The 55,807-nt window shown below is 38.8% G+C and overlaps 7 protein-coding genes and 1 pseudogene across 10 annotated transcripts; 4 read left to right on the forward strand and 4 right to left on the reverse strand.

Annotated features, from left to right (window-relative positions):
• Positions 1-640: 640 nt before the first annotated feature.
• LOC125224234 (E3 ubiquitin-protein ligase ATL6 pseudogene) lies at positions 641-2,265 on the forward strand (annotated as a pseudogene).
• Positions 2,266-5,937: 3,672 nt separating this feature from the next.
• LOC125218064 (uncharacterized) lies at positions 5,938-8,705 on the forward strand. Of its 3 annotated transcripts, none has more exons than XM_089062546.1 (4): positions 5,938-6,176; positions 7,147-7,264; positions 7,345-7,573; positions 8,414-8,705. In XM_089062546.1, the coding sequence occupies exons 1-4, from the start codon at positions 6,025-6,027 to the stop codon at positions 8,536-8,538; spliced, it is 624 nt and encodes a 207-aa protein (XP_088918672.1). In that variant the 5' UTR covers positions 5,938-6,024; the 3' UTR covers positions 8,539-8,705. The 3 variants fall into 3 exon arrangements, with proteins under 3 accessions (XP_088918672.1, XP_088918671.1, XP_047975618.1); XM_089062545.1 differs by lacking the exon at positions 8,414-8,705 and adding an exon at positions 7,906-8,278 and having other exon boundaries at positions 5,943-6,176; XM_048119661.2 differs by having other exon boundaries at positions 5,949-6,176; positions 8,317-8,517.
• A 202-nt stretch (positions 8,706-8,907) lies between these two features.
• LOC125185546 (aspartic proteinase nepenthesin-1-like) lies at positions 8,908-13,308 on the reverse strand. Its single transcript, XM_048082095.2, has 12 exons — positions 12,931-13,308; positions 12,715-12,835; positions 11,502-11,929; positions 11,240-11,396; positions 11,075-11,157; positions 10,877-10,973; positions 10,697-10,769; positions 10,418-10,624; positions 10,204-10,328; positions 9,929-10,030; positions 9,740-9,837; positions 8,908-9,391 (listed from the first exon to the last, which is right to left on the reverse strand). Exons 1-12 carry the CDS (start codon positions 13,194-13,196, stop codon positions 9,211-9,213), a joined length of 1,938 nt encoding a protein of 645 aa, XP_047938052.1. The 5' UTR covers positions 13,197-13,308; the 3' UTR covers positions 8,908-9,210.
• A 3,288-nt stretch (positions 13,309-16,596) lies between these two features.
• On the reverse strand, positions 16,597-20,045 carry LOC125217505 (aspartic proteinase nepenthesin-1-like). Its single transcript, XM_048119022.2, has 12 exons — positions 19,807-20,045; positions 19,627-19,735; positions 18,625-19,052; positions 18,390-18,546; positions 18,234-18,316; positions 18,067-18,154; positions 17,879-17,951; positions 17,609-17,806; positions 17,411-17,535; positions 17,179-17,280; positions 16,997-17,100; positions 16,597-16,901 (listed from the first exon to the last, which is right to left on the reverse strand). The coding sequence occupies exons 1-12, from the start codon at positions 20,043-20,045 to the stop codon at positions 16,811-16,813; spliced, it is 1,797 nt and encodes a 598-aa protein (XP_047974979.2). The 3' UTR covers positions 16,597-16,810.
• A 1,514-nt stretch (positions 20,046-21,559) lies between these two features.
• LOC125223442 (zeta-carotene desaturase, chloroplastic/chromoplastic-like) lies at positions 21,560-26,430 on the reverse strand. The gene is made up of 14 exons (XM_048126593.1): positions 26,007-26,430; positions 25,607-25,731; positions 25,361-25,495; positions 25,117-25,189; positions 24,921-24,994; positions 24,524-24,628; positions 23,968-24,212; positions 23,791-23,878; positions 23,323-23,365; positions 23,080-23,236; positions 22,858-22,986; positions 22,677-22,749; positions 22,182-22,346; positions 21,560-21,955 (listed from the first exon to the last, which is right to left on the reverse strand). Exons 1-14 carry the CDS (start codon positions 26,155-26,157, stop codon positions 21,800-21,802), a joined length of 1,719 nt encoding a protein of 572 aa, XP_047982550.1. The 5' UTR covers positions 26,158-26,430; the 3' UTR covers positions 21,560-21,799.
• A 789-nt stretch (positions 26,431-27,219) lies between these two features.
• On the forward strand, positions 27,220-28,410 carry LOC125217861 (late embryogenesis abundant protein 47-like). The gene is made up of 3 exons (XM_048119424.2): positions 27,220-27,422; positions 27,505-27,771; positions 27,925-28,410. Exons 1-3 carry the CDS (start codon positions 27,279-27,281, stop codon positions 28,111-28,113), a joined length of 600 nt encoding a protein of 199 aa, XP_047975381.1. The 5' UTR covers positions 27,220-27,278; the 3' UTR covers positions 28,114-28,410.
• Positions 28,411-30,397: 1,987 nt separating this feature from the next.
• Positions 30,398-34,093, forward strand: LOC125218590 (myelin-associated oligodendrocyte basic protein). The gene is made up of 6 exons (XM_048120287.2): positions 30,398-31,105; positions 31,968-32,070; positions 32,417-32,472; positions 32,861-33,025; positions 33,452-33,565; positions 33,645-34,093. The coding sequence occupies exons 1-6, from the start codon at positions 30,485-30,487 to the stop codon at positions 33,735-33,737; spliced, it is 1,152 nt and encodes a 383-aa protein (XP_047976244.1). The 5' UTR covers positions 30,398-30,484; the 3' UTR covers positions 33,738-34,093.
• Positions 34,094-34,430: 337 nt separating this feature from the next.
• LOC125218589 (large ribosomal subunit protein uL3) lies at positions 34,431-37,732 on the reverse strand. Of its 2 annotated transcripts, none has more exons than XM_048120285.2 (6): positions 37,614-37,732; positions 36,518-36,625; positions 36,015-36,125; positions 35,436-35,740; positions 34,907-35,316; positions 34,431-34,818 (listed from the first exon to the last, which is right to left on the reverse strand). In XM_048120285.2, exons 2-6 carry the CDS (start codon positions 36,600-36,602, stop codon positions 34,560-34,562), a joined length of 1,170 nt encoding a protein of 389 aa, XP_047976242.1. In that variant the 5' UTR covers positions 36,603-36,625; positions 37,614-37,732; the 3' UTR covers positions 34,431-34,559. The 2 variants fall into 2 exon arrangements, with proteins under 2 accessions (XP_047976242.1, XP_047976243.1); XM_048120286.2 differs by lacking the exon at positions 37,614-37,732 and adding an exon at positions 36,759-37,592.
• Between the last annotated feature and the right edge of the window lie 18,075 nt (positions 37,733-55,807).

Raw genomic sequence — 55,807 nt, forward strand, 5'->3', positions numbered from 1 at the left:
CTTAAAAGGAAATGTGATACTATTATGGGACGGAGGGAGTACTTGATAGACAAATTTAATCTTCTCAATAATTAATTCAACTAAGATTTTATTAGATTTATTGTTATTTTCTAATCAATTACTTATCTTTAGAGTTTGCCGAGATATCATATTTCAATATTTTATAGGGCAAATGACTATACAATACCTATAATAAAAGTTGAAACTGATGAAGTCGACCCTAGGTCGCACAATGGCTCCGATCCCAAGTCAATTTAAATTTTAGACCAGGCTATCATAAATAGCATAATACTTTATATAATTATGAAAAAGGAAAATATTAGTACGACATAGATATTATATCAAAACTCCTTTTAAATTATGAGATCATTAACTAGTACTCCATATATGAGGATGTTCGCAGCAAGAGAAGCACAAAGTGTTGACCAGTAAGTCAGGAAAATAAAATAAAAAAAGTGGTGGTCAAGTGTGAATAGTATGAAGGGGAAATGGCATTGGAAGGTTCCAATATAGACTAAAGTCTAAAAGGATGTAAAAATCATAAAGACTGAACAACAATTCCAATTAATAAGATTATATCTTTATTGAATTAAATCATTATTATAACCAAAAAGTAACTCTAGAATATATTCATCAGCAATCATTCACATCACCAAAATGGTGCAGTATATATGTATGTCCACACTTATCTAGCTACAAAAACTTTGTAACACAATGAAATCCACCCACAGCCATGGCACCATCTCCCTCCTCTTCTTCTTCTTCCTCGTTCTCTCCCTTTCGCCGGCGGCAGCCCAACCAAGCCCCAACAATCCAGACAACATGTACGCGCGCTTCAGCCCCTCCATGGCCGTCATCATCGCCGTCCTCGTGGCCGCCCTCTTCTTCATGGGCTTCTTCTCCATCTACATCCGCCACTGCTACGACGCCTCCGCCGGCTCCAACGCCCTCCGGCGCGGCAGCCTCTCCCTCCACGCCCGCCGCACCGCCGCCCGCGGCCTCGACGCCTCGGCCATCGACGCCCTCCCGACCTTCTCCTACTCCGAGGTGAAGGACCACAAGATCGGCAAGGGCGCGCTCGAGTGCGCCGTCTGCCTCAACGAGTTCCAAGACCACGAAACGCTGCGTTTGCTCCCCAAATGCGACCACGTCTTCCACCCCGACTGCATCGACGCCTGGCTCGCCTCCCACACCACCTGCCCCGTCTGCCGGGCCAATCTCGCCCAGCAGACCGATTCCGACCCGGTCCAACCGGAGGAGACCGATCCTCCTCCGCTTGAGGCAGACCAATCCAGAGACAACGAGATTGTAATCCAAGTGGACGAAGATGATCATCCGCAGCCGTTAGAGCGAAACCTGAGTTTCGAAACACCGAATCGGCCGGCAAGGTCGTGGTCGATTCGGAGGCCGAAGATGCTCGGGTTTGGAAAGTTCCGGTCGCACTCGACCGGGCACTCGCTGGTCCAACCGGGTGAGAATCTGGACCGGTTTACACTGAGGTTGCCCGAGGGAGTGCGGAAGGAGGTGATGGACCGGGCAATGCTGAACCGGACTAGAAGCCTGGCGGCGGGGCTACAAAGGGAAGGTAGTTCGAGGAAAGGATACCGGAGCGGGGGAGAAGAGGGGAGCAGCCGGGCCGGGCGGTTCTATAAGCGGCTCGAGCTGCCCGGCCGGGGGGCCAATTCGGACCGGTGGGTGTTTTTCACGAGAGGGATATCGTTCCGATCGCCGAGGGTGGTGGCGGACAGCGGCGAAGGGTCCAGCTCAAAGAGGAGCGGCGGGAAGACGCCGGTGAAGATGCCGTCGTTCAAGTGCTTGGAACCAAAGACGAACGGAGATGAAAACCGGCCGTTTTCGGAGCCGCCGCCGGTTTAAAGGGAATTAGTTAGTCAAAATTGGCGGAAAAGGTGTATTATGGGGAGGCAAGTTGGCAGAGAGGACTAGGTTCGGTGGGTCCCGCAAGGGTAGAAAAAAGTCTAATTGGAATCGGATTCTTGATTAACTGTGCTTTTCATTATTTTGTTTGATTTTTTTCGTCCACACGCTGCACATGTATTTATTTTTCTTTTTTAATTGCCTATAGCTGTTTGTTGTTCATTGATTTTGGTAGTAGTAGTACAGTATATCATTTTTGTGAAATCTTGAGGATGAGAATTGAGATGAGGAAGTCGATGCTGTAAATTTTTTATGACTTCGTTTGTTCAAATCTTATCGAAATGTAATGTGCCGTTTGGAGAATAAAAACAGTACTATTGTATTAGTGGATTTTATAGGGTCTTCAGAGCTAAGATTCTAAAGCAATTTCTGGGTCGTTACTATTTTAATTTTAACGCGCCGGAGGAGATACGTGGCTAGTTATATTACAATAGTATACAAGAAATGGCTCACCTAACTTTGAAAATCAATACTCCATTTTCTTTCCATTACATGGAGTAATTGTGATAGTCAATTGTATGAATTTTAAAATTATTGAAGTATGGAGCAAGAAAAAGGGATGGTTAAAGTATTTTTTTTTATTCTTTTGTTGATGTTTATAAATTAGTTGGAGTATTGATAATGAAGAATAAGATATTTATATTTAAAGACAAAATCTTTATCAAAAATGTATTTAAGACAATATTATTTTCAATATACTGTAGATATTACAATAAAAGCTAATGCAAATGTTAAAACATTAAATATTTAAAAATTATATAAACCAAAGTTTACCAGTTAGTATTAATAAACATCACTAGTACATGAGGTCTTTAGAAGATCAGTCCGGTCACAAAATTACACTACTAAGTTTCGAGGTTATTGCCATTGGTGAGGATCCATAAGTTAATTAGTTACCCTGGAGTAGGGTAATTTCGTTACTCAAAAATCATAGCTTTAAATTACCAATATTTTAGGCCAAATATTCAAAGCATGTGTATATATAGTAACACAACATTTACGATTAGTTATTACAAAAATAAAACATCAGAAGTTCAATGTGAAGTCAAATTAATTAATTATAAAATTTTGGTTTGAAAAAAACTTTTTTGTTTTTCAGGGCTTTCACATTGCAAAGTTGCCACTAAAAATACTGAAAATTATGCACAAGGAAAATTCGTTACGCCAGCGTTAATCATTGTCATACTGTAGAAATTAAATAAAATAAATTTCCTTCAAAGGAAAAATAGAAGAAATTTTCACAATAGTTAATTGTTAGGTGAAGTCATTAATTTTATTTGGTCAGACATTAATAAGTCGTTAGTGTTTAATTGAGTGGCTTGACATTGCGTTGCCCATAATCCAAAGTCAAATCATTATGCGTTTCGATCGGTTGTTTGGAAATGTATCACCTCTCCTTATCATAAATGGGAACGCAAGATTTCAAAAATATTTACTACAGTGACTCGAAAACGAGTTGCATCCATATTATCATGCTTTCTTTCTTCAAATTTTTATCCTACTTTTCTTATTTGTCAATTCTTTTCTTGTCACTAACTTAAAATGTCTTCTTTTCTTATAATCGTGTGACTCTTGTCACCACATGGAATCTTTTATCAAAATGTCAGTACAAATTAAAAACTGTGGAATTTCAAAGATTAAAACACAATTGATAGAATTGCTGGAAATTGAGGTTAATTTGAATCCATAGTAGTACTATATAATTATTCTATAGTCAAAAGTCAAAAGTCAAAGTCAAAATCTTTGAAATTACTTCAGCAACCGAATACTCCATTCATTTTCGAATGAAATAAGTCGTGTATTACACCAATAGAATATCAATGCGGCAGCCTCGACCTCAACCTCAACGGCGACGAAGGTAATCAAGTTTCCTTCCTTGAGTTGGACCAAATTCCATTGCCAAGGGATATTGAGGTTTCCTAGTAGTATTTACTAATGATTCCTAATAATATCATGATGCCATCTTCCTCAACAGTTTTGTTAGCTACGTCTTTCACTTCTGTTTCGCTAACATGGACAACATTCGTCAAATTGTAGCCCATTAAGAGATTGCTTGAGAGTTGAGACTAAAATAGTGTCAAGAAGAATATGCACAATTTATAGGCTTGCACACCTAAAAGGCTCAAAACTGCAGCCAATAACTTTTATCCATGTATATATTGCTAGTTACTCTCACAATTCGAACTATATACTCCCACTCCTATAAAATTGTTTCACTTTCCTTTTTAATTTGTCTCACAAAATATGTTACATTTCTATTTTTAGAAAAAATTCTCTCATATTAATATAAAACTACTTATTTTTTTTCCTCTAATTAATACTCATAACAAAACTCTCTCGTGTCATCCCACAAATATGACATTTTTTATGAGATGGAGGAAGTACTATAGTGCCACATTAATTATCACTAAACTATAATCTCTACGTTGTTGCATTAATTAAAAGTTTTTCTTAGGAAATATATCTATTATTTGAGAGAGTTTTTCTTTTCGTATAAAAGAGGGAATCACGTGACTTGCAGACGCGTCTTTTAAGAGACACACGAAAACATATTGCGTCCTTTGAAAGATACATATGGGAAATGCGTCGTTAGAGAAACAAAAGTATTAAGTTGCGCAAGCGGTTGGAGGCACGATTTATTGTCTTCAATCACGCACACCCAACAGTGATATTGTGATATATTTCCTCACCCATCATAAGCGAGACTAGGCCTGCCAAATTGGGTATACCCGCGGGTATCCGATCTTAAAATTTTAGACCCAATCCCGAATTTCTCAAAATCTAATACTCGATCCGAAAATAATTTCGGGTATTCAGTCCCAAAAAATCAAGATACCCGATACTCGATCCATAAATGATTTCGGGTACTCAGATACTCGACTCAGGTATCCAGTCCCGATTTTGAATTTTTATTTTATGTTTTTAAGAAGTTAACTACAAACTTTTAGAAATACAAACGTGTAACTCGAATTTGATACAAACTTAAAGTAGTTCGAATTTAAGAGAAAAAAACTACTAGAAATTTTAAGAAATGAAACAAATTACTCCCTCCGTCCCACTTTAGGAGTCCCGATTTACCATTTTTTGGTGTCCCACTTTAGGAGTCCCGGTTGGAATATTCCATAAATGGTATTAGGCCCCACATTCCACTAACTTTTTTCAACTCACACTTTATTATAAAACTAATATAAAAAGGTAGGACCCACATTCCACTATCTTTTTTCACCAACTTTCCTTTATATTTTTTAATACTCGTGTCGAACTCAACCGGGACTCTTAAAGTGGGACGGATGGAGTATAAGTTATAACATCCATCATTCATCCATTATAAACATCATAATTGTTAATCCTAAATCTGACTTAAGAGTGAAGGATTATGAGAGTATATTTAATTATTTAATTTATTAAATATTAGAATAAATTTGTAATTTACAAATTTTTAAATAATAGAATAAATTTATAAATTAATAGATTATAATTTATAAATTTATTAAATTTATTACCGCCGACATAAAGCTGGATTTGGAAGAGGGCTTTCGTAGAGTTGCGAGATAAACGCCCAAAACTCCCTCTTCCGATCATCGATGACCTAACCCATGCAATTCCATCTCCGTATGGATTCAATGCCTCTTCCTCTCCTAACATTATCAACAAATTAGCTTGAAGAAGCTATGATAGTCAAGGGCGCTAATAAATAAAGAGTTTAATTGGGTCAAAATCGGGTTAACGCACGTTGATTGTTACTATTTAATGGCTCCATCCATTTTGGACTAAGTCCAATCCGAGTTGAAATATGTGGGATGCAATAATTCAAAACGCAATGTGTACTACCAAAATTGTAAAATGATACTACCAATGTTGGCCTATTACTTAATAATTTTTGCAAGGAAAAATTATGAGTGTTTATCTATTAAATGGGATATTCCCAAGTGACTTATTAGTAATTTTTGCAAAGAAAAAACCAACAAATATTCCATTATTTGGAGGGGAAAAATTCAAGAAAAACAGGATTTAAGGTTCCAAAATAGAACATATGTTCACATTTTATAATTGAAGCCTAAGCTCGATTTTTCGATCTCCGAAGACACAATGGTGAGAGAAGTATCGGAAAGCTGTGTGGAGAGTTTGCTTGCGGAGATAGTGCTATCGTATTGCTCAGGCTTCTACGCCAACAAGCCCGAGCTCGCAGCGCGGAGGATCGAGGCCATCGGCTTTCAGGTCGGTCACCAATTAAGTGAAAGGTTGGTTAATATACTTTCTGGATTCGATTCTCAGATTCCACAAATGTGATTAATTGATGTCGATTTCGATTTCTAGTCGCTCTTGATAATGTCTCCTACTAAGATATGACCCTAGTTTATAATTTCAATGCGTCATTCATGTGAAATTTGCTTAAACATATCGAAATAGTTTGGTATACAATTGAGCCTAATCAAGTTTTGAATTGTATGAGTAAATTTAGTATCAATCTTTGTTGTTAGATGAAGTTCCAATGCACGGCATGGTCATGCATATATGGAAATGAGGAATATATTCGGATTGGAAATTCTGCTTGTTGTGACAATATTGTTCGAATTATTTAATTGACTTGAACACCATCTTAACCTTGTTTACGATATTTCATCCTTGTACATCGATGTTAATTAGTGGCCATATATCCCTTATAGTATTGTCTGATGAGTAATTATGTTTGAATGTCATTTGTCTTATACAAGATGAATACCAAACAAGGATTTCTAATAAGGGAAGGATGTGAAATAATGAAATTGAAAGATTGAAGTTGGATTGTGATTTCATGGCTATTAAGCCCAAGATGCATAGGGTGGAGGAGATTGTACCAGATTTGTGACACATGACTGTTCCGCAGCATCTGAACATTGCAATAGGATTGATGTTGATGTATAGAGAGGAAATGTTGGAGGTTTAACAGATATAGGGAAATGACTCGAGCATTTTCCACAACATATGATTTTTTCTTGCCTGTCATGCATCTTACTACTTGAGGTTGAAAAGCTAATTCTACATGATAATTTATTACTACTTCACAAGCTGTATATTATTCATTAATTACCTTTATCCCATTATGCATTTCTGTGGTAGCGTTCTTTTCAGTACAAACAAAATTCTTTTTGAGAAATAACCTTTTTTACCTGAAGCAGAATGTTTATCACTTCATATATTTCGTCCTTGCTTGTCATGTATCCCTCTCAGGTACACAATGGATCGACCAAGGTTCACCGATAACCTAGATGCCATCAAGTTTATCTGCAAGGACTTTTGGTCCGAACTCTTCAAGAAACAGATAGATAACTTAAAGACAAATCATAGAGTAGGCACCAGAATTTGAACATAGCTTCATATCACTTCAATTCAAAATGTTATGACTTCCAACCATAATTTTCCTTGCAGGGTACTTTTGTATTGCAAGATAATCGATTTCGATGGCTAGCACATATGTCTGTTGACCCATCAGTTCAAGCATCTGGCAATATTCAAGATCCTTCAGCAATGGCAGAAAACAAATCAGCTCAGGCTACTGGAATGCACCTCTACTTTCCTTGTGGAATCATCAGAGGAGCACTTTCAAACTTGGGAATCGAATGTGCAGTTTCTGCAGATATATCCAACCTCCCAGCATGTGAGCTTATTTCCTTAATTACATTCAACTTGGAGCTATATATAGAGGGGATAAGTTAATAATTAATTGAATGTTCATACGTAAATGATGAAGTGTGCACATCTTTTCCTTTACTTATCAATAATTTTGCACCACATTCCAAAAGAGTCATGAAAGGTTTTGTGTTTCACTCTTCCTTAACGCGATGCACATTGTCAATCCCTTACACTGTGTGATGCACTGTCAGCCCTTTGTCTAGCCTTTATAATCCTAATGTTGTTGCTTGGTTGAGGCAAAATCTCTTTTCATCTATATCCTTGCAGAATGCCGACCATGCTTCACTTCTTGTGCAGAGTATTATTTTCTAATCAGAACACGATAAACATTTTGAATTGCATGATGTCCAAGATAGATCCAGGACTACTAAGTCCAAAGTTACATCCGATTTATTCCTCCTCCATAGTTCTTGATCAATCCTCATCTAGCAAGTCATTTATCGTAAGTGCAATCTGTTTTGCCTTGTGGTCGTTTCCTTCTTTTCTTTCTTGCAGTTCTTTTGAAGAATCACACTTTAACTGGTCATAACTAACATAGTTACGTCCCTGATCTCCCGGACTACTGTTGCACTTGCCCTTTGAGAAAGCTAAACTGTATTCTTTTTTCATTTTACCAACTTATAAATGAGAGATTTTATTTCTGAGGCCAAACCAAGTCATGCATGGCATTTCTACCATTTTTAATATCTACGTGTTCTCTTCGTGCAGGTTCCTTTGTTATCAGAATAAAGGCATGATAGTCCATTGAAATGGTGCCGGAGTTGCTGGCTGATGCTTGTGTTGAAACTTCTTTTCTTTCTTGCAGTTGTAAATCGTACTTGTACACCACCTACTCTATCTTTCTGTTACTCATGCATGACTGAAGCTGTCTTATTTACGCAATTGTTATCAGAAAAATGGTTATTTCAATCTGCCGTGCCTTCTTTCTAGACTTCGGTTTTGTAAAGACTATTGCTTTGAATTGTTAGACAGAGATGCGTAATAATCTCAGGCGAAGTTCCATGCTACTGTACTACAAGCTTTCATGGCACACTTGTTTGCGTTTCTTTGTATTTGTCCTGAACATAATATGAGAATTGATGTGAATTCTGATTCTAGTAGAGAACTTATATTTCTTCGTCTCACTTATGTATCTTGATTTGTGTCTGATCGTATCAAAAATAAAGATAATCATGTTTTGAGTGATTTTGAATTAGAATGCTATGTGCTTGGAATCAGAAGGCTCAGTTACTCACTCATCTTGAGCTTCGAAGCTGTTCTAAGGAACTCGACATTTAATCAAAACACATGCACAAGAAATGCTTTTCAACATTACTTATTCATTGATGTTATGATCCTGTATAAAAATGTTCATGTGACTACTACACATTCTATATTTATAAAAAAACAAGAATTCACCTTAAAGGCAGAGGTTGCTGAAATGATATTCTGCTATACACAGATGTGGCAACAGAAGGAATTGCATGCTCATCGCAAGGGTTCCGCCGCCTTAAATTTCTAATCTACAATTTCACCTTTAAATGAATCCCATTGCTACCAGAGCAAAACGAATCAGAGGTACAAGTCAGTCACAAGCTGAGTATCAAACCAAAATTCACTTCTCTAGTTCTGCAAAGGCTGGAGTTCCTGCTCTGCTACAACCGTATCAACAGGCTTGTACGGGACTTCGGCCAGGTTCCGGTTCCTCCTCCAGATAAACCACCCCCCAGATGCCAGCATTCCAATTACAATCACTACAGCGAATGCTATGACTAAAGCCAGGTAATGTTGTCGCCACCATGTCCTAAAAACAAGCAAACTCATTAAGTTTTGTGTTATTTATCAGTCTCACATGAATACATGATGAAAACAAGTAGGGAAGAAAATGAATGATATCGCTTAGTATAACTATTTACATAACAGTCCCATCAAAGAATCAGATAGAGTCTAAACTACATGCAATAAATAAACACGAAAGCGCAGATCTGAGTGAATGAAATTATGTTTCAGGACATGAATAGGAAAATGTCATCATCCACCAAATCCAAAAAGAATCCATCCTTCACAATTTATAGAAAAGTCCATCCTCAGAAAAAAGAATCACCATGACTTGCATTAAATGAAAACACAAAAAAAGAATACTTCAATTTACCTCTCAGGTGGCGGCTCCACGCTCCATTCAGACAATTTGTAGCTTCCAAAACTATCAGGGAGATGCAACTGATTTCCACTCAACCTGGATACAATTTTCTAGCAAAAGAATAGAAAAATGTTAATCTAAACAATGCTACCACCTCATAACCAAAATGATGAAAATCTTCTCCAGTACAAATTTTTTTACCATAGCAGTAGCATTAGAGATATAATCATCATAATGTGCAGGCAAAATAGCCCATCTTAATAGTGTCTCATTCCCCCAAGAAGAGAAGTTTGTCAGTTTGACCTGTGTTAGCACCCATCACATACGTAAGTCCCAATGTAAATGTAGCTGGGTTCAAACAGAAAGGATACAGCAGTACCACAAAAATCCATTTACAAAAAGAAATTAGAAAAGCAAACTCAAGAATAGTAGTCCATATTAAATTCTTAACAAATCAGCAATGTGAATTGATCTACCTGAGAAGGCTTAACATCTAAATCCTTTGCAATGAACTGAGCGAGTTCTGCGATGTGAGGCTTCAGCTCTGTGTAGTTGATGGTCAACAGCATGGAGAATTTTATCAGGCCAATCTTAACTTCCCCTGTGCATTAAGGATACCAACAGTTAAGTTATAAACCATTCTGATTTGGCACTCATAAACATAGAAGCAACAATAGTAACATATCAAACCAGGAGCTTGGGGTTGAGGGGGTCCAGTTGGCGCAAGATTAGGAGATATGCCTGTGGTTGAGTTCACCTCATCTGTGTCTGAAGGAAGAGGTGGCGAGGCAGGCGACAAGTGGAGTCTCTCCCATAACTCGGAGCAATTGGTTTTCCAGAAACCAACTTTTTCATGTTCACGGTCATATGTTACAAGTGTATTTCTGACAATTATACCTGCCACAAAAAGAGGTTATATATACATCCTTCAATTGTACAGTTAAGACCACATGATAAACCAGACAGCACCTCCCAAAAGAGTGGTCGACTCCTTTCCATTCTGAAATATCCCGAGACAGTACGCACCATGTGCCTTTGAGTGCTGTATGTTAGAACAAGGGTTAGCGACCAGATAGTTATGTTATGCTATTGATTGTGCATCACATTACCAAACGATGTGGGGAAAGATAACGTGAAGAAAGGACTTACCCTGAAGAGATAATTTTCGGGGGCCAACAACAGCTTCTGTCCATTGCTAAACACCATTTCAGCAGATGGGAAGGCTTTTGAAAGTTGTGCAGGATCACTGGAGCAATATCAAAATTTAAAATCACTGGGTACACAAACATAAGTAATAGGAAACATATACTACTATTCTAGCCAATTCTATGATGAGAATCATATTACCTTCCAGCACCTGCGAAGCAGATATCATTGTAGTTAGGGTCAGGACCTTGTATTCTTTTGAGGGACTGGGTTTCCTTTAAAATCTACATGCAAAAATGGGAGCTTAGCCAAGAAACAATCTGTCAAGACTTCCAAAAGTAGTATAATCTACAAAATGTATATTACAGCGGCTTTAAAGGCTTCAAATGCTGCTTGCGGAAGATAAGCATAGGTTGTGCCACTATCCAGAACAGTTCCATGTTTGCCATCAAAAACCTTGGGATTCAGGGGCAGCTTTTTCCCAGCAATGTGAATCTCATTCAGCTCGATATTGTAATATGGACTGTTGCCATCCCGAAACTAGAGTAAATGTGTGAGATGTATCAAGTGTACTTGTTAGGATAGAGCCTAACACTCAGTTGTAATACCTCAAAGTCTTTAAACATACCTGCGAACAGGGTCTGAATGGGTAAAAGCCATCTCCTTGGGGGAGGAAATTCCTCCAAGAACCATTGAACCACCACCGACATCCATTCCACCATAGCACAACGAAAATGAATCACTGATTACACCTTTCTCAACAAGCTGATCCACGATACTAAGATCTCCACGACCTAAACCCATTATCCCATCAGCATGTTGGCTGTAAAGATCCCCTGTTTCCATATTCTCACATCCAAAAGTAGCTCGTTGCGGTTGTAGATCACTTTGATTGCCAAATGAAATTATGTCGACTCCCAAGACACCACTGCTAGAACTCATTTCAGCATAATTCCTTTCGTAAATACATTGTTCTCTATTACTATCACAACTGCAATCAATGTTGCACTTTAGAGGTTCATAGGTGCTCGATGATTCTGGCTTGAACCTTGGATCCTATTAAATGAAAGAGAACTCAATAAAATTGGGTAAAACAATGTAAATGTGCAATGTAGATTACTTGTGTTTAAGCAAGTGTAATAAGTACTGCCAGCACTATAAGTGGCAAACATGCAGTGATCCAAAAATTGTATGGATCCTAGTAAGAGCACCATTGAATCATAAAGTAATAAATGAGAAGAGAGGAAAATAGTCTCCAATGAACTGAAAAATACAAGAAAAAGTGCAATGAATAAAGTTGAAAACAATCTATATTTCACTATAATATTTTTACCCTTCCTAAAAGAACTTGGCTACTCCTCTGAGCATAAACCAGTAAACCACATGGTGAGAACTACGTATCCTTTCCCTCTCTCCATTTAGTCTGATTTGATGGGAGAATAATCCAATCCATCAGGTGAACCCCAAGGGCTATGATAGTAACAAATTAATGTTGCTCTCTAAGTGTTTTTGAACCGATGCAAGCTGAAATCATGACAAAGGAAAAACAGAATACCGTTCTGACCTTAATCTCCTAGACTGCAAGTTGACACCAGTATATAATTTACCAGCTATAAAGACCATCTAAAGTTTTGATTGGTATAAATTAATAACATGTGATTCAGTTCAACACTTTGTTCTTGATTGCTAAATCAGTAAAAAAAAAAAATTACCAGATCCATTTCCCCCAATACAATCGATTTTTTTTTTCTAAAATTAATAAGAGAAGCGCTTCAATCTAGCAAACCAAAAGGCAATTTTCAACGCAAATTAGAGAGAAATGGAGGAAGGGGAGAGCGAACCTGATGCTTTCCACACTGTTTACAAGTCGAGCAAGGAACATAAGTAACAGTACTGCCAGTGTCAACTATGAGGGCAAACTGCTGCGGCGGCGTTCCGATCCACAGCCGAGTCGTGTAATACCTGCACAAACAAATAATAATTAGGTATAGAAGATCAGATCTCGCATCACGACAGAAAATGTCGAATTAAAAGAGAAAAGAAGACGCAGAGCAGACCCGTTGAGGAGGAGATCGTCGTGGAGAGACATGCGAGCATTGGGGATGGTGCGCGCGTGGAGACGGCGGCGGGTGAAATAGTCCTCGTTGATGCGGTTGCTGTTGCGCTGCTTGAAAAACAGGGGCAAGATCATGGCGTTGCCTCTACTACTCGTGTTATTTACGAATCTAATCGAATGGTAATTCGGATAATTTGATGGAGATATAGCCGCGGCGGAGACGGCCGTTGTGAAGAAGAGGATGGCGAGAGTCAGTACCCTAGCCATTATGTGAGGCTGGAGCGGGGCCACCGTTGACTGGTCGCGCTGCAGCGGTGATCTGCCGGCGGGAAGAGAGAGAGAGAGAGATTCCGATGTAATGTGTTTGAGTTAATACGGAAGAGATTTTATAGCTGACTTTGTCAATACACTCTATATCTATACTAGCCAAATAAAGTTTACAGATTAGGCTAAATCACTAACATATAATTATTCACTAACATACAATTAATCAATTATGATGGAAATTAATATCTTATGAATTTAAATTCTTAAAATTTAATAATTTAAGGATTTAAAACAACTAAATTAAATAAGATAAAACAAGTTGCGAGAAATTATGTAGTAAATTCAATAATTTACTCCGTATTATATAACCAATCATGACCCAAGTTCTATTAAGGGGATCATTATTTTAGTCTATATCTTCTCTCCAATAATTTAAACTGTGGATTACAAACTACAACCAACGTTTCTGTCTAATTATTACACAATTCCAAAAGGATCTAAAGATTGAGCTTCCAAAGAAAATTACTTTAAATTCATGAATTTTCGGACAAGTTACACATACCACGACATTTGCAGAACAAGGCGCCTCGAGCTACGTACATTGCTATGACCTTGTTGTAACAAACTACATTGGATGTGTAGTTTGTGATACAAAATATATGGTCAATGTAGAATCTGTACGTGACAGTTTCGAAAAATGATCATTACTTCATGTACAGAACTCCGATTAAGGCGTCCAAGATATTTATACGAAGGTCATTAGAAGATGAAAAGAATGGCGATTTTTAGAACTCATTTTTACCCCTAATTTCCTTAAAAAATCAACAAAGATGTCAAAACAGCCAATTAATAGAATCATATCCACTCAAAGGCAAACTAAATCTAGCCGCTAAATACACGATTAACCCAAGTATATTACCCATCCGACCAAACATTAATTTTCGATGGAAATTTATACTATGTGGCCTGCCGAAAATCTAGCCGTTAAATGATGTCATTTGTGTATGTCTCAATTGAAGTAGAAATCGTTTTAGGGCAAACATTTTGCTCATAATTCATATTCAACCAAAGGAAATGGAGTAATCAATGAAGGTAAATTCTTCATAGACTTTAATTTTTGGCATTTGATTTCTGCATTTTATTTTCTACTTATGCATTTGAGTTGTTTGTCTATTTCCAAGCAGAGGATTCAATTTTGACTTTAACATTTGATTTATGGTTTCGATTGGTCTTGAGTTCGATTTTGATGGTGTGCGTGCGCTTTGGAGGTTCTACATTAGATTGATAGTTAATATTCAGGTTGTGTATTCATTTTTTTAATGGCATTTGATTCCTTGACAAGTTTAAAATTAGGGAAAAACCGACCCACTTTTTTTTTGCTTTTAAATCTAGTCCTACTAATTTCAATGTATCTAACAAATTCTGATTATGTGAATTACAGTATAAGTAATGATTAATGTACATAAATTGTAAATATATAATTGAGATTTCTTAAGCATTTGTATTTTATACTATTTAAAATCGACTAATGAAGATTGATTATTTTAAAATAAAATAATGTATAGAGACTTATATATTTAACCTTTTTCGTTTCAATTGAAATTCTTCTTCCAGTTAAACTATTTTCTTTTCTAATGTTTATTCAACTTTGTAAAAAGTGTGATCCATTGCTAACTTTTTTAAGTTGTTAACTCTGTTAACTCATCAATAAAGTGCATTAAAAATGTCAACACGATGACATTAAAATATCAACTAAGTTTGTATTGACATTTTAATGCGATCGTATTGACATTTTTAATACACTGCGTTGATGAGTTAACAATTTAAGAAAAACTTAGCATTATAACACACCCCTAGTAAGTCTAAGTATTTCTGGCATACCTCAAAAGCAAAAAACTTAACTTCCAACTTCAAATAATTAATCTTGAATTGAAAGAAGAATCCGATAAAACGTAGAGGGTGGCGAAATGGGTTATCCGCGGATACCCGCATCCGACAAATCGAGTACCCGTAGCCGATTTTAGCCAAATTTATTATCTCAATACCTGCTCTGCAACATAGCGGGATTACCCGATACCCGTTTTGGTTAACCCGTACCCGACATTGCGGGTACCCTTACCCGATCCGAAATCCTAATAAAAAATTTAAAAATTATAATAGCCGTCAATATTCCCTAATTTACTTATTAATATCGATGGTAAGCTTTGAATAGATTGTGAATAAAAGTGAGGGAACACTTTATGGCTAGGTTTGGTGAGTATTCAATTGAATGTTCGTTGAAATGTAAAAATGTTTCAAATGAACTCTTAGATTAAATAAAGTACTTCCACTGTTCCGCCTTAATAGAGGCGTTTCATTTTTTTCCACTCATTTTAGAAATATAATAATATACATACTCTTATCCACATTATTATCTCTTTTACTTTACTTTTTCTTCATTTTAACTATTTATTTTAAAATTTTCAACATGAGTGCATATATAGCTATTACTCCCTTCGTCCCAGATAATTCGTCCCAGTTCATTTTTCACACTCGTTTTGCAAAAATAATAATAAATAGGTAAAGTTGAGAGAAAGTAAAATAAGAGAAACAATAATGTAGATAAGACTATTCTCTACATTATTCTCTCTTTTACTTTACTTTTTCTCCACTTTAACTATTAATTATTATTTTTGCAAAATGAGTGTAAAAAAGGAACTGGGACGAATTATCTGGGACGGAGGGAGTATTATTTAACTATTTACTTTTTTTCTTCATTTTAATTATTTGAAACGCTGCTATTAAATGATGGTATATGGCTAATACAAATAATAATGGGTATTATCGGGATTAACGGGTATACCTGCGTGGGTAGCAGGTATACACACTAGCCGCAAAACTTTAAAACACACTACCCAATCCCGCCCCGTTTCCCGTTATCGTCGGATAACGGGTACGTAACAGGTCGAGATGAGAATTATCCATTATCCGCTCCCATTTTGCCATCCCTAAAACTAAAACGTTTAAATATCAAATCGGGATTTACTTTAAAGTTATTATTGCAAATTCACAAGGCCACCTTTTTGCCCGTCATTCCAAAAGTGAATGGTTTTGATGGCCGTTTTGCCTTAAAAAAAGTGAAAATCTAATAATATTATTATCTTAATTAGGGATCACAAATTTTAATTTTTATAGGGATCACAAACGTAAAATCTTCAATGAACCATTTATGTATATCACTTTCACTCCTTCAAACAAGGTATATACCAAAATTTGTATTCATCAAATATTAACTTTAATATACTTATATTTAATTAATTATATTAAACTGTAATAACAATTTAACAAGAACATATGCACTGTATGAAAATCTCCCTTGTTTCAAGTTTCAACCATAGAAAAAAATATTAGTGGCAGTCGAAAAAGAAAACAAAATCTGAAAATATGTCTAAGCTGACAAGAAAATGAGAAAACTATGGTAAAGCTCTGTCCGATCTTGATGAAAAGTCAAAGAATAGTTTATACATTTTCCCCTTAAAATGACAAAAAAAATCATAACTTAAATCATTTTGGCCACTATATAATACAGTACTTGTTAAAAAATGTGACCACGTAAATTTCTCAGCATCTGATTCTTAAGTTAGCACGTTGGAGGCCGGCAATCCAATTACCACCACTGCAACAAATGCTATGACTAAAGCCAAGTGATGTTGTTGCCACCATGTCCTGAAACAACCAATCATACTCATTTCACAACAAAACTTGATTCTATAATTCTCATGCCTTGCTTGCATTAAAGGAAAACAGATCAAATGATTTACCTCTCAGGTGGCGGCCGCGGCTCCATGCTCCATTCAGACAATTTGTAGCCTCCGAAACTATCAGGGAGATGCATCTGATTTCCACTCAACCTGGATACAATTTTCTAGCAAAACAATACATATGTTAATCTAAATCATAACCAAAATGATGAAAATCTTCTCCAGAACAAACATTTTTTTACCATAGCGGTAGCATTAGAGATATAATCATCAGAATGTGCTGGTAAAATAGCCCATCTTAATAGTGTCCCATTCACCCCAGAAGTGTAGTTCGTCAATTGAACCTGTGATAGCAGTAGCAAACATCTCAAACGTAAGTCGCAATGTGAATGCTACTAGGATACAGCAGTACCACAAAAATCCAATCCAATCAAACTCAGTAGTGGTACTTCATAGCAATTTGTGTTGATCTACCTGAGAAGGCTCAACATCTAAATCCTTTGCAATGAACTGAATGAGTTCTGAGATGTGAGGCTTCAACTCCGTGTAGTTGATGTTCAACAGCATAGAGAATTTTATCAGGCCAATTTTAACTTCCCCTAAGCGTTAAAACATACCAAATGTTAACTTGGCTCTCATAAACAGACTAGAGACAATAGTAACATATCAAACCTGGAGCTTGGGGTTGAGGGGGTCCTGTTGGCGCAATCTTAGTGGTTGAATTCACCTTATCTGCATCTGAAGGAAGAGGTGACGACGAGGCAGGCAATGACTCAAGTCTCTCCCATAGCTCAGAGCAATTGGTTTTCCAGAAACCAACCTTTTCATGTTCTCGGTCATATGTTACGAGTGTATTTTGGAAAATTATAGCTGCCACAAGATGAGATAATTTATGCATCCTTCAATTGTACAATTTAGACCACATGATAAACCAGAAACTACCTCCCAACAGAGTGGTTGACTCCTTTCCATTCGAGAAGATCCCAAGACAGTACGCACCATGCACCTTTGTGTGCTGTATGTTAGAAACAAGAACTAGTGACCATAAGCGAGAACTCTACTCCATTATGTTATTGCTTTTGCATTACATTACTAAGCGATATGGGAATAGAGTGAAGAAAAGGACTTACTCTAAACAGATAATTTTCGGGGGCCAACAACAGCTTCTGTCCATTGCCAAATACCATTTCAGCAGACGGAAAATCTTTTGCAGGATCACTGGAGTAATATCAACATTTAAATCACTGGGTATACAAATATAAGTTGTTAGCCAATTTTATAATGAGAATCATATTACCTTCCAGCACCTGCGAAACAGATATCATTATAGTTAGGGTCAGGACCTTGTATCCTTGTGAGGGATTGGGTTTCTTCGAAAATCTACATGAAACAATGGGAGCTTAACTAAGAAACAATGTCTCTCAAGACTTGCAAAACACAAAATGAATATTACAGCTGCTTCAAAGGCCTCGAATGCTGCTTGTGGAAGATAAGCATAGGTTGTGCCACTATCCAGAACAGTTCCGTATTTGCCATCAAAAACCTTGGGATTTAGGGGCAGCTTTTTCCCAGCAACACGAATCTCATTCAGCTCGATATTGTAGTATGGACTGTTGGCATCCCATAAGTAGAGTCAATGTGTGTGATGTAGTTTTTAGGATAGAGCATATCACATTCTTAAAACGTACCTGCGAACAGGGTCTGAACGTGTAAAAACCATCTCCTTAGGGGAGGAAATCCGTCCAAGAACCATTGAACCACCACCGACATCCATTCCACCATAGCACAAGGAAAACGAATCACTGATTACACCTTTCTTGACAAGCTGATCCATGATACTAAGATCTCCACGTCCTAAACCCATGATTCCATCAGCATGTTGGGTGTAAAGACCGCCTGTTTCCCAATTCTCACATCCAAAAGTAGCACGCTGCGGTTGCAGATCACTTTGATTGCCAAATGAAAATTTGTCTACTCCCAAGACCCCACTGGTAGTGCTCATTTCAGCATATTGCCTTTCATAAGTGCATTGTTGTGTATCACTATCACAGGTGCAATCAGTGTTGCACTTGAGAGGTTTATAGGTTTTTGACGCTTCCGGTTGGAACCTTGGATTCTATTAAAAGAAAGAGAAACAGATCTGAAGTAAAAGAATGGCGTAATGTAGAGTACAGAGCAAATGTAAGCACTATAATAAACAGGCAAACATGCAGTGACCAAAATATAGTATGGAATCTATATGTGGATTATTGGTATGCACTTGAATCATTGAGTAATACTGAATGAGAGAGAGGAAAATAGTGTCCAACACACAAGAAATCAAAACCAACCAGTAAAGATATTTTAGTCATTTTATATTCAAAGTCAGTTTGTCATCTTTCTAAATAGGTTCGTGCCTTTCTGAACTTATGCATAATCGGTATTCTTGAAGATCTGCGGTTAATGGGGATGAAAGTAGAGAACTTGGCAATTGACGATGATTTAATTTTTCAATTTTCAAAGCAACATTTTATACTCCTTTAACTTTAAAAATAATACAGTACGTAATTAAGTGATTGATAAATAAAAGATTGACAAAATTAAGTGATTTTATACTACTACTATTTAGTAGGGCTTAATTATGGTTATAGCGAATTAAAGCAGGCAAAAAATAATGAGCAGATCCAGGCGCAATAAAAAGAGAAAAAGACCTGATGGTTTCCACAGAGTTGGCAAGTGGAGCAAGGAACATAAGTAAGAGAAGTGGCAGTGGCAACTATGAGAGAGAACTGCTGCGGCGGCGTTCCGATCGTGTAATACCTGCATCATATTCATATTCATATTCATATTGAAAATGTAGAGTTAAAAGTAGAAGAAGACGCAAACCCAACCCGTTGAGGAGGAGATCGTCATGAAGAGGCATGCGAGCTTCGAGATGGCGGCGGGAATATAACAAGTCCTTATTTCTGGTGCGCTGCTTGAAAAACAAGGGCAAGATCATGGCGTTGCTGCCTCTACTAGTACTACTCGTCTTATTTACAAACCTAATGGAATGGTAATGCGGAGTGGCGGAGGAGACGGCAGTAAAGGTGAAGCACAGGATGGCCAGAGTCGACTGTACCCAACCCATTATGTCAGGCCGGCCGGAGGAATATTGAGTTTGTACTACTCCTATAAGATATATACATACCACATGTAAATGTAACGTGTGTTGACTTTGTGTATTTAATTTTTCTGTGTGTTTTAACATGCATGGGACGTGTTTTAACATGCATGGGGTTTGCTTTTGCAATAATAGAATTAGGGTAGTATTTATTAAATGTAAATTATTCACCCATTAACATATTAAATCTATCATTATCACATGAACAAAATATCGATAGTCTGGATTATTCTTATCTTATTTTGATTGATTTTGAAGTTTATTTGACTTAATTTCTAGTAATTAAATAGTTTGTTGAGTTCTTAAGTAAAAAAATATTTAAATGGATAAAATGATGAAAAGAAGTGAAAATGGAGTCTGAATTACCAATGTTTAGAAGACTGGGCTGGTCACGTACGAGCAAGTGTTATAGGTGGGGCTATGAATTTACGAGGACTGCACAACACATACGAGACCACAAGCCTAAAGGTACATGCCATGTGGCCATACGAAATTCAATAGAGAGTGAGGCACAGAGTTTCGTGTGGTTGGCTATCCAATCGCGCAATTCATGCTTACATACAAAATTATATTGAGTGAGGCTTTTAGGAGTTGCATGCTAGCGATTAACTATCTGATGTTAGTTCTAGTGTGTGATCCACAATCTAGATACTTTTAAGAGAGATTTTGGATTATAATAGTGTGTAAACCCATAAATAATTTAAAGAAGTGATCATTAACATATGACTGATTGCGGATGTTGTTTTTGAATAAGAGATTAGATAAAAAATGAACATTGTACAGAGGTAAGGTTATGGATGGCCTAAGACAATATATCAAAATGACATTTAATATCTTTCCCATCTACCTTGTGTATATTTAATATCCATCAATTTAAATTAAAAATAATATATACTCCTTTATTCCAAATTTATTACTATTAATCTCTAATTAGACTCAAATTTAATTAAAATAGACACATGTATCAAATTGTCACTTTTATAATAGCTGAAATTCGAAAAAACAATCCTTAGGATTCATACTAGCGCAACACAGCTGGGTGTTCGATTGGCATGGCCAAGTGAATGGATGGATCAACTCTTTATTCTTTCTATTAACTTTGATATTTTTTCCTTTTGTTTTCAATTTTCCTTTTACTTCTTATCAGTGAATTGAAGATGCGTCCTTAGTTTATAAAACGTCTACAATTAAAAGTAGTACCGAATTTACTTGGAAATACTAAAAATCAATAGTTTGTACATTTATAAATTAAATCTACCAGCAAGTGTTCTTGGATAAATTTCATTTGGTTCTTAATGTCTGAAATTTATAATCAGAATACGCACTAGTTATATTTTTTATTCACTAAGTGATTTTTGAACTTTTGGTCCTTTTATTTTCATTTTACATATATGGTTATTTTAAATAAAGGGTGTTCTAACTAACTCTATTGTTAATTCATTTTCAGAAACCCTCAATTGGAAAGACACGACAGGAACAAATAAATGGCAAAGAAGACGTATATATATTGAATTACAATGAGTTGTTTAAGGCAGACCATGTGGGATTTGCACAATGCCAGTTTTTAATTTGCTACAACATTGTACAACCTTGCCTTCTTCTACCTCAATTCCCCATTAAAATAAATAATAAAGCAGTTTAATTTATGGTGTATATTCTATTAGCAAGATAGTTCTGTATTTGCGACTCACAGCTCATTTTTTGGGGGGAGTTAATGGAATTCAGACAAATGTTAGCTCATCTGATGTTGCAGTTTCTTCGAATTCAGTGGCTGCAAGAGCCTTCCGTAGCACCACCAGCTCTTCTCCCGCATCGCATATGTAGGCAGACGCTTGCCTACCAGACAGTGTCGCTCCTTCCATGCTATCAATGTAATCCTGTTAGCCCCAAAATGCCACAATATGAGATCATAACATTTGGAATTGTAGACAAGGCAAGCAACTCAGATCTCGAATTAATAAAGTTCGTCCGAGCTTGTTCATCGAAAGCTTGAGTTCTACACTAGTTAGCTCTTGAGCAACCTCATTTGATGAACTAGCTTGAAAATACCAAATACCAAAAACGAATTGTAAAATCCATCAACACACAACGAAAGAGGCCGACCTGTTTAGTGTAGGAGCCAGCCAGGAAGAAGTTCTTGATTGGCGTCTTCTGGTCAGGTCTGAATGGATCTTTACCGGGGCCTTCTCGATACAAGGACTGTGCAATTTTGACAACGGACGACCAGGTGACCTCCAGACCTTGGGCAGATGGGAACAGGTCCAAAACCTGAGGTCAAGAAGTCAATATCAGCAGGGCCAACATGATAACAAATATAGGTGGTGGCTAACCAAAAAAATAAAATTAAAGCTATTAGAAACAAATGGGATATGCCATAAAGCATAAAAGACATTGTAGGCTAACAAGCCTCTAAGTAGAATCAGGGTTTTCCAGTATACTGCGAATCAACTAGTCAAATATGTGATTTTTTATTTGGAAGTGAAAATCATTACCAGAGGCTAAAATCATTTATAGCTTTTTTCCTCAATAGTCAAAGGTTTCATCCAGTCAACTAGTAGTGTTTCTCAGTTGAGCTGAGCAGTGGAAGTAAGGCCTTACCTGCTTTGATACTCTCTCTATGATTTCCTTGTTCGGTAGTGACATGTAAGGGTCTCCAGGAGTAAGTACACACCTATTAACAGACACAACGTAGTGACCAGGCAGAAACCATAAGAAAAAGATTAACTTGTTTACATTATTCCTGTGCTCAAAGAAGGAAACATAAACAGCATTTTCTTACTGAAGCAATGAGCCTTGGCCCTCAAGGTAATAATCTGCTGGTGAGGACAGTGCAAGGTCAGAAAAACACGAAAAATCTGCATCCGGAGTGTAAAGTAGGTTGTCCAGGCCTGCAGCTTCCCTCAATTGCCTGACCACCTAACCGTTAAATCAAATTGACAGAAAAATAGATGCTCTTTGAAGAAAAGAAACTAAGAATGTTGTAGAAGCAGCTAATGCTCACCTTGAACGTTCCAAGTCCTTTAGCTCCGTGACCCAGCCATTATATCGCAGTTGCACAGTGACAACGGGTACCCCCACAAGTTTATAAATATTGTCAAAGAATTTCGAGTCCCTCCAGCTTTGGGGAAGCAATCTTTTAATTCCGGGGACATCACAAGCTGCAATCACAAAAGTTTTTATGGAATTTATCCCTCAAGATGGAAAAAGAGAAAAGAGAGAGACTGGCAAGTCCATGCCCACTAACCTGCTACATAAGCATCGGCTTTTATGATTTGCTTTTGAGTAGCCTGCGTAATAATATACCAGTTAATTAATCCTCATACTGCAAGTACTAGAAACTTACAATGATATTGCATCACTACGTAAGGACACAACCCTAGGGTCATTAGTGTACAACATTCATGGTGATGCACGGAATGCCTATGCTGTGGTTCTGTATGATTACTAAGGTTTTCATAAAAATACAGTGGATATGAATATGAACATTAATAGCAACACATATGATGGCTTTCCTAATTTCATCTCAAAGGACAACTCAAGAACAGAAAATACACAATCTTAATAATAGCAACTTTTTTCATTTAAATGTATCATGGTGGGCAGAGGGTGCCATGCCATTGCTTGGTAACTGCACCCTTTATGGAGTCAGGAATCACTTAAACAAAAAGTTAGGACAGGTGAAAATAGGTCGTCTGAATATAGATGCATGAACCTTGGAAATGGCAAGCCCCTTTACATATACACTTCCATCAGCAGCTTTATCATAAAGGATTTCTCTGCATCCCCACCTCAAATGAAACCTGGGTAGCATACGGATAAAAGAAGTTAATCGATAAACCAACCCAAGAACACTGGGTACATATAACTACCAGCATATATTTGTGGTCACCTGCCACCCTTTTCCAGGATATAGTTTTTTATTGGACCACTCAAATAAACATCTGGAGAACCTTTAAGCATGCGAAGAAGGGAGGCCTCGGTTTTAGTAGCAAAAAGTGAAAATATAGTGAGCATACAGCGTGCGCTAATATTATCACAGTCGATGAATCCCAGGGCATAAGCCACAGGATCCCACATCCTCTGGATGCTCTTGCGGGTCCCTCCTTTAGAAATGAACCAGTCCGAGAAGCTTATCTGTTGTATTACATAGCAAAGCAATTACTAGAAGCCAATATATGAAAGAAAGGATAAACTTAATCTAGCAACTTAAAATTTAAAACTAAAGGATAAATAACCCTTTCAAATTCTGCTTCACTGAATCCAGAATGAGATAGGCTTATATTACCAAACAAATTATGTATTCAACTTAATCCCTCTGTTGTTCGTTTTTCAATCTCCCCAAAAAAAATTATCACTCCTGTGCTCCTACTTCTACTCTTGATATGCAACTTCCTCACACACTCCACCAAGAAAATAGGAGCCAGAGTAAGGGAGAGAACACAAACATTGTCTAGATCACGTATGTTTCGCATAGCTCCATCTGGATCAACAAGAGCCCTTACAACTGGACTAAGGGCGAGAGCCACTGCATTTCTTGCTTTATCATAAGGCTGCACATAAGAGGGGAAACACATTTCAGAGGTTTCTTCAACTTCTAAGAAAGCAAAATACAGAAACAACAGTCTTCTTTCTTATTCTACCTACTGTTTTCATGCTAGTTTCATGATGGAAATCTAGCTAAAATCTGAAAGTTCTTTTCACCAGGACAAGTGGGCAATGTGCAATGATCAAGGTAAAAAGAACCCAGATGAGATACCGGTACCACTATGCCACACAATCCTACACCATAATACTGTTCCTTCAGTGAAACAGATAGACATGTATTCAGCAAGCACTGGGTACCTCAAGCTGATTTGTTGTCAGGAATGCATTAATTCCATGAAGTGGTGCTCCAACTGGGAAGCGAAAATCCAGTTCTGCAATTTGAGATGAAACAAAACATGCAAAGTTTTATACAGTTACATGATCCTCCGATTGCAAGCCTGTTTAAGCCCAAAATATGAACTGTCTAATTGATTTTTAAGCATATTGATCATACCGCCAATTTCACCGCCTTTGTTGACAAAAGTGTGAGTATGATCCTTCACAAGCAAATTTTTCTCAGCTCCAACCTGTGAAAAATTGGTAACAAATAAGTAGATCATCACGTAGAAACATGATTATATGTAATTTCAGGAAGACTCACTTCACATATATTTAAACAGACTATGTCTAATTTAGCTCGTTACACGAGCAAATCAACACCTATGTTTTTCCAACAAGGAGGAGCAAGTTGAGTTTACCTTTTTCAATAAACGAAACAGATTATTGTAGCATCCGAAGAAAACATGCAGTCCCATTTCAATGTGATTCCCCTTCTTGTCTACAAAAGAACCAACTTTTCCACCAATGAAAGACCTCGAATCATATATATCCACCTGCATTTGTATCCATGCTCATCAAACAACACATAAAACTATATTCCCTAAAACAAAAGTATGCATACTAACAAAGTGAAGAGCATATCGGTTATCAAAGCAGCAATTTACCTCATGGCCTTGGTCCAAAAGCTCCACTGCAGTCGACATGCCAGCAAGCCCCGCACCAATAATCGCCACTTTTAGCTTAGGGCCGCGGTAATGCTCAGGTTCCGGTGGAAACAAACCTTTTGGAGCTGCAAGGCAAAGAATCCACGTTTATTTCTAAAAGGACAACTCTCCCCAAACTCCCCCAAAATTAGACAGTATGACAAGAACAAAAATAACAAAATAAATAAATACAGATAGGAAGAGAGAGGGGGGGTGGAGATTAGTTGCTTTTCAATTTAGAAATGAAAAATCCAATGGACTTAATCGAAAATGAATGACAAAAACTAGAATCAAGCAATTCCCATTGAAACCAATTGGCAAGAAGCAAAGCGATCGGGATGAGCAGCTGGATTTCACCTACCATTAGTCCTCATGTCGGAGACATTGGAGTCCAAATCAGAGCGGATTGTGAGCCTACGAAATCTGTTGAGCTGTTTGGAGGATGAGGCAATACGGAAATCGGGGCGGCTCCCATTTGCCGGAAGGCAAATAGAAGCGGAAGCAGCAGCCATGCAGCAACTGTTGTTTGAAGTTGAATTGAGTTGAGAAGAGATTAAGAAAAGGAAGAGGGGTGAAGGGATTAGGCAGTGGGTTATTTATTGGGGGTATCTGAGAGAAGTAGATGCTGACGATGATGAAATTTGTCTTGATTCCAAACCCTTCCGCATTTTTGAGCTCTGCTAATTTTCTTCTTGGAATTAAACCAAATCGCCGTTTATTTATTTCGATGGCTGAATTAGTTGCACGTCGTTTCCACTTTCCATTGCCAAAATACACAGTGCGCCCAATAGCGATGAACACATAATAAAGTATTTTATTTTATTGTGATGACCTTTTATTTCACAGCATTTGCGCATCATAAATTTGCCGCAAATATTTAAGATCCTACTAGTACTTACTACCTCCATATAAAAAAAATACTCCTACCCATACAGAAATAGTATTTGCTAATACATAAACACTAATTTTGATAGATAATCTAAAATAGAAAAATATACTTTTTCCATCCGTCCTTAAATAAGAGTCACGTTTCTTTCCGCTATGGATTTTAAGAAATGTTAAAAAATATAGATTGAAGAAAGTTAGTAGAATATGAGTGTCCCTTATATATATTAGTAGTTAAATAATATGTGAGTGGATTGAGTTAAACCTCTTTGCCTTTTATTATAATTATGAACCGGGATTCCTATTATGGACAGACCAAAATAGGAAACGAGACTCGTATTCGCGAACATAGGGAGTAACTTGCATCGTCTATCTTAATCTTGAGACAATAGAAAAGACGAGTGAGACCATTGAATTGCATGTTAGAATATATGTTAGTGGAAAGAATGCTATATACATATGTATTGTACTATTTGCATGTATAGGTGACTTGGGGGAATTTATGTAGTTATAAATCTTCTCAAGACCAAGTCCTGAATTAAGATTATTAATTTCCACAGTATTTTTAGGCCCTACACTCTCTCCTTCATTTCCCACCAAAAATAAGTAAAATGCCTATTGATAGCGCATATATATCCATAGTGGCAGTTTCCCCACCTCAAATAAACATCCTATATAACCAACTTGAACAAGCTTAGTACATATATATCTCTTGAAATTGTAAATATAAAAAATTAAATTTGAAAAAATGGACCAAGAACAACCAATGAAGCATGTTCACGACACAGTTAGGGAATTAAATGCGCAAGAAGCGGCCAGCCATGACCAATCCACCACCCCTAATGCTCATACCAATGCGGTCGCTCACCAGAAAGATGCTGTCGGCGTTCAGGTACAAATTCAATCAATAAATGCAATATATTACTAGTATAACAAATTTGAATTGTTGATTAAACAATTTATTGATGAATTAGGGGATCCAATCAAGCCCACTAGTGTCACGGACGGATCAGCGAGGGGAAATCACCATCGGAGAAGCACTCGAAGCTACGGCTCTCACGGCGGGCCACCGCCCCGTCGACTACAGCGATGCCGCTGCCATACAGGCCGCGGAGGTCAGGGCAACCGGCCGTACCAACATCGTGCCAGGTGGCGTCGCTGCAGCGGCTCAATCCGCTGCCACTCGCAACGCTAGATTGCCTAATGATGAGGAGAAGACCAAACTCGGAGAAATTCTTTCGGTCTGTCCTCATCTCGTGTTTCACTATCATCAAATTAAATCAAATCAAATCAAATCGTGTCCATTGCATGGGTCCAAATTAATCAAATAAACACAATATCATGTTTAAATAAAACTATTACAACATTTATTATGAAAGTGCATAATTTTACAGGATGCAAGTTCAAAGCTACCTTCGGACAAGCCGGTGACGCGTAGAGATGCGGAGGGAGTGATCGGCGCTGAGCTGAGGAACGATCCAAACCTGTGCACCCGGCCGGGCGGTGTAGCGGCCTCCGTTGCAGCCGCGGCGAGGCTTAACCAGACAAATGCTTCTAATAATAATCAAAACAAAACCAACTAAACAAAACTTCTATTCTTTAGCCTTTTTTGCATTATTTTTGGTTATATATACTAACTCATTGTGTTGTCATTTGTTCAACTTAGAAATAAACTTATAAGTTTTCCAGGTCATCATTTACAAAGATCTTGTTTTCATTTAAGGGATTGTATATGTACATACACGTTATATTTGGAATTTGGCTTATTTTAATATAGTAGTACTCCATATATACACACCATCCTTGGCTTGTTCTTCCTCCTTTGTTCATCACTGTTTTGTAAGTTTTCTAATCGAACATCTTTTCTACGTATTGGCTAAGTGATTGTATTTATTAGTTAAATAAGATAAGAATTGTTTCTCTTCTACTTTGTATTGAGTGTTAACACAGACACAGAGTCAATTTGTCTTTTGCACTGCTTTTACCGATTGACAAAACCAGAATGTTGCATTTAGTTGATCTTTTAAAATCGGTGACTAATAAGATGCTACATATTTTGAAAGAAAATGAGAATTTCTTGAGAAATTATATTACTACTAGTTGGTATATAGTGTACATCTCATTATAATCGACATCAGTGATCTAGACATAAAAGCTAGTACTAGTATTTGATACATGTTCTTAAGTTCAAAACATGTTCCAGAAAAGAGGTTATGGAGTGGTTTATTTTCAATTCAAACGCTCAAAATATGTGTTTGTTTTCTTCATTTTCAAATGCTTCATCATTTCATAGAAAACCGACATGCAACCATTCATCTCTTGATAAATAAATCTCTATAAATACAAAAATATAACTCCATTCATGCAAACACAGAATATTTATTGCATGGCCATATTTACTAACCTAAATCTGGAATTAACAGAGTGCAAAGGCGGGTCAGTTAAGCAATATACCAACAATGCATATTATTACTATATCATTGCTAAACCAACCTACTATATTCACATTGACCAAAAATTAGAGTATATATTATGTTATTTAGTCTCTTGACATGTTCTAAAAGCACTGGAGCCTTGATCAGAAACCTCGTGTGGAAATATATATACTAGCAATATGCATAGGGTAGGGTCCTAACACTAGTTGAAGAGTTGACGGGAGAAGAGGAGACAATGCGATTATCGAAGCAGGGCGGTGACTAAGGTGGTGACGGCTGTTGACGGGTCTCGTTGGACTTCAACGAACGATTAGGGTGGTGATGAAGCTTCTTGGACATGTGTTGAGCAGCTCAACAGGAATGAGATAAATTAAAAAGATGTATACTATTCATATACATGATGAAAATGTAAATAAGAGAAGTTAAATGGGGATTATATGAATAATGAGTTGACGATGAATTCATTTTCTTGTCAAATAGGAGTATTTTCTTTTTCAGATATTTTATATTATGTTAATAATGAATTTGATGTGATAATAGTAGCAGCACAAGAGGAAGAGATGAGTAATCGGCACAGTAGGGGTTATCATTGTTCCGTTCGGGACATCGAATCGAGTGATTACTTTTGGTAGCTAGACAAGGTCATGAAAGACTCTATCGTGACTATTTTAATGAAATCATGTGTATCATGCAAATTTATTTGGTATAGATTTCCGAATATTCTATGAGATAGATCACAATACTAATTAGCTTCTTCAAAGATATACTCCTACTAGTCTACTACAACAATTATAGTACTAGAAGATGTAGGCTTCACAAAGATGTATATTGCCCTTTAGTTAAGTCTTTTGATTTGAATGTAAACTTCCAAACAATTTAGTATTCCTCCGTTCTACGCTTAATAAAGGCGTTTCATTTTCTACACTCGTTTTAATATTATTATTTTAAAACAAGTATAAAAAAATGAAATACCTCTATTAAGGTTGAACGGAGGGAGTATGTTGAAACTTGAATCAGAATTTTATATATTTTAATATTTTTTTCTTAATTATTAATGGAATTCATATAAACGCTTAAATGTGTCGGAGGTTGTTGAATGTGATTTCTGATTTTAACGGTTTGAAATAAGAAATTACTCCCTCCGTTCTTCTGTAGTAGAGACATTTTTTTTTCGCACATGATTTAATAAAAATTATTTTAAATGAGTTAAGTAAAAGAAGAATAAAGTAGAAATAAAAAGTAAAATAAAAAAAATAAAATAAGTACTAATTTTTTTCTAAAAAAGAAAGAAATCAGTCGGCCAGAATCACCTAAAAAGAGAAATGAATCAGGTAAATAATCAATTAATTGTGTTGATAAAGATTTGAGCAAGGAGGGTCCCAATTTCCCAATTAAGAATTTCCCACCATAATCAGTTTTCTGGTTACAATTGCACCCCTTGGCTTTCTGTATCTCAATCAATTATCATCGTAATCACATTCCCTCTCTATCTCTACCAATTACTGTTTCATTCATTCCCATGGCCTCTGCCCCAACCATTTTCCTGCAAGAACCCAGCTTTAAATGGAAACTCTCTCCTCAACTGCCCACCCTAAATCCATTCGCCCAAAATCACATCAAAATCCGCAAAAATTTGAAAAAACTCAGCATCAATTGCTTGTTCACCGGCGATTATTCTTCCACCGACCGACGCGTTAGCAGGAATGGATTCGCGGAGTTGGAAATCAAGCAAAACCCAGCTGAATTCGTGGCCGAAGCAATCAAGAGCATGCTCAAGGCGCTGCGGAAACCGGCGGCGGCTGCCGTGCTGGTGGGGCTGCTGCTGATGTACGATCCCAATTCGGCGCTGGCGGCCTCCGGTGGGCGGATGGGCGGGAGGTCGTTCTCCTCGTCGGCGCCGTCGCAGAGCTACAGCACGCCGCGGATGGGGGCGGGCTCGGGTTTCTCGTTTTCGGCGCCGTATTATGCGCCGTCGCCGTTTGGTGGGGTTTATGTGGGCCCCGCGGTTGGTGTTGGCTCCAGCTTTTCCCTTATTATGATCGCATTTGTTGCATTTGTGTTGGTGTCCGGTTTCTTGTCCGATGGCTCTCAGGGAAGTGTGCTCACAGCTACTGACAAAACTACTGTGCTCAAGCTGCAGGTATATATATGTATATACATAGGCTTGTATCACTTGATTTTACTGAGTTTTTATGGTATTTGTTGAGTTATTACTAGGTTTGTGGTGTCTAGAGTTCTTTCTTCTGGTTGTAGCTCCAAATTAGATATGTGATTTGGGTTTTGTGGAATGATTAAGGGTGAGTGGATCATGAGATGGTGTGTGAGGTTATGTTAATTGTGGTTGAAGTGTCTGTTGACCGCAATTCTCTGGATAAAATGAAATCCATTAAAAATAGTGTCTGGAAGTGGAATGTTCTGTGGACTGTGAATCACATATGGCGATGGGGTTTCATGTTTTTAGGTAACTGAGTGGTTGTATTATTGTTCGCTACTGCTGAGCTAGTTTACCATGTATATTTGGCTGCCTTTTCTGGAAAAGAAGCAGAAGATTGATTGTTCGCAGCCCATTAATGCGTAGAAAATTAGCAGAACATCCGCTAGTCTTTGATTTCGGTATAAATAGTTTCAGAAAATGAACCATAACATAATTTTCACCTTAGAGGAGTAACAGATTGAGTTTGAATCATCTGAGCCTATGATTTGTGTAATGACTTGGGTTTTAAGTGATTGTGATTGCTTTCTGAATTATGCTTTTGGCTCCCAATTTATATCCTGAACACTTAGATGAGTAATAGTCTTCATCAGGATTACTTTATACTAGTATATTAGTTTGTGCTTGTTTATAAGGTTCGATATTACCTTTTCCTGCCACAAAACAATTTAAAAGAAACACACTGTTGATAAAAACCTTTTTCTGAACAAGAATAACTGTTATCCTGTCTTGTATTTCCTCTATTCTTTGAGTTTCATTACAAGTTTACATGCCTTTGTGAATATTCAAGGTCGGACTGTTGGGCTTAGGAAGGTCACTCCAAAAGGATCTGAACCGGATTGCTGAAATTGCAGATACATCCACCTCTGAAGGTCTACACTATGTGTTGACAGGTAAGATGCCCCATCAGATTGTAGTTGAGTTTAATATGAAGAGTACTCCCGTGATCACTGACTGAAACTAAATTGAATATGATAATAATCCCTCTCTACATTGCATTTCTCTTGCCTAGCCTGTAGTTATCAAAGAGTGAAAAAAATGAAGGTACCAACTATTTTAGACCTCCACTAAGATTGTAATAGGTGGTAATACTCTTAATTCAACCAACCCGGTGAACATCGTAGGCCTCCCACTAAGATTTCTACCTAGTTTTTTCTTCATTCTTTCTTTCTTTTCTTTTTTATTTTTTTTGTGGGTGGTGAATGACCTCTGTTGCTTATGATCTATTTTTTGTTGCAGAGACAGTACTAGCTTTGCTTCGGCATCCTGATTATTGCATTTCTGGCTATTCATCTGTAAGTCGCACAATCCCCTGTTCTGTTAATCAATTGCATATTCTTTTTTGAACAATGGATCTTCGACATTACATGGTAACAATATTTGATTCATCTCTAAGCCGTTTTGACATTTTGTGATTCATCTACCAACAGTGTAGCCATATCTGATCCTATCCAAACATAAGTTTTCTTAAGTTAATCAGATAATCATAATATTTACATGTGGGTCCACAGCCTTGATGCTCGTAGACAGCTACACCTCAGTTACAGCTTTGTATTACTATGTGTATTCTCTATATCCATATCAAATCCACTGCTATTACATGTGGATGGAGGACAAGTTCTTCTGTTTTATGCATTGGACTATAATTATAGGACTCTTTTAAGTCGGCCTCCTAAAATGCAGGTTGATGTAAAGAGAAGCATGGAAGAAGGGGAAAAGAAATTCAACCAATTATCTATTGAGGAACGCGGCAAGTTTGACGAGGAGACACTTGTCAATGTCAACAACATTAAAAAGAAAAGCTCGACTGTCCTGCGAGCAGGTGGATTTAGCAATGAGTACATAGTTGTAAGGACTCCAAATCTCTGACTCGATACCATTACTCGCTAACTGGGTGGGTTTAGCTGATATATTATCAGCTTAATGTGTGAAGTTACATGCACACTTCAGTACATGGTTTTCTAAAGAACCTACTATTTTTTACTGTTCAATGGGGGTGTTATGCTAGAGAGTAAAGACTGTTTTTGACATCAATATATGCACTTCCTAGTGAAATACTTGCCTATATATCTCCACTAGTTTCCACAATGAAAACTGATCTTCGTGTGGCACTTAAATGTAAGGTCTGTCTGCTTGCCCAAGTAGGTACACCTTTTATGTATTTCCCAGTGAAAAATATTGTAGCGAGACTCAAGGTGGCCTGTGTCAAACCTTTTCCTGTTTCATGGCACATTTCGTCGTAACTAATTATGCATAACATTGGAAACATTTCAGATCACAATCTTGGTGGCTGCTGAAGGAGATCACAAGTTGCCGTCCATTAACAATAGCAAAGACTTGAAAGAAGCTCTGCAAAAGCTGGCATCTATTCCATCAAGTAGAACAATGGTATGTCACTCATTGCCTTGTTCTAAACTGCAACTTGTGCTTACTTTCCTTTGCCTAACTTGTATTCTGTTTTGACCAGGCTGTCGAGGTCCTCTGGACCCCCCAAAATGAAGACGACACTCTATCAGAACGAGAGCTGCTGGAAGACTACCCCTTGTTGCGGCCTCTTTAAGAGATGGAAACTATCCTGCATCTTCTTCCTTGTTACAAAGAGTCTAGTATCGAACTGCCTTAAATAAATGCTGCGCCTTTCGATCCAGAACAGGAGAGAGCTCGAGCAAGATGAAAAAGTTCAAACATGTATATATATGCTTGAAGCGAGCTTCTTGTGCAGCATTTTGGCCTCGAATGTTTTCCTTTAGTTCTTATAATTCTAATACAAATTCAGAAGCTTGTTGCCTGTAGTCCGGTATATCTTCTTGCACGGGCTCAAATCGGTTAAGTAGCTTCTTGTGTAGCATTTAGGCCTCGAATGTTTTCCTTTAGTTATTATAATTCTAATACAAATTCATAAGCTTGTTGCCTGTAGTTCAGTGTATCTTCTTGCACGGGCTCAAATCGGTTAAGTTAATTGAAGTATGAGAGAACTTCCACACGAGGATATGATCAATGCGCACGAATTAATGCTGATAACTTGGTTTTTTTTAAGGAAATCTTACAATGTTGATAACTTGGTGACAAATCTTACAAGTTGATAAAAGCCTACAGACTTTATCGTAATTATTATTATTGTTCTGAAAACACAACGGAAATGCGAAAATTAAGAAAATAAAGACTGAATTCTTCCTTATTAGTTTGTGGAAATAATTTTCTAATATAGATTTAAATATTAACAACATGAGTATAAGAACGGAAAAGTGCAAGATTAAACAAAACAGATGAGTTCTATTAAAATGCAACTAGATAAATTCCATATGTCAAAATTTCAAAAATCCAACAGGTGAAAGCAAATAAAGTAGAGTTCAATAAGGGGGTCCTTGACAAGAATGTTGAATCAAGCCTTGAGCTTGCCAAAGAGCTTGGCTTTCTCCTCTGTTGTCTGGAAGCGGCCATGACCGAATTTGGAGGACGTATCAATGAACTTGAGCTTAATCTCCTCCAAAGCAACCCTAGAAGTTTGTTTCAACAGTGACTGCCTCAAAGTGACAACACGCTTCTTTGGCCCAACACAGCCGCCTTTAATCAGGAGATAATCATCCTTCACCACACCATAGTGCGGAAACCCACCCATCGGTGTAATGTCCTTTTCAGTCCTACATTATCCACAACACATTACAATAAAATGAGAATTTGTTCATTCTGAATACATAAAACCAAGACCATGGAGGAGTAAATGCTGACCTGTCAAACTCAGTCATGGCAGAATGAGACTCTTGACCAGCCTTTCCCAATTTGTAGATCTTCTTGTTCAGTTCTGTCCTGTGATGGTATCCATTTTGCCCAGCTCGAGCAACAGTAAACGATACCCTTGCAGGATGCCAAGCACCAATGCAAGCTACCTTACGAAGCCCACGGTGTGTCTTACGAGGAAGGCGGGTAACACCCCATCGGGTGACTACACCCTCATATCCTTTACCCTTCGTCACTCCAATGATGTCAATCATCTCATCTTTCTGGAAAACAGCATCAACAGGAACTTGCTTCTCAAAAAAGCTATATGCATAATCAACCTTTTTTGCAATATCACCGCCATTGACTTGAATCTCCATCACATGAGCTTTCTTCTGCTTAAGTCCTTTCATCTTTCGTATCTGGAATGCATCAAACACAGCAATTATAGACAGTGTAATCAAAGCTGGCAGTACAAAACCAACATAGAAGGTTGCATATGATCAGTTTTACATAAACTAAACAATGGCCAGGGAAAAACCTGTGTATGAACCAAAACCCGAATGACAGTGCAGTATTTCTTCATTTTATCCAATTGTGCCTGGATGTCCTTCTTGCCCTCTTCACTATCAAACTTCTTTGAATACTTTGTGAAAGCCTTCTTTTTCGAGTTGCACCAATTTTTATAAAACCTCCTCTTAACCTCCTCACTGAGATGTTGTGCCCACACAGTATTCAAGCAGCGGAGACCTCTTGGAGTTTTGACATATCCAACAACACCAACAACCACAATTGGTGGAGTTTCTATTATAGTAACAGCTTCACAAGTCTCTTTCTTGTGTAGTTCTGGTCCAGACAAAGAAATTGAAAATAAATTTTCATCACAAACAGAACCAACAAAAAAATAGAAATAATATATAAAAATAAAAGAATAAAATTCTGAACATAAAAGAATTAGTAATATGAAAAAGAAATTAAGAAGCTACAATTATTACTCAGCTATACAAGATAATTGCAAACTATATAAGCCAGAAGCTACCTAATAACTTCTAATGTAAATGACACAGCTATACAATGCATTATCAGCAATAAAAACAAGAAGAGCATAAATATTACTCACTTGATCCGGGCTTTTCAACTTCACGAACAATGTGTGTCATACCAGATTTGTATCCAAGGAAAGCAGTCAACCTGCATTCTTGTTTTGGATTGTCCTTAGGAAAGGCCTTCACTGTAGAAAGACATTTGAGAAAAGGGTATTAGAAAACTAGAAAAATATATTAAAAATGAAAGATATTGGAGTTAGAAAGAGATGATAAAAATTATTCAACTTAGAATTAATTTAAAAGAATGAATCATATGCCATGTTATAATTACATGTATAAATCACAACTTCAATCATAGATTCACAAGAGAGGATCAATTGTAGAAAGAAATTCCTTACAACCCAAAGTAAATGATAAACCATTGTCATCACAATATAACCATCTGAGAAGAAAGTGTGAAATTGTTTTTTAGCAAGAACAATGTGATACGCATGAGGTTTTTTGCGGCACTAATTATCCGTTACTAACCAAAGTATAGGCAACTAAGTTAGTGAGTTAACAATTAACAATTGCAGACCTTTTCCTCTGTGACGAGAGGCCCTTTTCCTTGGTAGAAACCCCAATGATCCATGTCTTGGATGCTCAAACTTTCTATGAGACATTGTTCCTTGAAATCAGTTAAAATCTGCAAAACTCATGCAACTTTAGCTCAGTCACAACAAACTATCATAACATAGACCAACACAACATCACTGCCACCAAGAACAAAATCAATCACCGAAAAGATTGTATACTTAATAAGAGAATTAACAATAAACCTGAGACAGCTTATTGTACTCTTGTATCCATGCAAAACGTACACACCGAAAATATCAGAATATCTACAAAGGAAAATGAACACAACACATAAAACAGAGAGTAGTTCTCTTTCACATAAGAAGGATAGAAACAGAGAACATTTATATTACACACCATGACTAAAGAACACTGGAGCGCTAAAGTTCCATGTGAATGACAAGAAATATTCCCAAACCAAAGGCCTATGGCAGTGATTAACCATGCCAAATCTCTTGCTCATGTGTATTTCTTCCCAAATATCCCAAAGTGAGGATATTGGCGAAACAGAGCTATTTTGAGACTCCAGCCTTGATTATACGATTAAGATTGGGAGTGCTATTCAGTCATCACATCAGAATTTAGCAACCACAGAACGTCCATCAGGATCATGATATATAAAATATTCAATCACTTTACAAACACTGTCAGGTAAGGGTAGATCTCAACAGAACAATTTGAGCAATCTACCATATCATATCGACACTTAACGAATTTCAACATACATCTATTCAACAGAAAACACTCAGACTAGCTGGGAACTGAAATCGCATCCAAAACATGTTTGACGTGGAATAAACGTAACAAATCTGCGGCGTAAATCAATGAAATAAAAGTGACCAGCACATGATTCAGTAGTAATCACGCAATTCATCCACATAAAAACATCGAAAATGGAAACTGATACAGAAATGTCAGCAGCATATAAAGCTATGGTAAAGAGAATTTAAATCACGCAATTCCTCCACATAAAAACATCGGAAATGAAAAGTGATAGAGAAATGCTAGCAATATGCACAGCTATGGCAAGGAGAATTTAGGGTGTATCCGAATGAAACCTTAGCGCCGCAGCTATAGTTTGTATTCTGTATACCGAAGCTGTATATTCGAGTTTCTTTTATAAAACTGTTGAGGTAAACGAACGGCGGAGATTCGCAGACACTATTCTGCTAGCCGTCTGATCAGATCTCGTTATGCCTAGGGTTTCTCGCGGACATTCGAGCCATAGGCCCATTTTATCTCCTCATTGGACATATATGGGCTTTTGAACAAGCTTGTCCTACTTATTCTCAATTCGGATCCTGTATTACATATAGCATTAGGATATCTATTTATATCTATCTATATCTATGCTAATATAAAATGCGACTTTTGGGCCATTTTGAATAGTCATTTTATACCCGGGATGTAAATGCAATTTAAAATATTATATCTTCCACTTTGGAAACTCATTAAATTTCGAAAGACAATTTGAAATTCACCCGACCGTTTCTATCTTCAAATATAAAAATTGATTATGAATTAATTGTCAAAATTATCCACTCTCTACAGTTGTAATGATCATTCATCTCAGGATCCAAAGCCTCTATTATAAGCATTTTTTGAAACTGTTATTGCATTTATAATTCAGCCATGCATATTTGTAACGGCCACTTATTAAGAATTTGTAATCATCCACAATTGTATATGGGCAACTATTTTTCTGACTTTAGTTTGAAATAATAAAGTTAAAACATATTTTATCCTATTCAAATGAAAAATATGAATACCAGTTATAAAATATAGCATTTTTATCCTATTATATGGTTGATGAAAATTGCATTTAGCGTGAATAAAATTGTACTAATTTTTGTAGCACTTGCATTTCATAGATGTAGTCAACGATAGTTCAATATAAATTTATTGCTACTAATCTTGCTACAATTCCATACATTTATGATAATTTGCGTTTCATAGATGTAGTCATTGATAATTCAATATAAATTTATTGCTACTAATCATGCTACAATTCCATACATTTATGATAATATTTCTTTTATTTTTTTGTCTATAAATATTTATCACTTGTTATCTTATACCTCACTTTCTCATTGCCTTTTCTATTGCATATTTTCAAAATGGTTCTATACCAAATTTGCATGCAAAAGAACAATTGATCATTTTTGTTCTAAGTAAGGTCACTAATGAATTTGCTTATTTAAAGGGGAAATCTATTGAGGATGTTCAGTAGCTTGAGGTAATTTTTACGTTTTTATTTGTTGATTTATTCTGCGATGATTTCTTTTGGAATATATTTTGTTCTATCTAAATATATCCATTTCTCTTTGAATAAAAATTGTTGGTTTTGAATAAAAATTGTTGGATATTTGTTCCAGGAAGGGTTGTATTGGATTTTTGGGAAGATTGAAACTGTAGAATGCCATTACAGAATGTGGTTCTATATGGTATGCAAAAGATCCGTTAAAAGGACGATGGAGGTTGAGAATATGTTGATTGATCGAATTTCCTTGCCAGGGTATGATATTTCTGACGGTATAATATCGTTTTATATGTTTCAATGTTTTGTAATTGTGAGTTATTTGTGTTCGTGTATTTTAATTGACGAAGCTTGGAGACAAACCAAATGTTGTCGGCTTAGAATGTGTTTGCCATGATTTAATATATGTGTTTTGCCGTTCCTTATCTTATTAGGATTTTTTGGTTATTTATATGAATCCAGTTAATACATTTGTATGCATATATAAAATGTGAATTATTTACTAGTTAGGAGAAATATAATATTATTAAATTGTGAAATTGGTGCATTACTTATTCATTAGATAGAAATGGTTGCTCATTCTATTTTCTAAAAGTTATTATACAGTATAATAGTTTATATAATTGAATTCTTAACTTTATTAAACATGTAACACCTAATACTCCTAATTTTATTTCCATTTTGGACTACCAAAATTGTTGTTTCAAAATTTATTTTGACTAATTTGTAGGGTAATATTATGAAAGTTGAAAAGTTTTAAAATTTCATATCATAAATGGAGGAAATTGAAAGATTTTAGAATAGCCCCCAATTCATTGTTTAGACTATAAATATGTGATAGTTGATAGTTTATAATTCACTCAATGTTTTATTTTTTGCAAAAAATATGCTTGATTTTAGGTATTCTTCTTAATTCTCAACCATATTATTTTTGCTTTTAGAATATATTTATACATTATTATTGTTATTATGACATAAGTCCATGTTCCCATCAAACAATTTTGTAAATTAGAATCAAATTTAAATATATGTGTTTATAACATGTACATTGTTAATATGTGTTTACTGTTGTTATATTTTGTTTAAAGTTTTTATATCGATGGAGGCAATCTGACATGATGGAGAAGCTGACACTGACACGAGACGATGAATGAAAGTGCTGGAGATTATGACTGAAAAAGGTGGGGCTATTGGAAGAGTACTTGGAATAGAAGAGAGGAGATGATAAGGCTAATTTCATGCATCGGTAATGTGCGAAAAATGTTATAATTTGCTGGGTCTAACACGTTTCCTAAGCCAGATGTGTGAAGAAAATCGCTAGATCAAGGAAGTACTGAAGGAGATGGTCTAGCGAAGGAAAGGAACGAAGTGAGCAGGATTTACAAGGAAAATTGGCGTGACAGAGGAGTCTACAGCTGAGGGCAACAAAGTCTTATCTATACCTCGCCGGGCCCACTCAAACGCCTATATATATAGAAGAGCATGCAACGCAAAAGGGAGATAGTTTTTTTTTACTCTTCTTAGCTCACACACTTTACACACACTTGGGAATGGATCTGGGGTGGTCGTGATCGGAAGGGTACTTTCTAGAAAATCGCGTGTTTGGCAACACCGTCCGAGTGAGGGCGAAGATACAATTACCTTTAATTTCAGTTGTTTTTGCTTGTTTCACCGTCGAACTTCACTTTTGGGAGCCGACCTTGATGTTGATGATGCTTAATTGTTTTACCGTTCGTGGATCTGCGTTTAGCGGTTAAATTTCAAGTCATTTTGCATAGATCTCTCTGCTGTTAGCTTATTTCTTCAATTGTTATGTCGATCTCTGTTTATTTTGATGTTGAGGTGTTTGATGTGGAATTTGGTGACAGATCTGTGGTTGTTTGAGTATTCGGAGTTCTTTTTTTTAAAAATCTGACGTGATGGAGAGTTTCTGCTGTTTGGAGTTCATGTCGGACGCTTGGATCCGGAGTGGATTTAGCGTCTGAGGTTGGATTTGACGTGTGGAAAGATAGTAGTTCGATAGATCTTGTTTTTTTTCTTCTTGGTTTCTATTTTACTTCGTCTAGGGTATGCAGATCTGTTAAGTTCTTCGTTTATTATGCATAAATTTGATTTCAAGTCAGTAGCTCTGTTTTTATTTTGCTCATGCTGCTTTTCTTAAGAAGTTTTACACAATTTTGGTTGTAGAAGACGATGTCACTGTCAGTCGGTATGAGAGTTAGTTATTCTGCCAACTTTTCAGTCGTATCTTGCTTTTTCAGACATGGTCCCCACAGTAGGTTTATTTCCTAGGTCTAGCTGTTAGTTTAAGAATTTTTAAAAGTTTCCAAGTCAAGTTAATTTTGATTTTCCTCAACCCAAGAAAATGCGTGGCAGCAGCCAACACCAAAAGCACTCCCAAATCCTTGAACATGAGTATTACGCATCCTTCTCTGTGGGATCGATCCCTACTTCCTATACTAGGTTTATTAAAGTGGTTGAGGGTTTTTTTGAAAGAAAAAGTGCTCTGTGTGTCCGACGACCGGGATTCCTCGCGACCCACGAGTTCCTAGACCGAGTGATCTAGTGGACTTGCTGGATCTAGGGAACCTGCTATTTCCTATTTGAACACGCGTAGACCAGAGAACCTTTCAAGTGGCGCCGTTGCCGGGGATGGATGGCGTTTGTTGTTATTTCATTTAAGGATTTGGTGTAAATATTTTAATTTCTGTTATTTCCTTTTCCCTTGACAGTTTATGAGAGCAGGCTTCCAATCTGGAAGTTGGGCAAGCTCATTTGGATCAGGGAGTGGCCAGTACGAGTGGCGAGTCAAGGAATCTACATCTACCATCACCACTAGATCAGGATTGAGAACGGAGGATCCATTCCCGTTCGAGTCAGAGAGTGAAAAGGAGTGGAATTCGTCGACCGAGGAGAACCCAGGATCGTCAACAGAACCAGAGCATTCCGAGACCGAGGAGGAGGAAGACCCGAATATGGCCCATCTAGTAGATCCCGATCCGGAGATAGGGTCGCTCACCGCTCATCTTGACGGTGAACCCGCTCACGCTATAGTCTCGAACCCACGCCGGAGGTCAATCGACATCAAAACAAATGTGCTCGGAGTTCTGCCCACGTTCTCTGGACGAAGGAACGAATGCCCTTATGAGTTTTTAAATGAATTCAACAAATTGTGTAGCATTCAAAAGCGACCTAATGAGGCGACGGAGGAGGACTACCGTCTGCGTGCAATACCGTTTGCCCTCAAAGGGGAGGCGAACACTTGGCTACTAAGGCTTCCGCCGGACTCGATCAATACGTGGAAGGATTTCAAACTAGAATTTCTGGACTATTTTTTCCCATCCAACAAGATGAACGCTCTGAAAAAAGAGATCCAGGAGTGCAAGCAGGAGTATGATGAGTCCCTTAGTTCTTACTGGTCTCAGTTCAAGGGATTGCTGGATGCTTGTCCTAATCATCGGATGATCGAGGCGGAAACTTATTATCTGTTTTATGAAGGTGCAAACCCCGAATCAAAGGACCTGATGAATTCTTCGAGCGGGGGGAATTTTACTAAGAACAAAGCAAGTGAAGCCAGGGAAACGCTGGGGAGATTAATTGAGGCAAAGAAGGCTTATGATAAACCGAGGAGCATCTTGAGAAGGGGATCGGTCAACGCAGCAACGAAGCAAACTGATAAGAAGGTGGAAGATAGGATAGACCAATTGGAGAAAGCACTGTTGTATGCGATTGAAAAATACAACCCCCACGCTCCATCAAGGAGTGAGAAATCCCCGGGTCCGGAGGAAAGACAGATTCAGCCTTATTATGGTCAACCTAGCGAAGAGGAGTGCCATGCCCAGGCGAATTCGATGGGAAGTTGGAATCCAGATGGAAGTTGGAACCAAGGAAGACAGAAGGACGCACCGTGGAGGACTCATCCCAATTTTCGATGGAGTGAAAATGACCAGAATCAATCGCCCTCGCAGCAAATCACGAATTACACACCCCCCCCCCAGAGAGGCAACATAACTGGTCAGGAAGGAATCAAGAAGGCCAACTGCAAGCTGGATATAGGAATCAAGACAACACAAATTGGGGGAATAGGAATCAAAATAACCAAAACAATTCGGGAAACTCCTATGTGCCACCTCACCAAAGGAATAACCAAGGCAACTTTCAGAATTCCCAACAGAACCACCAAGGAATTCAAGGGTCTGGTGGCCAGTACAATAATCAAGGGTCGAATAACCAATACAACAATCATCAAGGCAATTATCGAGAGAACCAAGGTCAAGGACAAAATTTTGGTCAATTCAACTTCAGACCACAACGGAGTTTGGATGACATGGTCCATGATCTGGTAAATTCACAGCAGTTCATGCAAGGTAACCTACATTCCAACAATGACATGGTGCACAAGTTGCAAGATGCTCAGTCTGAACAAAAAGCCGCCATGGACATGATGGCGAAACAACTTTCCCAAATCGCAGTTTCCTTGAATGAGATGCGAGGGAATGAAGGCAAACTTCCTGCTACTGTCAAACCGCCAGACCGAGCAAACATTAGTCAAATCACCTTGAGATCTGGGCGGGGTTATGAAGGGCCGACGTTGGAAACTGAAGAGGAAGGCACTAGACCAAGGGAGATCCTTATTCAGGACGACCTCCAGAAGGGAGACTTAGGGGGATCCCTACCTCGATCAAGCGACCCGTTCTTCCTAGACCCCGAACCTGAGGAAGTAAGTAAGGAAGGAAACAAAGCAGTTGATGAAACCCAGGCTGGGACTTCCACAAATGCAGTAAAACGAGCAAAACCATTTCCATATCGAGGGGAGGCGAAGAAGAAAAAAGATGATACAGAGGATTTCATGGAGATTTTCAGCAAGTTGGAAATCAACTTGCCATTCTTGCAAGCCTTGAAAATGCCCGCCTTCAGTAAGTTCATCAAGGAGTTTATTGCAGGGAAAATCAAACTAGATGGGAAGATTGTGATTGGAGAAACTGTGTCTGCTGTGATACTGAAAAGAAGGATGCCCTCGAAATGCACCGACCCAGGTATGTTCACATTACCCATCTCTTTAGGGGATATCAAAGTTGAGCATGGCATGTGTGATCTAGGGGCATCAATAAATGTTTTGCCACTTTCGATCTATAAGAAGTTAACTGGGGTAAGAATGGTTGCTACCAAGGTAGTGATCCAGCTAGCAGATAGAACTTGCATTTGCCCTGAAGGAGTGTTGGAAAATATTATAGTCAAAGTGCATGAATTTCTATATCCTGCTGATTTTTACGTGATCAAGATGAATGATAATGAGTCTGCTGAGTCTAGTGGGGTACTTTTAGGGAGGCCATTTTTGCGTACGGCTAAGACCATTATCGATGTGTTTGATGGAACAATTTGCTTGGACTATAATAGCGAAAAATATACCTTTAGCATAGATGAGGGGATGAAAAGACCTTTAGATGTTGAGAATCTCTACGCTATTGATGTTATTAACCCTTTAGTCCAAGAATATCTTGAGACAGAATTGATACATGAACAAATTGACAACTCGGAGTTGAGCCATTCGATTGACAAAGAAGTTGTGGGATGGTGTGCAGCAGTGAACACAGAAGAATTGACAGATGAAGAGCTCACAGAAGCCCGGAATCAGCTAGGTCCAAAGGATCAGCTTATGTGGCCAGCTTGGAAAAATCTCCTGGGTCGGGGAAAGAGACATTACCGGAAATTTCAGACAAAAATTCCTTGCCCCAGGAGACGAATGGAACGAAAAAAGAGCTGAAAACACTTCCACCAGGCCTTAAGTACGCTTACTTGGAGGAGGACGAGACATTTCCAGTAATAGTCAACAACAACTTGACCAAGGAACAAGAGAAGGAGTTGTTGGAGGTCATCAAAAGGAACAAAAAGACAATAGGATGGACTCTCTCAGATTTGGTGGGAATAAGTCCGGATCTTTGCATGCACCACATCCGTTTAGAAGAAAGTGCAAAGGCTCATCGAGATGCACAACGGAAGTTGAACCCGAACATGCGAGAGGAGGTCCTAAAGGAGGTATTGAAGTTGCTTGCTTTAGGAATCATTTACTCCATTCCTGACAGTGAGTGGGTCAGCCCTGTCCATATGGTGCCAAAGAAGTCTGGGATACAAGTTGTCAAAAATGAGAAGAATGAATTGGTACCCACCAGATTAGTGACAGGATGGAGGATGTGCATCGACTACAGGAAGTTGAACGAAGCCACAAAGAAGGATCATTTCCTTTACCTTTCATTGATCAGATGCTGGAGAGATTGGCAGGCAAACAGTATTTTTGTTTCCTTGATGGATACAGCGGCTATTTCCAAATCTACGTTAATCCAGAGGATCAAGAGAAGACCACATTCACGTGCCCTTTTGGTACATATGCATACCGAAGAATGCCATTTGGATTGTGTAATGCACCGGGGACTTTTCAACGATGTATGATGAGCATTTTTTCGGATCTGTTGGAAGTGTGCATTGAGATATTCATGGACGATTTCACCGTTTATGGGAACTCATTTGATACTTGTTTAGCCAGCCTTGATCTAGTGTTGCAGAGATGCCAGGAAAAGCATTTAGTGTTGAACTTCGAGAAGTGCCACTTCATAGTGACTGAAGGCATTGTCCTGGGTCACGTGGTTTCTGAGAGGGGTATCCAGGTAGACAAGGCAAAGGTGGATGTGATATCAAAATTACCATACCCCACGAACCAAAAAGAGGTAAGAGGATTCCTAGGCCATGCAGGGTTCTATAGGAGGTTCATAAAGGATTTTGCAAAAATCGCTCAACCACTCACTCGGTTGTTACAAAATGATGTGGAATTCGTCTTTGACGAAGGATGCGAGAGGGCGTTCCAGCTGCTTAAGGACAGGTTAGTATCAGCACCAATAATCAGGGCACCATACTGGAACCATCCTTTCGAGATAATGTGTGATGCAAGTGATTTCGCTGTGGGAGCCGTCTTAGGACAAAAAATTGATGGAAAAAGCTATGTGATTTTCTATGCTTCCAAAACACTAAATCAAGCTCAGAAGAATTATGACACCACGGAGAAGGAAATGTTAGCCATCGTGTATTCCTTTGAAAAATTCCGACCCTACCTTCTTGGGTCAAGGGTTATAGTCTTCACAGATCACGCAGCGATAAAGTACTTACTGGCTAAGAAGGAGTCGAAGCCAAGGTTAATCCGTTGGGTGTTACTTTTACAGGAGTTTGATTGGGAAGTACGAGATAAAAGAGGAACGGAGAATAGGGTAGCAGATCATTTGAGCAGAATCTTCCAAGGAGAAACAGAAGAGGCCATACTCGATGCCTTTCCCGAGGAACATTTGTACCTTTTGGAGAAATTTCCTAGACCACCTGACTGGGAAGTAGTTTTGGCCTTGACCGGTCTAGGGGAATCGGATAAGGGGAAGCGCACGCTGAATGCAGAACCGTGGTTTGCTGATCTAGCCAACTACTTGGTCACGGGAGAGATGCCAATTTCAGAAGAAGTTTCCCGGGCCCAGAGGATGAAGATTAGAAGCGAATCTAAATTTTATTTTTGGGATGATCCTTACCTGTGGAAAATGTGCTCAGATCAAGTGATTAGGCGCTGCATTCCCGAATGGGAACAAAGAGATGTGTTAAATCATTGCCACACGTTAGCATGTGGAGGCCACTTTGGGCCAAGGAGAACAGCGAGGAAGGTTCTAGACAGCGGATTTTATTGGCCAACATTGAATAAGGCTTTTGAGTTCTGCCAGTGTTGTGAGAGATGCCAGCAGACGGGGGGGATTTCAAGGAGAGATGAGATGCCTCTGATCCCAGTGATCGTGTGCGAAATTTTTGATGTGTGGGGAATGGACTTTATGGGACCGTTTCCGTCATCCTGTGGGAATACTTACATATTGGTTGCAGTGGATTATGTATCTAAGTGGATAGAAGCTAAGGCCACCACAACTTGCGAATCGAAGGAGGTGGCGAAATTTCTCAAGGATAATATTTTCAATAGATACGGAGTTCCTAGAGCCATCATCTCAGGCCAAGGAACACATTTCTGTAATCGCACCATCGAGGCTTTGATGAAGAAATATGATGTACACCATCGAGTGTCAACTCCTTACCATCCTCAGTCTAATGGCCAGACAGAGATTTCTAATCGCGAGATCAAGGCGATATTGGAGAAAACAGTTAATCCGTCAAGGAAGGACTGGAGCAAAAGACTCGGGGACGCATTGTGGGCCTACAGGACTGCTTTTAAAACGCCTATTGGAATGTCACCTTACAGACTTGTGTTTGGTAAGATGTGTCACTTACCTGTGGGTATTGAACACAAGGCGTACTGGGCAGTGAAAGAAATGAACATGAAGCCGATAGCTTGCGAAGAAGAGAGGAAGTTACAATTGCAAGAGTTGGAGGAACTTCGGCTGGAGTCGTTTGAGTCTGCCATGTGGTACAAAGAAAGAACGAAGTTATGGCATGATAAAAACCTCCGGGTCAAGGAACTTCATGTGGGACAGAAGGTGCTCCTTTTTCAGTCTCGGCTTAAGCTAATGCCAGGGAAACTGAAGTCTAAATGGATCGGCCCATACACCATCGTTGGCATCCGAGCAAATGGAGCAGTGGAGATCCAGGGAAGTACTCCAAACTCTGTTCCTTTCCTTGTAAACGGTCATAGAGTGAAAGTCTATAGGGATAATTCCGAGTTGTGTATTGTGGACGAGATTCCACTACACACACTCCCTATTATTGCCTAAAAGGACGGGGGTAATTTCCGATGAATTCCTGGGTCAAGGAGTAAGTTAATAATTTTGAAAATTCAAAACTGAACCAGGGAATCTCGGAAATACAACACGGATGTAAATAGTTTAATTGTTTTCTTTTAAAAAAATCAAAAAAATAAAATAAAAATAAAAATATATATATATATATATATATATATATATATATATTTTCGAAGCACCAGACTCCAAGGGGAACCGATGTTTTATGCCCTAACCTCGACCTAGGGGTCTGGAACCTTCATTTTCTTTATTTTGTAGGGCATGGTCGAGGGAATTAGCCAGGAGGAGAATCTGAAGGAAGGAGTCAAGGAGGGAAAAGATATTTCGAATTTCAAATTCTGGCCGATAATTATGGGAGACGTACGGTTGCTTACATCACGCCTGCAACCGCACCATCTTTTCACCAGAAAAGCAACCGTCGTCCTTCTCTCTCCAGTCATTCCTAATTAGACGAAATTTTTGTTTGCTCTTCCTTCTCTCTTAATTCATTTTCTCTCTCTAAAAACGGACGAAACCCTAACAAAAAAATGCCCAGTTCTTTTCATTTTTTTTCAGATCTACACCGATGGACTCTACCAAGGGCACTGAGTATGACCCAACCTTGTTGGCCGAGTTGACGCAGAAGGTGGGAAGTATAGAGAAAGCAAAGGAGGTGTATGCCCTATTCGCCGCCAGTCTAATGCCGTCTGCGCCAACTGCACCGTCACTGATAATTCCGGCAGATTCGGTTGCGAAATCGGCGAATCTATCTGAAGAAGGATCGCGAGTCGCTACACCACCGCATGCAGAAACCGCTTCGCAAGAGGCGGAGGACGAGGAGGCATTACACAAACAGTCGGAGGATGGTGAACCGACTCATGATGAGACCTTGGTGGAGATAAAAGGGAAAGAAACTGAGAGCCCTAATCTTGAGGGTAGGGAAATGTGTGAGGGGGAAACCCCTAATTCTGTTGAAATTCGTGAGGGGGAACCCCTATTTCTGTTGAAGTTCGTGAGGGGAAAATCCCTGTGTTAGATGAAGTTGCGGAGGGGGTAACCCCTATGGTGGAGAGAGTGGCTGAGGGGGAAACCCATGTGTTTGAGAAGACTACTGAGGGGGAAACCCCTGTGTTTGAGAAGATTACTGAGGGGGAAACCCCTACTTTAGAAGATATAAGGGGGGAGAACCTCATTTATATCGAGGGGGCAACCCCTATGTTGGCTAGTGAGGGGGAAACCCCAGAGAAGCTTTCTGCAGAGTCAGATCTACATTCAACGGAAGTACCGGAGCCCGAGGAAGGGCTGAAACTGATCGTGGACCTGGTTGAAGACCAGGAAGAAAGTGAGCCCAAGGTTGATGAGAGGGCAGAACGGAGGCGCACCAGGAGGAGCCTCCTTGATGAGGTCGATGACTTAGTGCCTGACGCAACAAAGGCAGAGGAGCGCCGCTTGGCCAAGGAAAGGGCTAGGAAGGGAAAGGCGGTGGCGACTTCATCCACCCGGTCCAGGAAAGCTCCCTCCGTCCAGGAGGTCGAGGAGATCCTTTCCCCTGTACCCGAGGAACCCTCTGTCGAGGAACATGACGAGCCCACCCCTGACCCCGATAGTGAGTCTGAGGAAATGGAAGAAGAGCCTGTTCCCGGACGTCCGGTAGTTTGGCTAACTAAAGACTTGTTAGAGGAGATGAGGCAGTTTGACGACCAGAAGAGGATCGCAGTGTATAAGGAACGATGTAGCGCCGGGAAGATGGCCAAGTCAGGAAAAGAGTAAAGCAAGAGGGAGCTCAAGATGATTGCATGTGGTAAAGAATTCCGCGCCTATATCCGAGCAATAGGATTTGAGTGGTTGTTGCAGCACAGCCAAGAGAGGGTACCAGTGGATTTAGCAAGGGAGTTTTTCTCCACTTTTCGTTTGAAGAATACCACTGACCTGGACGCGGATTCTATCACATTCAGGCTTTTCAATCAGGAGTACGAATTGAGCATTAGGGAGTGGTCCCTACAGATGGGGTTGTTTACCCAGGAAGAAGATGAAGAGGGGGCATGGAACGACAGGATGGTCGGGATGCCAAAGAACACACCTGGATTCAAGGTCCAAACAGCATGGGAACTGGTTACGCACCCTAAGTCAGAGGCGTTTAAATCCAGCTACTCCAAAGCTTCCCACATCGACAACCGGGTCCTCCATTTTGCTCAAACATTTGTCAGCTATAATTTGATGGGCAGTGCAAACTCAGCTCTCACCACTACCGACCTCTACTTCACATGGTGCATGGCGAAGGGTGTTAAGGTACACCTCGGATACTGGTTGGCGCAGGCGTGCCACCAAATGACGAGCAACCCGGGGCGTCATATGTACACCTGCCACCTCATCGGCGCTTACCTCCAGAGAAATATAGACATGAGAATTGCCAAGGCCGCTCCGCTAGTAGTCATGTGCGAACCCCCAGAGGTGTTTAGTGTTGATTATTTCTTCAACAAGGGGTTGCTGCAGACTCAAGGCACCAGGACTCTCTTCTATTCGTTGGGAGACAAGGTGAAGGCAGAGTCGGAGGAAGCCGAGGAAGCCATGCCGAGTGAAGAGGTTGAAGAGCTGCGTAAGGAAGTCCAGGACGTGAAAAAGGAGATGCAGATGATGAGGAGAGAAATGATAAAGGAGTTCGGTGGGATAAGGAAGGAATTGATGGGAAATCGGGAGGAAGTACAGACCCTGAGGGAAAATATTGCTGATTTGGCAGAGAAGTGTGCCAAACAGAATGATAGGATGATGGAAGCGGTGGAGCTTTCAATGAAAATGTTGAAGTGGATGCAGCAGACGCTCCCCTTGATCCAGTCGAGGACAACTCCTGGGTCCAACAGTGAAGTCAGGCAGCCCACTCAGTGCAGTCCCTCCGTCAAGCGACCACAGCAGTCGCTCCAGTTGATCTCCCCGACCATTCCCGTGCAAGTTCCAGCCCCACCAAAATCAAAGTCTATCGTGAGAAAGCCAGTACCTAAACAAACAACACAGGAGGAAGAAGAGCTGGAGCAGCCAGCCAAGAAGAAAGTGAAAGTGACCCGACCCGGAATCCCACCCCAGTCTGGCTCTCGAGGGAACCAGCCCCAGAAGTGACCAATCATCTCTTGACCAAGTAACTTTTATTTGCCGTTCTTTTCGTTTTTTTTTTCATTTACCTGTTATATATGTATTTAATATTTGTTATATCTTCTCCCACTTAGCCCACTGCGTGGTCTAAGTCTGAGAAGTTTGTGTTTTCTGTTGTTGTGTTTGTTTTCCTATGTTTTCTGTGTTTCTTCTCCCACTTAGCCCATTGCTTGGTCTAAGTGTGAGAAGTTTTATTATTTTGCATTGATCTCTCTGTTCCCCCCTTCACGACGATGGCTTAGGGACAAGCTTGAGGGAAGTGGGAGGGGGAGAGGAGTCAATGCATTACCACCCGTGTTGCATATTAAGAGTCTGTTAGTCTTAAGTGTTGTCATATGAGCCAATGGATATAATACGGCATGATCCCCTTAGTGAAAGTAATTGAAGATAGGAGGCATTTCAACTTAGAAGCTTTTTCCTTAAATAAGCCTAGTTAATTTGAGTGAAGCAAGAACGACGGAGAATGCCTCTACTTACTTAGTTGTGAAGCCCTACTATATAGTGAGTTATAAACCTCAGATAACTTTGAGCTAAAACATGTTTAAGGGCCACCACTGAATGCTTAGGGAGAAGAACTATGAAGGAGAAAAATTGGGAATTGGGTTATGAAGGTATAAGCTGGACGAAGTCTAGGGAAATGTGTTATAAGCTGGACGAAGTCCAGAAGAAAGGAGAAATGGAGGAATAAGCTGGACAAAGTCCAGAGGAAAATTTATAAAAAAAAAAAGAGAGAAGAAGGAGAAAAGAAAAAAAATAATAATAGAAAAGAGGAGGAATAAGCTGGACGAAGTCCAGGGGGGGGGAAATGGTCTAAAAACAGGAATGATAATAGCCTGACCCAGGAAGGAGAAACTCTCATAACCCAACGCTTCAGTTGTGTAGCATTAACTTAAGAGAGAATCGATCCTAACATCCCTGGTGAGGAATGAGTGATTGAGTGAACCCAATAATTGGGTAAGTAGAAAGCTATCTTGACAAGCTGACAGATTGGCTAGGTAAAGGAAGGGAAAGGGCCTATTTGGAGGAGTGCAAACTATTGGATTGACCTTAATCTTGTGGGGACAGATGCCTAAAATTGAAACTAGCTCATGTATATGTGTTTTACGTGTTTGTATGATTTTCATATATTTTCTTAGTTTTTTTTGTGTCTAGGTCTAGGAGTCGGTCAAGAGATAACCTTGCTTGAAATTTGCCTTATTCTTTTTCTTTTCTTGTCTTTATACTTGAGGACAAGTATGGTTTAAGTGTGAGCAGTTTGATAAGGCTAATTTCATGCATCGGTAATGTGCGAAAAATGTTATAATTTGCTGGGTCTAACACGTTTCCTAAGCCAGGTGTGTGAAGAAAATCGCTAGATCAAGGAAGTACTGAAGGAGATGGTCTAGCGAAGGAAAGGAACGAAGTGAGCAGGATTTACAAGGAAAATTGGCGTGACAGAGGAGTCTACAGCTGAGGGCAACAAAGTCTTATCTATACCTCGCCGGGCCCACTCAAACGCCTATATATATAGAAGAGCATGCAACGCAAAAGGGAGATAGTTTTTTTTTACTCTTCTTAGCTCACACACTTTACACACACTTGGGAATGGATCTGGGGTGGTCGTGATCGGAAGGGTACTTTCTAGAAAATCGCGTGTTTGGCAACACCGTCCGAGTGAGGGCGAAGATACAATTACCTGTAATTTCAGTTGTTTTTGCTTGTTTCACCGTCGAACTTCACTTTTGGGAGTCGACCTTGATGTTGATGATGCTTAATTATTTTACAGTTCGTGGATCTGCGTTTAGCGGTTAAATTTCAAGTCATTTTGCATAGATCTCTCTGCTGTTAGCTTATTTCTTCAATTGTTATGTCGATCTCTGTTTATTTTGATGTTGAGGTGTTTGATGTGGAATTTGGTGACAGATCTGTGGTTGTTTGAGTATTCGGAGTTCTTTTTTTTTAAAATCTGACGTGATGGAGAGTTTCTGCTGTTTGGAGTTCATGTCGGACGCTTGGATCCGGAGTGGATTTAGCGTCTGAGGTTGGATTTGACGTGTGGAAAGATAGTAGTTCGATAGATCTTGTTTTTTTTCTTCTTGGTTTCTATTTTACTTCGTCTAGGGTATGCAGATCTGTTAAGTTCTTCGTTTATTATGCATAAATTTGATTTCAAGTCAGTAGCTCTGTTTTTATTTTGCTCATGTTGCTTTTCTTAAGAAGTTTTACGCAATTTTGGTTGTAGAAGACGATGTCACTGTCAGTCGGTACGAGAGTTAGTTATTCTGCCAACTTTTCAGTCGTATCTTGCTTTTTCAGACATGGTCCCCACAGTAGATTTATTTCCTAGGTCTAGCTGTTAGTTTAAGAATTTTTAAAAGTTTCCAAGTCAAGTTAATTTTGATTTTCCTCAACCCAAGAAAATGCGTGGCAGCAGCCAACACCAAAAACACTCCCAAATCCTTGAACATGAGTATTACGCATCCTCTCTCTGTGGGATCGATCCCTACTTCCCTATACTAGGTTTAGTAAAGTGGTTGAGGGTTTTTTTGAAAGAAAAAGTGCTCTGTGTGTCCGACGACCGGGATTCCTCGCGACCCACGAGTTCCTAGACCGAGTGATCTAGTGGACTTGCTGGATCTAGGGAACCTGCTATTTCCTATTTGAACACGCGTAGACCAGAGAACCTTTCAAGTGGCGCCGTTGCCGGGGATGGATGGCGTTTGTTGTTATTTCATTTAAGGATTTGGTGTAAATATTTTAATTTCTGTTATTTCCTTTTCCCTTGACAGTTTATGAGAGCAAGCTTCCAATCTGGAAGTTGGGCAAGCTCATTTGGATCAGGGAGTGGCCAGTACGAGTGGCGAGTCAAGGAATCTACATCTACCATCACCACTAGATCAGGATTGAGAACGGATGATCCATTCCCGTTCGAGTCAGAGAGTGAAAAGGAGTGGAATTCGTCGACCGAGGAGAACCCAGGATCGTCAACAGAACCAGAGCATTCCGAGACCGAGGAGGAGGAAGACCCGAATATGGCCCATCTAGTAGATCCCGATCCGGAGATAGGGTCGCTCACCGCTCATCTTGACGGTGAACCCGCTCACGCTATAGTCTCGAACCCACGCCGGAGGTCAATCGACATCAAAACAAATGTGCTCGGAGTTCTGCCCACGTTCTCTGGACGAAGGAACGAATGCCCTTATGAGTTTTTAAATGAATTCAGCAAATTGTGTAGCATTCAAAAGCGACCTAATGAGGCGACGGAGGAGGACTACCGTCTGCGTGCAATACCGTTTGCCCTCAAAGGGGAGGCGAACACTTGGCTACTAAGGCTTCCGCCGGACTCGATCAATACGTGGAAGGATTTCAAACTAGAATTTCTGGACTATTTTTTCCCATCCAACAAGATGAACGCTCTGAAAAAAGAGATCCAGGAGTGCAAGCAGGAGTATGATGAGTCCCTTAGTTCTTACTGGTCTCGGTTCAAGGGATTGTTGGATGCTTGTCCTTATCAACGAGAGCAGCCACGAACTTGGACCGATTTTTCCTACATCAAATCAAATCAAACAGATGAGTAAATGAATATCCTAAATCATTATTAATACAAATACATTACATTACGTAAAAGGAGCTGGATCCTAGAGGATCCACTTTTCAGCACAACATTTAATGCTGCATTTAATATCTGGCAGAAGAATCATAGCTCTGCTGACAAAAAATATATTTGGCAGAAGAATGTCAGCCAACTTGCTTTCCTTACACATATATACCACCGTCACTTTCACTGCCCCACCCTTTCACAAACAAAATACTCACCTCTAAAAAGGCAACAAGAATCCTTCTACCACAGCAAGGAAAATGACGTTTACATTAGAAGAAAATCCAGCTTACAACAAATCTTCTCTTTTCCACATCACAACAAGGTGAGTACCAAAAATCCTTACTTTCCTCCCCATATTCACAACATGACATATAGGTTTCAGCATGACATATAGACCAAACATGTCTCTGCCAGAATACAAACTTAGTATCTTGCAAATATGTAGAGCACTAATTTGGCATCTATGAATATTTTACACATAGGCAAATATGTCTCTGCTCAAGATACAAATTTTAGTATCCAACATGTTGCACATAGGTATAAAACAACCTCCGTCCAAAATGCTAAATTAGTATCCGATGGAATTGCGTATATGCAAATTTAGCACCTCAAAAACTTAGTTGCTAACTTGTGTGTCTAAATTACCCTCCCCAACGTGAATAAGGAGAATGGCGGCTTTCAAACGAAATTGGGTGAAGAATTAGGCGCTAACTTGCTGCTGATTCCCGCCAAAGCTCTCCAAATTCCTCTGAGCTTTAGCATGTACTTCAAGATGCCATCCTGTGCTCGGGCCATCTTCTTCCGACGCGCCTGGTCCGTTGTCAAGGATACAACCTTATGCTTCTCTTCAAGCTTTTGTCTTTCCTTCATCCTCTTCAGCCTCACATGATCCTTCCACATTCTCTTCTCCAAATCCTCTGCATCAATCTCTTCATCACTCACATCTTTCTCCTCTATCAATCCCTGACCTCTTATCTCATCAATTTCAATATCCGAACTGTTGCAAAAAGCATCACAATCAACTAATCAAGACACATGATTTAAACCCTACATGATTGCTCAATATAAGAAAGCATCACAATCAACAATTACAAGATTCTATGCTTATTTCCTAATCAAGTAAAAATAACTCTACTCTGGGATGATGCCATACACAAACCCACGAGCCTTGCAGACATCCATGAGCTTTAGCATGTACTTCAAGATGCCATCCTGTGTTCGGGGGTCTTTCCTCGATCCTCTTCTGTCCTTTTTTCTGCCGGGGGTCTTCCATCCTGAAAATGGAAAGTCGGGAACTTAATAACGAAGGGGCAATGCGATGCATTCAAGGGCAGTATCATTGCAGTTCAACAACCAAATAAACATAGGTATATCAGCATCAAACAAGCATGAAACCGAATTTCGTTAGAATGCTTAGTGGCTGCCTTAAATCAATTATTCAATCCTAATCTCCAACCATGTGCTTATGCCCAAATAGCAGAATGCAGGAACTATACATGCGGGAAGAATTTTAATCAAAACAAT

This window comes from Salvia hispanica, chromosome 1, assembly GCF_029641045.1.
Source record: "Salvia hispanica isolate PSC_SH4W2 chromosome 1, Shi_PSC_v1, whole genome shotgun sequence".
NCBI lineage: Eukaryota > Viridiplantae > Streptophyta > Magnoliopsida > Lamiales > Lamiaceae > Salvia > Salvia hispanica.

Bases quoted from the DNA above. Each gene is read 5' to 3' on its own strand.
- LOC125218590 (XM_048120287.2), top strand. From the start codon at position 30,485: ATGGCCTCTGCCCCAACCATTTTCCTGCAAGAACCCAGCTTTAAATGG. The intron at 31,106-31,967 runs GTATATATATGT...TGAATATTCAAG, and splicing joins CTACTGTGCTCAAGCTGCAG to GTCGGACTGTTGGGCTTAGG. The intron at 32,473-32,860 runs GTAAGTCGCACA...CCTAAAATGCAG, and splicing joins GCATTTCTGGCTATTCATCT to GTTGATGTAAAGAGAAGCAT.
- LOC125217505 (XM_048119022.2), bottom strand. From the start codon at position 20,045: ATGGGTTGGGTACAGTCGACTCTGGCCATCCTGTGCTTCACCTTTACT. The intron at 18,547-18,624 runs GTACGTTTTAAG...GGATGCCAACAG, and splicing joins CGTTCAGACCCTGTTCGCAG to TCCATACTACAATATCGAGC. The intron at 17,807-17,878 runs GTAGTTTCTGGT...ATCTTGTGGCAG, and splicing joins GTCAACCACTCTGTTGGGAG to CTATAATTTTCCAAAATACA.
- LOC125217861 (XM_048119424.2), top strand. From the start codon at position 27,279: ATGGACCAAGAACAACCAATGAAGCATGTTCACGACACAGTTAGGGAA. The intron at 27,423-27,504 runs GTACAAATTCAA...TTGATGAATTAG, and splicing joins AAGATGCTGTCGGCGTTCAG to GGGATCCAATCAAGCCCACT. The intron at 27,772-27,924 runs GTCTGTCCTCAT...ATAATTTTACAG, and splicing joins AACTCGGAGAAATTCTTTCG to GATGCAAGTTCAAAGCTACC.
- LOC125218589 (XM_048120285.2), bottom strand. From the start codon at position 36,602: ATGTCTCATAGAAAGTTTGAGCATCCAAGACATGGATCATTGGGGTTT. The intron at 35,741-36,014 runs GTGAGTAATATT...TGTCTGGACCAG, and splicing joins AGTTGAAAAGCCCGGATCAA to AACTACACAAGAAAGAGACT. The intron at 34,819-34,906 runs GTCAGCATTTAC...TGGATAATGTAG, and splicing joins GCCATGACTGAGTTTGACAG to GACTGAAAAGGACATTACAC.
- LOC125185546 (XM_048082095.2), bottom strand. From the start codon at position 13,196: ATGGCTAGGGTACTGACTCTCGCCATCCTCTTCTTCACAACGGCCGTC. The intron at 11,930-12,714 runs GTTCGCTCTCCC...TTCATTTAATAG, and splicing joins AACAGTGTGGAAAGCATCAG to GATCCAAGGTTCAAGCCAGA. The intron at 10,031-10,203 runs GTAGATCAATTC...GTGCTAACACAG, and splicing joins TAGATGTTAAGCCTTCTCAG to GTCAAACTGACAAACTTCTC.
- LOC125218064 (XM_089062546.1), top strand. From the start codon at position 6,025: ATGGTGAGAGAAGTATCGGAAAGCTGTGTGGAGAGTTTGCTTGCGGAG. The intron at 7,265-7,344 runs GTAGGCACCAGA...TTTTCCTTGCAG, and splicing joins ACTTAAAGACAAATCATAGA to GGTACTTTTGTATTGCAAGA. The intron at 7,574-8,413 runs GTGAGCTTATTT...TCTTTCTTGCAG, and splicing joins TATATCCAACCTCCCAGCAT to TTGTAAATCGTACTTGTACA.
- LOC125223442 (XM_048126593.1), bottom strand. From the start codon at position 26,157: ATGGCTGCTGCTTCCGCTTCTATTTGCCTTCCGGCAAATGGGAGCCGC. The intron at 25,732-26,006 runs GTAGGTGAAATC...TTTGCCTTGCAG, and splicing joins CTCCGACATGAGGACTAATG to CTCCAAAAGGTTTGTTTCCA. The intron at 23,879-23,967 runs GTGACCACAAAT...TATGCTACCCAG, and splicing joins ATCCTGGAAAAGGGTGGCAG to GTTTCATTTGAGGTGGGGAT.